The 72089-nt window shown below is 37.4% G+C and overlaps 1 protein-coding gene across 1 annotated transcript; it reads right to left on the bottom strand.

Annotated features, from left to right (window-relative positions):
* Window positions 1–54099: 54099 nt before the first annotated feature.
* Window positions 54100–68702, bottom strand: LOC141390706 (uncharacterized). The gene is made up of 8 exons (XM_073963673.1): window positions 68644–68702; window positions 67699–68507; window positions 67487–67641; window positions 67315–67423; window positions 54800–54900; window positions 54616–54738; window positions 54428–54551; window positions 54100–54350 (listed from the first exon to the last, which is right to left on the bottom strand). The coding sequence occupies exons 1-8, from the start codon at window positions 68700–68702 to the stop codon at window positions 54100–54102; spliced, it is 1731 nt and encodes a 576-aa protein (XP_073819774.1).
* Between the last annotated feature and the right edge of the window lie 3387 nt (window positions 68703–72089).

Below are 72089 nucleotides of genomic sequence, written 5' to 3'. Positions count from 1 at the left end.
GTCCGGTGTTCTTCTCTATCCTGGCACGGAACAAAAGAGTTCGAAGCAGGCATTCTGGGAAATGTTTCCACTCCTATTGTAAAAAAAATACACGAACACAAATACGAAATTATTGAGGTGACGGTCCTCGGAGTCAATGCGGTGCATAGAAGCGGGCGACAATTCCACGCCCTTTTTTATTGGTCCAAAAAAATAGTTTAAAAAATCTACGCTTATTCGTCAAATGTTACTGCAGGAAATGTTCTTTAACAAATCCACCCTTTTTGGAATACTGGTCCTACCAGATCCTTGATTTTATTTCTTGCCGCTGCTAACTGATTTTCCAAAAAAAAAACAAAAAAAAAAAAAATTAATGTGTGTATACAACTTCCTGAAATCGTAAGTCAATATTTATGATAGGGAGTAGAAAAAATTATTTTTCAATTCGATTTGATTTAAGATCTTCACACAAACATAACAACACCTGTCCCAAAAGGGGGCAACAACTTGTAAAACAAAAACGCCAGAGAAAACCTTAAAAGAAACACTTAGCCCACCAACAGTTCAGGCGCTAATAAATTGTTCATAAGCTCAGAGAAACGGCAAGGACAAAAAACGAAACGAAACTAACCTGACAACCTCTACAACACACAACGAATCAAGCGGGCACAAACAAAAAATGAGGAAATGTCAAGAATTGAAAATAAAAGCCAATAAAATTGATCATCAATTAAAAGTCAAAGGAGGAGAAAAAAATGACACAAAAAACATGAAAAAAGTCGACAACGATGATGAAAACATTTCGTCCAGCCATCAAGTAAACTGCCCGATTGCCCAAGTATGTGTGGCAGGATAGGTCTCCCTACTTACAAGTGAATCTGTAACAGAGATTTATGCGGCGAACTTGTTTAAGGTTCCACTACCATACTTGCCGCTCAGGATGATGAAGATGAAATCCGCAGGTAAGTGAATGAATGCTGTTGATCATCACACAACTTTCTGTTTTTCTTTGTTTTGATTTACTATCGGATATGGCTAAGCAAAAAAAAAAAAAACGATCCCTCCCAAAACAAGAAATACAACAAAGAAGGAGCCAACAAAACCATCATTCTATGTCGTGCACATGCCCAGCTCACATCATGCATAAGTGATGACATTATGATGAAGTTCCTCTTCAAATTTTTTCAAGATTCCTTCGTAGTAGTAGAAAAAGAAGTCGAGTAGAGATTGTCGTAGTAATGTTAGCATTAATATAATGATGGACAATTCTGACAATCAAAGCAGTCAATTAACTTTGATCGCCATTGAAAACTGTGGCGAGAGAGAGGAGAGAGGCATATTTATGTATCTACTTTGGTTAGAGTATTGATGAATGTCGAACGTTTTGGTTTACAAAGAAGGCTAAATAGCTACAGCAACTTTGAACATGTTTTGGGGCGCCACTTCCGGTAACCTGCTTAGTCATTCTTTTTGGGAAGGTCGATACAGCATCTGACGGAGGCTCTGAGGACTTTCGACAAGAAGAATTGAAATTAAGATAATCCGTCACTACAAGACCGTAGGATGTAACTTCTCCCGACCTCCAGAGGTCTTTTTCTGTCTATAGAAATATTCAAGAAGTGTTTTTCAGTCTATGGAAGACCTCAAGGGGTACTATTCTGCCTGTAGAAGACCAAGAGGTATTCTCCTGTCTATAGAGGACCTCTGAAGGTCATCTTCTGTCTATAGAAGACCTCTGAAGGACATCTTCTGTCTATAGAAGACTCCAATACATCTATAGAAACCTCAACGGGCATTCTTCGGTCTATGGAAGATTCACGAGGTTTTTCCGGTCTATATCAGACCCCAAGAAACTTTCTCCTATCTGTAGAAAATATCAAGATGTCTTCTTCTGTCTATGAAAACTTCTCAAGGTCTTTTCCGGTATAAAGAAGACCTAAAGAAGCTTCCTCCTCTCTCCAGAAGAACACAAAATACTTTCTTCTGTTTGTAGAAGACCTCAATGTGCCTTTTTATGGCTTTAAAGCCATAAAGAGTTCTTCTTCTATCTACAAAATGACTTCTCCTCACCACAGAAGATTTAAATAGAGTTTCTGCGGAATATAGAAGACATCTAGACGTCTTCGGTCTATAGCAGACCTTAAGATATATTATTCTGTCTATATAAGCCCTCAAGAAGTTTTTTCTGTCCACGAAAGACACAAAGAGGTCTTATTTTGTCTATCCAAGACGCCTATAGAAACCTCAAGAGGTATTCTTGGGTCTACGGAAGATTCAGTAGGTTTTTCCGGTCTATAGCAGACCCTAAGAAACTTTCTCCTGTCTGCAGAAGATATCAAGATGTCTTCTTCTGTCTATGAAGACTGCACGAGGACTTTTCCGGTATAAAGAAGACCTCAAGAGGCTTCTGTTTGTAGAAGACTTCAATATATATGCCTTCTTATGGCTATAAAAGCCATAAAGAGTTCTTCTATCCACAGAAGTCCTCAAGAAGTTTTTCTGTCTGTAGAAGAACTCAAAAAGACTTCTCTGACCACAGAAGACTTCAATAGAGTTTCTTCGGAATATAGAAGACATCTAGACGCCTTCGGTCTATAGCAAACCTCAAAATATATTCTTCTGTCTATAAAAGCCCTCATGAAGTTTCTTTTATCCACGAAAGACACAAAGAGGACTTATTTTGTCTATAGAAGAGCTCAAGAGGATTTCTTCGGACTAAAGAAGACTTCGAGGGGACTTCTTGGGCCTATAGCAGACTTTGAGAAGTCTTCTTCAGGTAGTCTTCTTCAGTTTATGCAGACCTCAAGAGGGTTTCTTCGGTTGATGGAAGACCTCAAGAGGTCGTCTGACTATAGAAGATCGCAAGTTGTATTTCTGGGTCTACAGAAGACATCAAGAAGTCTTATTTTGTCTATGGAAGACTTAAAGATGTCTTTTGTCTCTGGAAGTCCTCAAGTGGTCTTGTTCTTTCAATCGAAGACATCAAGAGGTTTTCTTCTGTCTATGGAAAACCTCAAGATGTCTTCCTCTGTATTTAGAATACATCTAGAGGTTTTCTTCTGTCTATAGAAGACCTCAAGTGGTCTTTCACGGTCTACAGAAGAACTCAAGAGTTCTTCTTCTGTCTACAGGAGATATCAAATGGTTTTTGTACGTCTACAGAAGATCTGTCATAGAAGGCCTCAATATGTTTTTTTTCGGTAGATTGAACCTCAAGAGATCTTCTTTTTATATAGAGGACATCAAGAGGTCAATGGCGGACCTCACGAAGGCTTCTTTTCTCATGGGAGATCGCAAGACGTCTTGCTTTTTCTATAAAATTCTTCACGAGTTCTCCATCTGCTAATTGAAGACCTTATGAGGTATTATTCGGTCTACAGAAGACCACAAGTTGTCTTTTTTGTATATCTTCTTTTGTCTATGGAGGACCTCAAGAGATCTTCTTCTGTCTATTAAAGAAATCAAGTGGTCTTCTTCTGCCTATGGAAGACCTTCTTCTGTCTATGGAAGACCTCAAGAGGTCTTTTATCTGTCTATAGATGACCTCGTGAGATCTTCGTCTGTCTATAGAAGACTTCAAGAAGTCGTCTTCTATCTATAGAAGTCTTCTGTGGACAGAAGAAGACCTCTAGAGAACTTTTATAGACAGAAGAAAATATGTTGAGGTCTTCTGCAGCCAGGAGAAAGCCTCTATTGGTCTTCTTTAGATTGGAAAAGACCTCGTGAGGTCTTCCATAGACATAAGAAGACATCTTGAGGTATTCTTCAGACAGGAAAAATCTTCTTGAGGTCTTCTACAGATCGGGAAAAAAAACCTCGTGAAATCTCCCATAGGCAGAAGAATAACTCTTGAGGTCTTCTTTAGACCGAAGAATACCTCATAAGGTCTTTTATTAACAAAAATAGACCTCGTGAAGATTTCTATAGAAAAAGCAAGAGTTCTTGCGGTCACCCATATTGACACAAGAAGACCTTTTCAGGACTTCTATATAAAAAGAAGATCTCTTGAGGTCTTCTATCGACGAAAAAACTTATTGCGGTCTTCTATAGACAGAAGAAAACCTTTTAGGGCAGTCAAAAAAGACCTCTTAAGGCTGTTTGTAGACCTGTAAAGTCCACTTGAAACTTCTATAGACAGAATAAGATCTCTTGAGGGCTTTTCTAGACAGAAGAAGATATCTTGAGGTCTTTTTTAGACAGGAGAAAGCTTCTTGGGTCTTTTACAGATCGGAAAAAACCTCGTGAAATCTCCCATAGACCGAAGAATAACTCTTGAGGGCTTCTGTAGACCGAAGAATACCTTATAAGAAGATATCTTGAGGTCTTTTTTAGACAGGAGAAAGCTTTTGGGTCTTTTACAGATCGGAAAAAACCTCGTGAAATCTCCCATAGACCGAAGAATGTTGTGATAGACGGAAGACACTCGGCCAGTGTGTTAGATGTCCGATCGATTCGAGGAGCGAACATCGGTTCGGACCATTTCCATGTAGCAGCAAAGGTACGCACTCGCCTTAATGTTGCGGCAAAAGTGCGATCTAACACAGCACAGAAGCTGGATGTCGAGAAGCTGCAAATACAACAGATAGCACAAGTCTATTCCGCTCAACTGACTCACATGCTGGAAGGCGGCACAGCTTGTCCCGATAATGTGAAAGCGCAGTGGCAAAGAATAGCCCACTCACTTCAAAGTGCCGCAAAATCTGTGCTTGGGTACCAAAAACCACCACCTAAAAATCTATGGTACGGGCAGGAGTGCCGTAAGGCTACTGAAGAAAATAACCTCTCTGTTTAATATAAAAGCCATCTAAGTAAGTAAGTAAGTAAGTAAGAAGACTTCACCTCAAGAGAAGTCTCCCTTGTCCCTTCCGGGATGTTTGTGGAACAACTATATAGATGACTTCACCAGGCCTTCTTCTGTTAACAGAAGACCTCAAAAGGTATATTTCAGTCCACAGAAGACTTCAATACGTTTTCTTTGGAACATAAAAGCTCTCTAGAGGTCTTCTTCTATCCACAGAAGACCTCAAGACATATTCTTCTGTCTATAAAAGCCCTCAAGTGGTATTTTCTGTCCATGATGTCATTTTTTGTATTCGGACTAAAGAAGACTTCAAGCGGTCTTCTTCGGTCTTTAGCAGACTTCTAGAAGTCTTCTCCAAGTGGTTTTCATCAGTTTATGGAGACCTCAAGAGGGTTTCTTCTGTCGATGGAAGATCTCAAGAGGTCTCCTGTCTGTAGAAGATCGTAAGTGGTATTTCTCGGTCTACAGAAGACCTCAACAGCTCTTCTTTTGTCCATGGAAGACTTAAAGAGGTCTTCTATCTCTGGAGATCGTTTCTTCTGTACAGAAAACCTCAAAAGATTTTCTTCTGTCTAGAAGTCGTTAGTTGTCTACAGAGTACCTCAAAAGATCTTCTTTTGTCTATACCCATGTGGTCTTTATCGGTCTGAAGAAGACCTCAAGAGGGCTTCTTTTGCCTATAAACGCCCTCAACAGGACTTCTTCTGTTTATAGGAGATCTGAAATGGCCTCTGTATGTCTACAAAAGACCTCAAGAGGTGTTCTCCTTACTGCCTCAAAAGGTTTTCTTTTGTCCATAAAAGACCTCAGTAAGTCTTCTTCGGTCGATAGAAGACCTTAACAGGTATTCTTTGTATATCTTCTTTAACATACAGAAGACCTCAAGAGGTCATCTACAGTCTACTAAAGTCCTAAATACGCCTTCTTCGGTCTATAGAAGACCTCAAGAGATCATCTGCGGACTATAGAATACCTCAATAAATCTATAGAAAACTTCAGTGGTCTCTTGTCTTTAGAAGACCTCTCAATATATTTACTCAGCAGACTTAAACAACAAATACAACAAAGACACATAAATATCCAATGAAACTGTTTGGCTGTCTAACCATTTAAGTTTCGCTGTAAAGAAAACTTGCATAGCTGGTGGTGGGTAAACAGTTATTAATTTTTGGTCATTTAGTCATTTTTCGCTGCCAAAATACCTGTCCGAAACAATTGGCAATCAGGTGGACAAGTGTTTTTCCAGTTTAACGCACATGGACAACCAACAGAAAAAAAACAGATTCTGCAAACCAACATAATCTTCGAAAAAGGATGTTGGATGCTATTGTGTGTGTGGCGGGTACTTACCAGTTTTGGGTGGATAAGAATTTTTATCAAGATATTTGTTGGTTATTTTTTGGTCATTTGGCCATGGTTATAATTAATCATGGGCTTCATTATCTACTTTTTGTTTGTTCGGTTGTAGTTGTTGCAATGGAGGAGCCATAATGTCAAAGTGACCACCACTTAAGGGAAAGCTAATGGAAATATGAGGTTGAGGTAAAGACGAAGTTTCAATACCCTATAATGCTATCAAGAAACGGCAATTAGGAAAAGCTTAGTCGGAGGGGATATGCGGAAAAAGTTGGCCAACAAATAATCTGATATGCGATTGTTGAAAGAAGATATGGGAAAAGTTTTCAGTCTAAAAAGGTAAATGGTCTGATGTTCGTTAAAAAATTTTCTTTAAAAAATTCACGTTTATTGGTCTGATGGTCGTTGAAAAAATATTCTTTAAAAAATACTTGAAAAAATATTCTTTAAAAAAAAATCTAGGTTTTTTGGGATGGTGTTCCTTAAAAAATATTCTTTAAAAAATCCACGTTTATTGGGGTGGGGTTCCATGAAAAGTATTCTTTAAAAATCCAAGTTTATTGGGGTGGTGTTCCTTGAAAATTTTTTCTTTAAAAATACACTTTTATTGGGGTTGTGTACCTTGAAAAATATTCTTTAAAAATCCACGTTTATTGGGGTGGTGTTCCTAGAAAAAATATTCTTTCAAAATCCACGTGTATTGGGGTGGTGTTCCTTGAAGAAATATTCCTTAAAAAATCCACGTTTATTGGTCAGATTGTCCTTGAAAAACTATTATTTAAAAAACCACGTTTATTGGTCTTAGGGTCCTTGAAAAACTATTCTTTAAAAAATCACGTTTATTGGTCTTAGGGTCCTTGAAAAATATTCTTTAAAAAATCCACGTTTATTCGGGTGGTTTAAGAATATTTTTTCAAGGAACACCACTCGAATAAACGTGGATTTTTTAAAGAATATTTTTTCAAGGAACACCACACGAATAAACGTGGATTTTTTAAAGAATATTTTTTCAAGGAACACCACCCGAATAAACGTGGATTTTTTAAAGAATATTTTTCAAGGAACACCACCCGAATAAACGTGGATTTTTTAAAGAATATTTTTTCAAGGAACACCATCCTAATAAACGTGGATTTTTTAAAGAATATTTTTCAAGGAACACCACCCGAATAAACGTGGATTTTTTAAAGAATATTTTTTCAAGGAACACCACCCGAATAAACGTGGATTTTTTAAAGAATATTTTTTCAAGGAACACCACCCGAATAAACGTGGATTTTTTAAAAAATATTTTTTCAAGGAACACCACCCGAATAAACGTGGATTTTTTAAAAAATATTTTTTCAAGGAACACCACCCGAATAAACGTGGATTTTTTACAGAATATTTTTTCAAGGAACACCACCCGAATAAACGTGGATTTGAAAAAATATTCTTTAAAAAATCCACGTTTATTCGAGTGGTGTTCCTTGAAAAAATATTCTTTAAAAAATCCACATTTATTCGGGTGGTGTTCCTTGAAAAAATATTCTTTAAAAAATCCACGTTTATTCGGGTGGTGTTCCTTGAAAAAATATTCTTTAAAAAATCCACGTTTATTCGGGTGGTGTTCCTTGAAAAAATATTCTTTAAAAAATCCACGTTTATTCGGGTGGTGTTCCTTGAAAAAATATTTTTTAAAAAATCCACGTTTATTCGGGTGGTGTTCCTTGAAAAAATATTCTTTAAAAAATCCACGTTTATTCGGGTGGTGTTCCTTGAAAAAATATTCTTTAAAAAATCCACGTTTATTCGGGTGGTGTTCCTTGAAAAAATATTTTTTAAAAAATCCACGTTTATTCGGGTGGTGTTCCTTGAAAAAATATTCTTTAAAAAATCCACGTTTATTCGGGTGGTGTTCCTTGAAAAAATATTCTTTAAAAAATCCACGTTTATTCGGGTGGTGTTCCTTGAAAAAATATTCTTTAAAAAATCCACGTTTATTCGGGTGGTGTTCCTTGAAAAAATATTTTTTAAAAAATCCACGTTTATACGGGTGGTGTTCCTTGAAAAAATATTCTTTAACAAATCCACGTTTATTCGGGTGGTGTTCCTTGAAAAAATATTCTTTAAAAAATCCACGTTTATTCGGGTGGTGTTCCTTGAAAAAATATTCTTTAAAAAATCCACGTTTATTCGGTTGGTGTTCCTTGAAAAAATATTCTTTAAAAAATCTACGTTTATTCGGGTGGTGTTCCTTGAAAAAATATTCTTTAAAAAATCCACGTTTATTCGGGTGGTGTTCCTTGAAAAAATATTCTTTAAAAAATCCACGTTTATTCGGGTGGTGTTCCTTGAAAAAATATTCTTTAAAAAATCCACGTTTATTCGGGTGGTGTTCCTTGAAAAAATATTCTTTAAAAAATCCACGTTTATTCGGGTGGTGTTCCTTGAAAAAATGTTCTTTAAAAAATCCACGTTTATTCGGGTGGTGTTCCTTGAAAAAATATTCTTTAAAAAATCCACGTTTATTCGGGTGGTGTTCCTTGAAAAAATATTCTTTAAAAAATCCACGTTTATTCGGGTGGTGTTCCTTGAAAAAATATTCTTTAAAAAATCCACGTTTATTCGGGTGGTGTTCCTTGAAAAAATATTCTTTAAAAAATTCACGTTTATTCGGGTGGTGTTCCTTGAAAAAATATTCTTTTAAAAATCCACGTTTATCCGGGAGGTGTTTTTTAAAAAATTATTATTCCTTGAAAAAATATTCTTTAAAAAATCCACGTTTATTGTGGTGGTGTTCCTCAAAAAAATATTCTTTGATAAATGCACTTTATTGTGGTGGTGTTCCTTGAAAAATATTCTTTAAAAAATCCGCGTTTATTGAGGTGTTGGTCCTTGAAAAAATATTCTTTAAAAAATCCACGTTTATTGGAGTGGTGTTCCTTGAAAAAATGTTCTCTAAAAAATCCACGTTTATTGGGGTGGTGTTCCTTTGAAAAATTATTCTTATAAAAATCCACGTTTCTTCGGGTGGTGTACCCTGAAAAATTTTTCTTTAAAAAATCCATGTTTATTGGTCTGTTGGTCCAGCCCTTCGACAACCTTAATTCACCCTCCCATCGTAGTAGATCCTGTACTAAGAAAACATTTCGTAATGTTTGATGGATGGAATGTTAAGAACATGTTTTCTGAAAATCACTTGGCATAATGTTGCGTTCCTTTCCAGATATTTTCTTCATCGTTGTTGGTTTCTTCATTTTGAGCTGAAATAATGGTGCTGCCTTTAAAGATAATACAATATGAAAGGAGTTGATTAGATTCGGTTAAGCAATGATTGCAGGAGGGCGGCATGGTGATTCACAGGTTTTGTTGATTATTTTGCCAGTTGGCTTGTTGGCAACATATGCCAAATGTAATAAGCCACCTTTTTAACTGCCAACTTGTCCACAGACACACACATACGCATGAATATACGCGAATACATATATCCTATACCACGAGGATGTTTGTAGCCGACACCCCAACACTGTGGCAATTGCCAAGTTTATGTTCTTCGCTTGTTGTTTATTTATTTCTTGTCGGGTTGTTGTTTTTTCTTATGTTAACCTTTTGACCACAAAACTATGCTCAATGTCTTTTGGTCTTTCCCTAACCACAATGTGTCCAGTCATCTATCTATCCATATAGTATGGTGCACCGGCGTATGCTAGGTTTTCCATCATCGTCGGCTGGCTGATTGTTTGGCTAGCCGGCACACCAAGACACCGCCAGAAATAAAACAACACTCCTTTATTTTTGTGTTGGTGTTTTTGTTCATGGGCTTTAAATTCAAAATCATGGTCATTCACTTCACTGGGCTGGTAACCTTTTAAGCTTGAACAATATAGGAACATAGCTGCAAATAAGTTGATGATGATGGTGATGACCGCGACCGTAATGGCCACCCCAATACCAGCGATGAAATGAAATCAACTGAACCTTTTTACCCAACTACTTGGCTAAATGCCCCACCCCACCATGTCCGGTGGTGTTTGCTTGACTAGAAGAGTAGTTCGATTTCGATTTGTTATTCCCTGTTTAAAAAAATAATAAAAAACAAAATCAAGAACAACGTTAAAGGAACAGAAAAGAAACCGAACGCCATTGACTTTACTTCTGTTTACGATTTTTAAATGTTCTTTTCTTTCGGTTGGTTGCATCTTTAAATGCTTGTAATGCATCGCATTTTAGAAAAAACAACAGGGTTACAGATTTGCTTTGTACTTCGAAGTTAAAGGGACGGTATTGTGGGTTTAATAATCCATTCGTTACTTTGGAGTAATGCTAATGGGGTAGTCGGTAATTATTATCCCAAAAATAAACGTGGATTTTTAATGAATATTTTTCAAGGAACACCACCACAATTTAAAAAAAAAATATACTTTAAGCACACCCAACCCAATAAAATTGGAATTTTTTAAGAACACCACCCAAATTAAAAAAAAAAAAATTCAAGGACAACCAACCAAATAAACGTGCATTTTTAAAGAATATTCTTCAAGGAAGACCACCCAAATTTAAAAAAAAAAATTTTTTCAGGGACAACCAACCAAATAAACGTGCATTTTTAAAGAATATTCTTCAAGGAACAACGCCCCAATAAACGTGGATTTTTAAAGAATATTTTTTCAACAACCGTGGATTTTTTAAAGAATATTTTTTCAACAACCGTGGATTTTTTAAAGAATATTTTTTCAACAACCGTGGATTTTTTAAAGAATATTTTTTCAACAACCGTGGATTTTTTAAAGAATATTTTTTCAACAACCGTGGATTTTTTAAAGAATATTTTTTCAACAACCGTGGATTTTTTAAAGAACATTTTTTCAACAACCGTGGATTTTTTTTAAGAATATTTTTTCAACAACCGTGGATTTTTTTAAGAATGTTTTTTCAACAACCGTGGATTTTTTTAAGAATGTTTTTTCAACAACCGTGGATTTTTTAAAGAATATTTTTTCAACAACCGTGGATTTTTTTAAGAATATTTTTTCAACAACCGTGGATTTTTTTAAGAATATTTTTTCAACAACCGTGGATTTTTTTAAGAATGTTTTTTCAACAACCGTGGATTTTTTAAAGAATATTTTTTCAACAACCGTGGATTTTTTTAAGAATGTTTTTTCAACAACCGTGGATTTTTTTAAGAATATTTTTTCAACAACCGTGGATTTTTTTAAGAATGTTTTTTCAACAACCGTGGATTTTTTTAAGAATATTTTTTCAACAACCGTGGATTTTTTAAAGAATATTTTTTCAACAACCGTGGATTTTTTAAAGAACATTTTTTCAACAACCGTGGATTTTTTTAAGAATATTTTTTCAACAACCGTGGATTTTTTTAAGAATGTTTTTTCAACAATCGTGGATTTTTTTAAGAATATTTTTTCAACAACCACCTCAACCATAAACGTGGATTTTTAAAGAATATTTTTCAAACAACCGTGGATTTTTTAAAGAATATTTTTTCAACAACCGTGGATTTTTTAAAGAATATTTTTTTAACAACCGTGGATTTTTTAAAGAATATTTTTTCAACAACCGTGGATTTTTTTAAGAATATTTTTTCAACAACCGTGGATTTTTTAAAGAATATTTTTCCAACAACCGTGGATTTTTTAAAGAATATTTTTTCAACAACCGTGGATTTTTTAAAGAATATTTTTTTAACAACCGTGGATTTTTTAAAGAATATTTTTTCAACAACCGTGGATTTTTTAAAGAATATTTTTTCAACTACCGTGGAGTTTTAAAGAATATTTTTTAACAACCGTGGATTTTTTAATGAATATTTTTCAAGGAACACCACCACAATTTAAAAAAAAAATATATTTCAAGCACACCCAACCCAATAAAAGTGGATTTTTTAAAGAATATTCTTCAAGGAACACCAACCAAATTTAAAAAAAAAATATTTTTCAAGGACAACCAACCAAATAAACGTGCATTTTTAAAGAATATTCTTCAAGGAACAACGCCCCAATAAACGTGGATTTTTAAAGAATATTTTTTCAACAACCGTGGATTTTTTAAAGAATATTTTTTCAACAACCGTGGATTTTTTAAAGAATATTTTTTCAACAACCGTGGATTTTTTAAAGAATATTTTTTCAACAACCGTGGATTTTTTAAAGAATATTTTTCCAACAACCGTGGATTTTTTAAAGAATATTTTTTCAACAACCGTGGATTTTTAAAGAATATTTTTTTAACAACCGTGGATTTTTTAAAGAATATTTTTTCAACAACCGTGGATTTTTTAAAGAATATTTTTTCAACAACCGTCGATTTTTTAAAGAATATTTTTTCAACAACCGTGGATTTTTTAAAGAATATTTTTTCAACAACCGTGGATTTTTTAAAGAATATTTTTTCAACAACCGTGGATTTTTTAAAGAATATTTTTTCAACAACCGTGGATTTTTTTAAGAATATTTTTTCAACAACCGTGGATTTTTTTAAGAATATTTTTTCAACAACCGTGGATTTTTTTAAGAAGGTTTTTTCAACAACCGTGGATTTTTTTAAGAAGGTTTTTTCAACAACCGTGGATTTTTTTAAGAATATTTTTCAACAACCACCTCAACCATAAACGTGGATTTTTAAAGAATATTTTTTCAACAACCGTGGATTTTTTAAAGAATATTTTTTCAACAACCATCACAACCATAAACGTGGGGTTTTAAAGAATATTTTCAATAACCACGACAACAATAAACGTGGATATTTTAAAGAATATTTTTTCAACAACCACCACAACAATAAACGTGGATTTTTTTAAAGAATATTTTTTAAAGAATATTTTTTAAGGGTCATCAGACCAATAAACGTGGATTTTTTAAAGAATATTTTTTCATCGGCCATCAGACCAATAAACGCGGATTTTTCAAAGAATATTTTTTCACCGGCCATCAGACCAATAAACGCGGATTTTTTAAAGAATATTTTTTCATCGGCCATCAGACCAATAAACGTGGATATTTTAAAGAATATTTTTTTCATCGGCCATCAGACCAATTAACGTGGATCTTTTAATGAATATTTTTTCATCGGCCATCAGACCAATAAACGTGGATCTTTTAATGAATATTTTTTCATCGGCCATCAGACCAATAAACGTGGACTTTTTTAAGAATATTTTTTCATCGGCCATCATGGATTTTTTAAAGAATATTTTTTCATCGGCCATCAGACCAATTAACGTGGATTTCTTAAAGAATATTTTTTTCATCGGCCATCAGACCAATTAACGTGGATCTTTTAATGAATATTTTTTCATCGGCCATCAGACCAATAAACGTGGATTTTTTTAAGAATATTTTTTCATCGGCCATCAGACCAATAAACGTGGATTTTTAATGAATATTTTTCATCGGCCATCAGACTAATAAACGTGGATTTTTTAATGAATATTTTTCATCGGCCATCAGACCAATAAACGTGGATTTTTTAATGAATATTTTTTCATCGGCCATCAGACCAATAAACGTGGATTTTTTAATGAATATTTTTTCATCGGCCATCAGACCAATAAACGTGAATTTTTTAATGAATATTTTTTCATCGGCCATCAGACCAATAACCGTGGATTTTTTAATGAATATTTTTTCATCGGCCATCAAACCAATAAACGTGGATTTATTAATGAATATTTTTTCATCGGCCATCAAACGTGAATTTTTTAATGAATATTTTTTCATCGGCCATCAGACCAATAACCGTGGATTTTTTAATGAATATTTTTTCATCGGCCATCAGACCAATAAACGTGAATTTTTTAATGAATATTTTTTCATCGGCCATCAGACCAATAAACGTGGATTTTTTAATGAATATTTTTTCATCGGCCATCAGACCAATAAACGTGAATTTTTTAATGAATATTTTTTCATCGGCCATCAGACCAATAACCGTGGATTTTTTAATGAATATTTTTTCATCGGCCATCAGACCAATAAATGTGGATTTTTTAGTGAATATTTTTTCATCGGCCATCAGACCAATAAACGTGGATCTTTTAATGAATATTTTTTCATCGGCCATTAGACCAATAAACGTGGATTTTTTAAAAAATATTTTTTCATCGGCCATCAGGCCAATAAACGTGGATTTTTTAAAAAATATTTTTTCATCGGCCATCAGGCCAATAAACGTGGATTTTTTAAAAAATATTTTTTCATCGGCCATCAGACCAATAAACGTGGATTTTTTAAAGAATATTTTTTCATCGGCCATCAGACCAATAAACGTGGATTTTTTAAAGAATATTTTTTCATCGGCCATCAGACCAATAAACGTGGATTTTTTAATGAATATTTTTTCATCGGCCATCAGACCAATAACCGTGGATTTTTTAATGAATATTTTTTCATCGGCCATCAGACCAATAACCGTGGATTTTTTAATGAATATTTTTTCATCGGCCATCAGACCAATAAACGTGAATTTTTTAATGAATATTTTTTCATCGGCCATCAGACCAATAAACGTGGATTTTTTAATGAATATTTTTTCATCGGCCATCAGACCAATAAACGTGAATTTTTTAATGAATATTTTTTCATCGGCCATCAGACCAATAACCGTGGATTTTTTAATGAATATTTTTTCATCGGCCATCAGACCAATAAATGTGGATTTTTTAGTGAATATTTTTTCATCGGCCATCAGACCAATAAACGTGGATCTTTTAATGAATATTTTTTCATCGGCCATTAGACCAATAAACGTGGATTTTTTAAAAAATATTTTTTCATCGGCCATCAGGCCAATAAACGTGGATTTTTTAAAAAATATTTTTTCATCGGCCATCAGGCCAATAAACGTGGATTTTTTAAAAAATATTTTTTCATCGGCCATCAGACCAATAAACGTGGATTTTTTAAAGAATATTTTTTCATCGGCCATCAGACCAATAAACGTGGATTTTTTAAAGAATATTTTTTCATCGGCCATCAGACCAATAAACGTGGATTTTTTAATGAATATTTTTTCATCGGCCATCAGACCAATAAACGTGGATTTTTTAATGAATATTTTTTCATCGGCCATCAGACCAATAAACGTGGATTTTTTAATGAATATTTTTTCATCGGCCATCAGACCAATAAACGTGGATTTTTTAAAGAATATTTTTTAAGGGTCATCAGACCAATAAACGTGGATTTTTTAAAGAATATTTTTTAAGGGTCATCAGACCAATAAACGTGGATTTTTTAAAGAATATTTTTTAAGGGTCATCAGACCAATAAACGTGGATTTTTTAAAGAATATTTTTTAAGGGTCATCAGACCAATAAACGTGGATTTTTTAAAGAATATTTTTTCAAGAACCATCAGACTGGATTTTTTAATGAATATTTTTTCATCGGCCATCAGACCAATAAACGTGGATTTATTAATGAATATTTTTTCATCGGCCATCAGACCAATAAACGTGGATTTTTTAATGAATATTTTTTCATCGGCCATCAGACCAATAAACGTGGATTTTTAATGAATATTTTTTCATCGGCCATCAAACCAATAAACGTGGATTTTTTAATGAATATTTTTTCATCGGCCATCAAACCAATAAACGTGGATTTTTTAATGAATATTTTTTCATCGGCCATCAGACCAATACATGTGGATTTTTTAATGAATATTTTTTCATCGGCCATCAGACCAATAAACGTGGATTTTTTAAAGAATATTTTTTCGTCGGCCATCAGACCAATAAACGTGGATTTTTTAAAGAATATATTTTTTATCGGTCATCAGACCAATAAACGTGGATTTTTTAAAAAAATATTTTTTCATCGGCCATCAGACCAATAAACGTGGATTTTTTAAAAAAATATTTTTTCATCGGCCATCAGACCAATAAACGTAGATTTTTTAAAAAAATATTTTTTCATCGGCCATCAGACCAATAAACGTGGATTTTTTAAAAAAATATTTTTTCATCGGCCATCAGACCAATAAACGTGGATTTTTTAAAAAAATATTTTTTTATTTTTATATTTTTTTAATGAATATTTTTTATCGGCCATCAGAAAAATAAACGTTGGTTTTTTAGTGAATATTTTTTCATCCAATAAACGTGGATCCTTTAATGAATATTCTTTCATCGGCCATCAGACAAATAAACGTGGATTTTTAATGGATATTTTTTCATCGGCCATCAGACCAATAAACGTGGATTTTTTAGTGAATATTTTTTCATCGGCCATCAGACCAATAAACGTGGATTTTTTAGTGAATATTTTTTCATCGGCCATTAGACCACTAAGCGTTACGAACAATTACTAACAATTCTGTAGGACGTAAACCTTTCGTTACATATCCATTCCGTTGGTTCCTCAGCTACCCGGCTAGCTACTTATTTTGTTTCTGTTTACAATTTATTTGTTTTATTGTTCATTTAAGCCATGAAGATTGATGTTATTTAAGCTTATGTTAACCACATTCGTTTCTGTTCTGTGCTTTTCCCCGCAAATGCACATCTCAATATTCGAAGAACTTCTTTCGCAACAGGCTCTTTAGCTCAGGCGAAAGAAAAAGATGAAGAAGAACAAAAAAAAAAAAAAAAAAATAAACATTCCACATGCGAAGTATTTTATTTTGTTATTTCTTGGAAAGGAAACAATTGACGGTCTGTCTCTCCGTCCGTCTGCCAGCACCATCGTCTACTTAAGCTATAAATTTGCAATGTTTTTGGCAGTATTACGATTCGACAATGCAAAACAACAACTAAACAACCTAAACACAACAATAGCTGCAGAATAATTCTATATTTTGTAAATGTTGTACATTTAACTCATCCGCACTTTGCGTTGTGCGAACGGTCTCTCGTTCTTTCTCTTCCATAGACGTTTTGGTAATTGCCCGCATTAACGTTAAGAAGTTGTAGTTGTTGCCGTTGTTGCCGTTGTTGTTAATGTTAACATTTATTTGCCAACAACAAACAGTTTTGGCACTGATGCTGTCTGCTGCCTGGCTCTTACTTGATGTTGGCAACTGTGGTCAATAAGTAGGAAAAAAATCTCTTGACTCGAACAGGTTCGGCGGGTTAAATACAGCGTTAAACATTGTAGTCGTCGTCGCAGCCGTTTCCAATTTGGGACTTTTGTTCGTTATGGAGCGTATGATTAATTGTTGTAATTTACTAAAAGCTTAAAAATACTAGTATTTACTTTTTTGGCGATTAGCGTGAAAATGTGTTTGGCGGAGAGTTAGAAATGTTTGTGAAAATTGTAAGGAAAGTTATGGGGATTTTGTCCTGCACGCAGAGAAAAAATATGTTTGATCCAACAATATTCCAAGAGCAAAATATATATTGTTAACATATTGTTGGATTCCTTATGTAGTATTGTCAATCCAACAATCGTTATTGTCACACTGGACTATATTATGTGTTCTAAATATAAATATGTATTGTCACTTTGACACTATAACGCTTTGGACCAAACATGTAAGTACGATAGTTTTGGTTAGAGGTAACAATTTATGTTGTTACAATTCACAATAGTTTTGGTCCAAGTGGACAATAAATATTGTTAGAACTTACATTTGTTTTGGTCAGAATTAACAATATTTAATGTTGCAATTTACAATAGTTTTGGTCAGAATAGACAATAAATATTGTTAGAACTTACAATAGTTTTGGTCAGAAGTAACAATATTTATTGTTGCAATTAACAATAGTTTTTGTCAAAATGGACAATAAATATTGTTAGAACTTACAATATTTTCGGTCAGAAGTAACAATATTTATTTTTGCAATTCACAATAGTTTTAGTCAAAATGGACAATAAATATTGTTAGAACTTACAATAGTTTCGGTCAGAAGTAACAATATTTATTTTTGCAATTCACAATAGTTTTGGTCAGAAGTAACAATACTTATTGTTGCAAGGCGAAATGGTTGGAATAAAAATTGCATACCTACCTTTTTAATGTGTTACATTTAAAAAAATATAAAAAGTTTCATTTTATTATTTATTTCATATATGATTTTTAAAAATTTTAAATAAACCTGATATGAGATAATTTTAATTTCAATTGACGCTAATTTTATTTAGTTGAACATAGATTGATGTGCAAATAAAGCATGTTGGTAAACTATTTATTGTGATTTATTCGGTCAGGAAAATTGTGAATCCAAGTCGTTAGTACAATTTGAAGCTAAATAAAAAAAGAAAATATGTTAGAAATATCGCTTAGTAAAAGTACAAAAAGAAGATACTTACTAATTAATTTTATGCCCAAAACAAAATCGGTTGAAGAAATGTATTGTTGCACCAAATTACTGAATATAACTGGTTTAGAGAGTATTCTTATTAAAAATGTCCACTTCAGCTGTCGTTGATTAGCTTTATGTTTTCTTAACTAATTTTAAAAAGTCTGCAGCAAAACACTCCTTAACCCGCTAAATAAAAAAATAGCATCATGAAGTTAGTTAAAAACAGACACACAAAACTACGAAATAAAATACAAGTGTCAGCAATAGTCTTTTCTTTGGTTTTCATTGAGCATGCATTGCAAAAATTATTAGACTGTTGCAACGCGCTCTTTATATTTTAAATTAAAATAGAATTCCGACAATTCGTTCACAAGAACTCAAATTTAGGAAAAAAACTATTTCTATTTTCTCTTCGTATAATAAGTTTCAACCACCTTTTTTGTTTTTAGCTCTCCACAAAACACACACACATAACAACCTACATACGATAGTAGAAGAAGAGATTCAAAAGAGGTGGTGTCAAACAACAATGAAAAATAGTATTGGTAAAAATGGACAATAAATATTGTTAGAATTCAGAACAGTTGAGATAAAATTATCTATATTTACAAAAGTTTTGGTCAAAACTACAAACGCGTGTTGTAAACATTATTCAGTACAAAAAGAACCCAAAAGGGATCGACGTTTTCAAGAAAATTTATTTTATTGTGTCAAAGATGTATGAATTATCGGAATTCTTCTTTAATATCTCCTTGCAACGCAAATTCTGCTTCAACCACCACTTTTATATTTACCGCTTCACAAAAACACATGAGAAAACCAAAAACAAAACAAAACCTACATGGCAAAAGTAGATAACGCCATAAAAAAGAAAACACCGACAGTTTTAAAATAATAAAGAATTCAATAGATTTAATAATGTATGACACTTTTATTATTAGATTTTTTTGCATTTTTGTCTTGGAATGTTGTTTTTCTGAGTTTATAATCACTAATGTTTTACATGTTTTGGTCCATTTTCTTTGACTGCCAAACAAAAACTAATTAGGGACAAAGAATGTCCAAACACAAATAACTTCCCCGGCTGCCACACATAAACTAAAGAGAGCAAAACAAGAATGCAGCGACTAGAATCCAGAGCAAAAACTCAACAAGTTAACGGGAGAGAGTATAGTCAAAAATATGTATTTTTGAACTAATAATAGACATTTTCAATCCAAAATTGTGTATCTACTGAAAAAACAAAATAACAATACCTATTTAAAACTACAACAAAAGCGATTTTTTTAAAAGACAATATTTTTTGTAAAAATTCTAGATTATGATAGTTCCTACCAATCGGTATTGTTAATGATTTTTACAATATTGCGGAATTCCGTAAGTTGTTTTTGTTTTTTATGTTTGGAGCAAAAGATTGTATTTTTGGATTTGCAATGCAATGCTTGAACAAAACAAATACAATTTTGGAACAAAAATTGATATTTTTATTCCAACAAAAGCGAAAAATATTTTTTCTCTGCGTGTGGTTAGAGGGGAGCGTTTTAATTGTAATTACACTGTGAACACAAATTTTGGGGCAGAGATAATTCCTTTTGGAGATGAAAGCCCTTGGTGAGTATATTAAGAACCCCGAAGGACAGAACCGCCGTGAGCCGGCGTGATAAAGTTTTTGCTAGAGACCCTGTAAGCCATCAGGAATTAGCGTTATATCTTTGTTCACTGTTGCCTTAGCATATTTTTGAGATGACATGTCTTCAGTCTAATCGAATGAGGATTATTTTCGTAGAGCACTTTGACCTTCTAACTCGCTTCCTTCAATGTCTTTTTCGTCCTTTATTTTAAGAGCCGCTACAAGAGAATCACAAGATGACGTTTTTCAGCTTCGAAATGTTCTGCAAAAATGTCGCTCAGAAAATTTTAGGTACGGCTCTCATTGACAACTAATCGATTGTTGTATAAGATTGAGCTTTGTGATATTTTCGTAGGCTTTACCATTTTTGCCATATAGAAGTCCAGGTCACATTTTTAGGGTTTTTAGGTTAAGTTTCACGATTTGTTTGAAAACGGTAAGTCTTATCGAAATGGGACTAGAGAAAATCTTATAGCTGTAAAAATTCTCTACAAGGGTGGCTTTTGTAATTTTTTACTAGGTTGTACCATTTTTAGATATATAAGTTTAAGTTGGGAAATTGCAGTCTTAACATTGTTTTGTAAGGAGACGAAACAGCCAGTGAATTGTCACAATTTGAACTTGTATATTTCAAAAATTGTAAAATCTACGAAAATACCATAAAGAACAATCTTGTAGAGAATTTTCATAGCTACAACATTTTCTTTTGTCCCATGTCGATAGGACTTGCGGTTTCCAAGTTCCCTAAAATTTCTAATCCACCAAAGTTGGAATTTCACTAAAATTTAGTAGCTGAGAAAAAATAAAATAGCTCACATCGTGTAAACGCTACGGTAATTTATTGAGACGATTCTGAAAGACAACAATCCTACCTACCTAATGCCGGGCATACACTATGGGCATGCACGACAGCATTTGTAATAGTATTAGTAAATTTTGAAGTTTTTGTCAATGTATTTGGGAGTAGTTTTGGCAGGATTGAAATCAAAATAGTTTTGATTTTGTAAATGAACCCCTTTCAATCCGATGAATTTTGTTTATTTTCCAAGTAACCAACAAATAATTTTTGAAAACAACAAATATTATGCCTGTCTGCGTACTCGATAATTTGTAATAATTATTACTAATGTTGCAGATTTTGACAGTTGTATAAAGGAAAAGTTGCTGAAAAAATTGTTTCAGCAACATTTAGTAAGTAAAAAGACACACCAATTATTTGTGAGGAAATTAAAAATTTGGAAAACTTCAACCCAAAATCGAGTTCTGGAGGAAAATTCATCATTTTTGCAATATTGATTCAAGGAATGCCACACACTATTCAATCACACACTTACACAAGGGTTCATCGGTTGCTGTCCTGCATGCCCATAGTGTATGGCCAGCATAATAAAAAAAAAACAATGAACACAATAAATGTTATGCCGGGCATACACTATGGGCATGCAGGACAGCAACCGATGAACCCTTGTGTAAGTGTGTGATTGAATAGTGTGTGGCATTTCTTCAATCCATATTGCAAAAATGATGAAGTTTCCTCCAGAACTCGATTTTTGGTTGAAGTTTTCCAAATTTTTAATTTCCTCACAAATAATATTTGTTGTTTTCAAAAATTATTTGTTGGTTACTTGGAAAATAAACAAAATTCATCGGATTGAAAGGGGTTCATTTACAAAATCAAAACTATTTTGATTTCAATCCTGCCAAAACTACTCCCAAATACATTGACAAAAACTTCAAAATTTACTAATACTATTACAAATGCTGTCCTGCATGCCCATAGTGTATGACCGGCATTATAGTTTCCGATAAGCAGCTATTTCTTTCTCCAGAAATTTGCAAAAATGACGTATTTTCCAAAATTGCTAAAAATGGTCGTCTTTAGGAGCACGCCACGCCCACACCTTCCAAGATTTTGACCTAATTTTTGGGTTTCCTTAGTTTCAATATGTTTACTATCGAATCCCATATAGAAATTGTCAATCGGTGACGACAAAAAATTGGGGTTCTGTTCAGGAAAATCGATTCCTGAACCACTGTGCAGCGGTGCAGTGAACCAAGCTCAGCAACAACTGCAGCTTACAGAGTTGTGATGGCTACATCGTACTGTGGAAGGATCGCACCAGAATTGGAGGTGAGGGATTAGTTTTCCTATTTCTCCTATCTCGATTCAGCCTGACTCTAATGACCCGTACATAGAATGCATGGGAGTAACAGTGAGGCGGGGTAGAACTGCCGAGGTAGAGTTGATGAGAGAGTTCAGTAATCACCCTTCTGATGTTCGGGTAAGAGAAAGGACGTTCCTAGACATCATCACTGCTGCAGCCGCTCGTCATATACCAGCTGGTTGAATACTACAAGTGAGACCAAGCTTCCCAGCGGAGGTGACGGGATTAGTAAATGAACGTGATGATCTATGTCGTGCCCACCCCTGTGATCCCAGAGTCAATGTCCTGACACTGGTAGTTAACGGATTGTTCGGTGAGCAAAAGCGGAACAAATGGTTTAATCATCTGAAGAGTTGCAATATTGGGGGCGGAATAACAGTTCGGTTACGAACTGTCGAACCCTGGAAAGAAGGAAGATATTACCTCAGTCACGTTTGGCGACGTTACGCAGACTTATACGAAGAGATGAGCAAGTTATTTCAATTGACAGTTCGTCGAGCACCCCGGGGGTGACAGGGCAAAGAAAACAGTAGTACGTCGCATTAGATTTGTCCCTTCCGAGGAGTAACCACCACAATTTACAATGTGTGATGTTGCGAATGTCACCAGGAACGCAAAATCATCCAATGCGTTGGGCCCTGATGGAATCTCCATTTCTGGAAACTGCCGGGAGTCGAGTATCTCACTAAAGTTCTCAATCAATCGCTAGCCACCCACATCGTTCCCGAAGTCTGGAAAATGACTGAAGCCAAACAAGGATGCCAACAAAGGTGAATGGTACAGATCGATTTCAGTTTTGTCGCCCGTAGCAAGCCTCCCTTGAGGCTTTAGTCCTCCTCAGCGTTAGAATTAGCATTCCACTTGCCGACCATCAACATGGGTTGCATAAGCAGCAAATCACGACAACAGAGATGCACGCCATCTCCACACTCCACATCAAGAACTTAACCAGAGCAAGCCGTGTTCGTACGTTGAATTCAGGAACAAGAAGTCCAAGCGCTGTAGCGTGAAACACGGAGTTCCCCAAAGTGGGGTGATATCTCCGGAACTGTTTAGCCTCTACATCATTTGTACTTCGCCCCCTCCAGACAGCATTGAGATCGTAAAGTATGTGGATGATTTTACACTGATTGGCGTCAGGTACGTATTTGAATTTCTATTTGACTGATCGTACCACATTTGTCCACGAGAGGAATATCCAAATATCCGCCACTAAATCTGCGGCCACTCTGTCCACTACATGGACTGCAGAGATGAGAACAGAGATGAATGTCTTGGTCGATGGTTGCAGAATTCCGACCACAAACTACCTCAAAATTCTAGGTGTCATATTCGACAGTATGTTCACGTTGTCCGCGCATGCCACAGCTATCTGATACAGCAAGCTGAGATATAGGAACAAAGTGCTCAAGTAGCTAGCCGGCAGCACATGGGATGTAAATAAAGAAACCTTGTTGACCAGATATAACACTGTGTGGAAAGCGATGCAGGGTCAGTTTCGTCCGTGAATATAAATGCGTCGCGATGGAAAAATATTCCGCCGCCCTGACAACTCATGTCTTCGGTGGACTATCTACAAGACTAGACGCGATAGAAAAATATTCCGCCGCCCTGAAAACTCATGTCTTCAGAGGACTAGAGTTGGGCAATCTAGTTCCTAGTTCCAAAACGTATGAGTGTGATAGTAAGTATACGCAGTTTGTTCAAAGAAAAAATGTGGGCCATTGGAACTGCGAAAGGAACTTGATAGTTCCAAATAGTTCCTTTAGCACATCCTAATCACCATATGGTGGTCTAGGCCTATCAGATCTAGAAAGACAGGCTAAACTCAAGCATGTTCAAATAACATTCAAACGGATTCAGTCGCAGACGCCATAAACAACTATCATGTGAATGCGGTCCTCGGTGAACATCCCATATCTGTCCCAGCCGAGACGCGTTAGTTTCCACAAAAAAGCGGAGTAGTTTTCGCTCAACTTTTTCGACTAAGGGCTGTCATATCAACAAATGTGTGTTTGCAATCGTTGGAGCGGCAATATATCCCGGAATGCCTTTTCCTTGCTTTTTTGATCCGTTCTGTTCCACATATCAACATCAGTGAATTGGAATGGATGTAGGGCATGGGTGCACCGGTCTTAACCGCTTCCAGGACTACAGCGATAGGAGTTATGTTGCTGCTTGTTGTGCCAAATCATCTCTCCGAGTGTCTTCAACTTCGTTGTAAAATTCATCTTCGTCGGAATACAAGACATCGCCGCTGTCTCCCCAGCGCCAACGAACGCAGCATCTAACACCATATGTTGTTGGTCAGCGCCACAGAAATGCATCGTTCCTGCGCTTCAATAGCAACGATCTCCACAACAAAGTCAGCGAAACTTAAGACTTTATGAGTGTAAAGAACACTATGATCGCCGCGATCCAGGAAACCAAACTCACCGTCACCTACAGCTTGCAACATTGCGATGGTCACAAAGTTTTGCCGATAATCGTAGGAGGACTTGAGTTCTTTATACGCTAATTTCATCAGTACAGACCTACATCGCTTAAGCATGACTAAATAGACCCATACATTGAATGTATGGGGCAGCAGTTAAGTGGGGACTGCTGAGGTAGAGGTGCTTAATGTGTTTACGAGGATAAGAGGAGATTGCCACAGTTCTCCAGACGTCACTATTGTCTGATAAATGACGTGTCCTGGCAACCCGTTATTTCATTTGGTTTAGACCGTTTTCTAACCAACGTCTCCGTTAAAAGGCCACCCGACTTTATAAGCTCTGAACGCTGTACTTTTCTAAACCATTTAAAATATGATCAGCAAGGGTCCGGAGAATTTACAAATCACCGCTTCAATATCCTGTCCATTCCCTCAGATTCTCGGGTAGCTAAGAGAATTTTCGTGGACATCATCACAACTGCTTGTCACATATATGCTGGTCGTATACCATAAATCAGACAAAATTTCGCACTGTAAGCTTCGTCGTACAAAACCTGAAGATCCAAGAGTGGGAGAACTTACTATTGAAGTCAAAAGGCTGAAGCATCTGAAGCAATGTAACATTAGTATACCATTAAATAAATTGTGGGTAACGATTAAATCACGCTCGAATCCGGGACAGAATGATGATGGAACGTTTGTTACTTTCCACGGCGTGATAGTGACAGATGTGCAGAGTTGCGCTTGTTATGTCAACCGTCAATTTATATAGCACTCCGATAGTGATAGTGCGAAGAAGACTGTGCTAAGGAACTTGATGATCCCGGGTTCATTTAAGAAGTGTCCTCAATCTATCGTTAGCCACCCATATTGTACCAGAAGCCTCTAAACTTGGCAGGGTGGTCCCACTACTGAAGCCAGGCAAGAATGCCAGGAGAGGTGTATCGTATATCCCTCTTGTCGCCAGTAACAAAGATTCTAGAGGCACAACTGCTCCCCATGATGAGTAGCAGCTTCACAGTTGCTCAACATCAGCATGGATTCCAGAAAATGCACAGCACTGCAACAGCATTTCACGCCATATCCACACACATCAGTCGAGGACTGAAGAAGAACAGGCAGTGCGATCAAGCAGTTATGATGGCTCTTGGTCTATCTAAGTCCTTTGATACCGTCAACTATGCCAAGCTGTTCGAGAGTATAGAAAAGAATTCCTTCTAGCCTTCAGTAATGTATGCGGATGATTGTACGATCTTGGTGTCGGGTCCAATCGTCCATCCGAGAATTATGAAAATATCCACCGCTAAATCCATGCCACACTGTCCATTTCAGTCAACCTGGAGGTTCCCCCTGAACATATTGGTCAATGGTGTCCTGATTCCGAGCACTAATTAATCCAAGACATTGGGTGTAACATTCGACAGCATATTTAAGTCGTCCGCGCAAGCCTCAGCTATTTGTGAGAATAATCAGAATTAGGAACAAGGTTCTCAAGCCAAAGTAGCCTTGCTGACCTCATATCAAGCAATAGGCCGGTCTGAGTTAAGCTATGCGGAGCCACTGTGGTATGCAAATGCTACCGCTATGCAGTGGAAGAATATTCAAACATGCCCTGAGGATTGCAACAGGGTGCCTTTTCATAACATCAGTGGACTATGTTCATAAGGAGATGGAGATTTTACCGGTACATCAGCACAACAAAATGTTATCGATACACTATCTGTTTGGGTATTACCGCCGTGAGCATACCTGCCACGATCTAGTGGATCTGGGTAGGGGGAGAGAGAGAAGTGCAAAGGTACAAGGATAACCTCTAGATTAACGAGCCTATCAAGAGGCTTGATTAGCATTCATACTGCGCAGGCAGTACAAAGGTACAGTATGAATGCCGTACTCGGAGACCGCCCCCATCCATAGTAGCAGAAGAACGCCAACTGCAAGGTAAACACGAGTGGTTTTATCCTAGTTAAGATCCGGACGATCCATTCGCCTCATATTGGGCCCAATTGAAGGCACGATAACTAACACATGTTCTACGTATGTTCTGTCCTGATCCTTTATAGACTCAACCAATGCAGAATACAGAATTATTGAAATTGGACGCAGAGGAATCAGAACAAGATAGCTAAAAAATATACTGTTACACCTATTGGGACCAACCTTGTCTATGATTGCAACTCTTGGATCATTCGGGACCAACAGTCGCACAGCATTATCACCGATTCCGATTAGACGAGCAAAGTTTCTGAGATGTACAGGACTAAGCACTGACCTTTCGTAGGGATCCAAAAGCATTACCTTCCTAATCCGAAGTTAAACATCCGTTCGACGTTTATCATCCCATACTAAATCTCAGCAACAGGTGCATCCGCCAGGTTTCTGCTCCTCAAAAATTAGCCAATGCCAATCCCTATTCTCGTAGTTGGTGACTTCGACTCCCTTGAACAGGGCTGACTTCCTGAGTAGTACAATCCACAAAGTCTGAGATGAGAATGTCCTCGAGATGACCCTCAACCAATGACAATCGCTGATGCTCCCATTGGGATCAGTGGAATTCAATGATCGCTAGTCTGAGATCATTGGGGGCAATTCGTCGTACAACATTGTCAACATGTTTCGAATTAGAAGAGCGTGGTTCCTGCCAAGAGCTAAGCTTCACGCGGCGTAGATGCAATAAATAAAGGGATTTTGGTATCTTCAGTACATATCTTCTCACTGAACGTCATCGTCACGGAGGCATACGAATGAATCGGCTGTGATAGTGTCGACTTCTTCACGAAAGGCTGTTGTTCATCAGACGATGTAATCCTCTGCATGACCACCATTCGTGGTTTCGGGTGGGACGACTGCGGACTTTAAAGTGAACGATGCTGTCCCAATGCCATCATTGACAGTGGCTAGCTATCTCACCTCCATCGCCCTGGTATGGGTTTTGGGAAGTGAGACAGCTGAAGAGCTCATCGAAACCGTCTCGATGAATTTAGGTGCTGCCTTCGCTTTTTTTTGGGTTTTGTGACTTAGCCGCCTTGACCGAGGATTTGCATTTTGCAATGAGTGGGTGAGATAAAGTTCTGAAAACCATTACACAGGTTGATACATAATTATCACCTTTGAATTTCATACACCTCAAAGGTATGATTTACCTTCAGTCTTTCCACTATACGGATTTCTCCAAGCCATACTGCCCTGGTATGGGTTTTGGAGCTGAGGAGCTCAACAAAACCATCTCGATTAATTTAGGTGCATTCTTCGCATTTCTGGGTTCTGTAACATGACAGAGGAGTGGCTGATGTAACTTCTGAAAACCATATCACATGTTGATACTTAATTATTACCTTTGGATTTCCCTTTGAGGTGGATGGGGAATTTTCAGCCTTTCCACTCTGTAGATTTTTCAAAGCTATACTACCAACAGAACAAGAGATACAGCTATGGAGATAACGACTGGGGGTTATCTCCATAGCTGTATCGACCCTTGTCCTGCACTTGAAGTGGTTAGTTTGCTTATAGGAAATTTCCCCTTAGCCAGGGAAATACGTTCTTTGGAACCTTATTAACAGCAATAAAATAGTGTGCTTCGCTACAATTTTTTATCCATTACTTCCTTTGCTTTGTCATTTTTGGAGGTTACCGGAGGTACCGGCAAGCAATCTATTTTTTTGATATATGATTCTCCCTTGCCTTCTTCCAATGCTTTCTGCCTAAGATGTACTGGCTTGGCGGTTTTATATTTCCTTCTCCAATGCTTCCTCCTCTTCCGTCAATGATAATTTATCCCGATTGTCGTCCCTGAAACTCTGGGGGACTTTTCTGTTAAAATCCAACTTCATCATGCCGAAACAAGTTTTTCTTTAAACTCCCCAAAATAAGAATTTCTCTCCAAATGTCTTGTCATTTTTCTAACAGTCTCATAATCCAGTTTTCCGAATTAACCAGGAAAAAAATCCATATTCACAAAGAAGATGTACTGAAAACAGCTTAGAACGCCCATGTGTGTAGTCGGCCAAACATGTAACCTGTCATTGTGCAGATAGAACAATTTGATAACATAATTGACTTTTTCCTTAGCTAAACCATGCCATTATGGCAATGGCAGGCAACAACAGGTAACCTCTAAACCCACAATGCCAATCTGAATAGAGAGGAGAACTCCTGTGGCATCGAACATCAGTTCACCACAACAAAGGCAGATTACAATTTCCCATGGCAGTTTTTTGTTACTGCTGAACATTGCATTGATCTAATGTTACACCATAATGATCGGATGAGCGGCGGTCCTAATAAATTCATTACGGAAAAAAATTCAATAGGTAATCAAGAAACGAAAAAATCGATTGCCAACAACAACAATAACATTTGATGTAACTTAATTTGCAGTCTAAACAACAAAAAATTAAATCCTCATTGCCAAAAGCCATAAGCAGGTCACTCTGCTCCTTCCCTCCCAGCATATTAAGGCAGCAATAGAAACGATCTCATTTTCAAAGTTAGATAAAGATTCCACCGAAGAAGCAAAAAACAAGCAGATTGAAACACTCTTTTTAAGGCAAAATGACAACTTAATCTTCTGATTTTGCTCTTTCGATACCGCACACGATACCGCAAACAATGAATGGACCTAATAAAAACCGAACTAAATCTGCTGCCGTAAAAAAGATTGAATGCAAACAAAAACCCACCAAAGCAGATCTCTTAAGGATAAAGAAAAATAAAATACAATGAAATATTTTAATTTATGAAACAAATGGAGAGCTTCATGAGGGGCCATCGTATATCTGTGAAAGGGTTATTAAAGAGGAGATCTAAAGAAAATATTTGGAAGCAATGGTGCTGAGAACAAATTTGATTTTGTCACATGGTGATTGAACAAGTTTTTTTGATTGTTCCACAAACATTCCATACGGGACAATGGAGACTTCTCTCATATCAATGAGTACACCCCGATTCACATTAGCTCAATGATATGGGACCTACTGTTTATCGCCGAGTCCGAACTCGGCCATAAACATGGCTGAAATACTCAGAAAATGTCGCCAACGTTACTGAAGGGTATTTGCCACCGTTGGAAATTTGATGTTGACTAGCCGGGGAATCGAACCCACGACCTTCAGCGTGCAAAGCGGGTGTGCATACCAGTGAACCATTGTGCTGAAAAGTCTTGTTTAACAATCCACGCTTATTGGTGACAGGTTGCTTGCAAAAGTCTTGCTTAAAAAATCACGCTTGTTGGTGATATGCTGCATGAAAATGTTTTCTTAAAAAATCCACGCTTGTTGGCCGAAGGGTGCTTGAAAAAATTTTCTTTAAAAATCCACGCTTGTTGGTGACATGTTGCTTGAAAAAGTCTTGTTTAAAAATCCACGCTTGTTGGTGACATGTTGCTTGAAAAAGTCTTGTTTAAAAATCCATGCTTGTTGGTGACATGTTGTTGGAAAAAGTCTTGTTTAAAATCCATGCTTGTTAGTGACATGTTGCTTGAAACAGCCTGGTTAAAAATCCGCGCTTGTTGCTGAAATGTTGCTTGAAAAAGTCTTGTTGAAAAAATCCACGTTTGTTGCTGACATGTTGCTTGAAAAAGGCTTGTTTAAAAATTCACGCTCGGTGGTCACATGTTGATTGTGAAAGTCTTGTTGAAAAATCCACGTTTGTTGGTGACATGTTGCTTGAAAAAGGCTGTTTATCGCCGAGTCCGAACGGCGTGTCTTAAGACACCACTTATGGAGAAGTTTTTCAAGGCTGAAATACTCAGGAAATGTCGCCAACATTACTGAGGGGTATTTTGCCACCGTTGAAAAATGTTTGATGTTGCCTGGCCGGGGAATCGAACACCCGACCTTCTGCGTGCAAGGCGGGCGTGCATACCATTGCACCACGACGGCACCGTGTTGGTAACATGCTGTTTGAAAAAGTCTTGTTTAAAAATCCACGCTTGTTGGTGACATGTTGCTTAAAGTCTTGTTTAAAAACCACTGTTGTTGGCCGAAAAAGCATTGGTGACACCGTTGCTTGCAAAAGTCTTGCTTAAAAATTCACGCTTGTTGGTGACATGCTGCTTGAAAAACTATTGTTTAAAAATTCACGCTAGTTGGTGAAACGTTGCCTAAAAATGTTTTCTTAAAAAATCCACGCTTGTTGGTGACATGTTGCATGAAAATGTTTTCTTAAAAAATCCACGCTTGTTGGTGACATGTTGCATGAAAATGTTTTCTTAAAAAATGCACGCTTGTTGGTGACATGTTGCATGAAAATGTTTTCTTTAAAAATCCACGCTTGTTGGTGACATGTTTCATAAAAATGTTTTCTTAAAAAATCCACGCTTGTTGGTGACATGTTTCATAAAAATGTTTTCTTAAAAAATCCACGCTTGTTGGTGACATGTTCCATGAAAATGTTTTCTTAAAAAATCCACGCTTGTTGGTGACATGTTGCATGAAAATGTTTTCTTAAAAAATCCACGCTTGTTGTTGACATGTTGCATGAAAATGTTTTCTTAAAAAATCCACGCTTGTTGGTGACATGTTGCATGAAAATGTTTTCTTAAAAAATCCACGCTTGTTGGTGACATGTTGCATGAAAATGTTTTCTTAAAAAATCCACGCTTGTTGGTGACATGTTGCATGAAAATTTTTTCTTAAAAAATCCACGCTTGTTGGCGACATGTTGCATGAAAATGTTTTCTTAAAAAATCCACGTTTGGTGGTGACATGTTGCATGAAAATGTTTTCTTAAAAAATCCACGCTTGTTGGTGACATGTTTCATAAAAATGTTTTCTTAAAAAATCCACGCTTGTTGGTGACATGTTGCATGAAAATGTTTTCTTAAAAAATCCACGCTTGTTGGCGACATGTTGCATAAAAATGTTTTCTTAAAAAATCCACGCTTGTTGGTGACATGTTGCATGAAAATGTTTTCTTAAAAAATCCACGCTTGTTGGTGACATGTTCCATGAAAATGTTTTCTTTAGAAATCCACGCTTGTTGGTGACATGTTTCATGAAAATGTTTTCTTTAAAAATAAACGATTGTTGGCCGAAGGGTGCTTAAAAAAATTTTCTTTAAAAATCCAGGCTTGTTGGCCGAAGGGTGCTTGAAAAAATTTTCTTTAAAAATCCAGGCTTGTTGGCCGAAGGATGCTTGAAAAAATTTTCTTTAAAAATCCACGCTTGTTGGCCGAAGGGTGCTTGAAAAAATTTTCTTTAAAAATCCACGCTTGTTGGCCGAAGGGTGCTTGAAAAAATTTTCTTTAAAAATCCAGGCTTGTTGGCCGAAGGGTGCTTGAAAAAATTTTCTTTAAAAATCCAGGCTTGTTGGCCGAAGGGTGCTTGACAAAATTTTCTTTAAAAATCCAGGCTTGTTGGCCGAAGGGTGCTTGAAAAAATTTTCTTTAAAAATCCAGGCTTGTTGGCCGAAGGGTGCTTGAAAAAATTTTCTTTAAAAATCCACGCTTGTTGGCCGAAGGGTGCTTGAAAAAATGTTCTTTAAAAATCCACGCTTGTTGGCCGAAGGGTGCTTGAAAAATTTTCTTTAAAAATCCACGCTTGTTGGCCGAAGGGTGCTTGAAAAAATTTTCTTTAAAAATCCAGGCTTGTTGGCCGAAGGGTGCTTGAAAAAATTTTCTTTAAAAATCCACGCTTGTTGGCCGAAGGGTGCTTGAAAAAATTGTCTTTAAAAATCCACGCTTGTTGGCCGAAGGGTGCTTGAAAAAATTGTCTTTAAAAATCCACGCTTGTTGGCCGAAGGGTGCTTGAAAAAATTGTCTTTAAAAATCCACGCTTGTTGGCCGAAGGGTGCTTGAAAAAATTTTCTTTAAAAATCCAGGCTTGTTGGCCGAAGGGTGCTTGAAAAATTTTTCTTTAAAAATCCACGCTTGTTGGCCGAAGGGTGCTTGAAAAAATTTTCTTTAAAAATCCACGCTTGTTGGCCGAAGGGTGCTTGAAAAAATTTTCTTTAAAAATCCACGCTTGTTGGCCGAAGGGTGCTTGAAAAAATTTTCTTTAAAAACCCACGCTTGTTGGCCGAAGGGTGCTTGAAAAAATTTTCTTTAAAAATCCAGACTTGTTGGCCGAAGGGTGCTTGAAAAAATTGTCTTTAAAAATCCAGGCTTGTTGGCCGAAGGGTGCTTGAAAAAATTTTCTTTAAAAATCCATGCTTGTTGGCCGAAGGGTGCTTGAAAAAATTTTCTTTAAAAATCCAGGCATGTTGGCCGAAGGGTGCTTGAACAAATTTTCTTTAAAAAACCACGCTTGTTGGCCGAAGGGAGCTTGAAAAAATTGTCTTTAAAAATCCAGGCTTGTTGGCCGAAGGGTGCTTGAAAAAATGTTCTTTAAAAATGCTGGCATGTTGGCCGAAGGGTGCTTGAAACAATTTTCTTTAAAAATCCACGCTTGTTGGCCGAAGGGTGCTTGAAACAATTTTCTTTAAAAATCCACGCTTGTTGGCCGAAGGCTGCTTGAAAAAATGTTCTTTAAAAATCCAGGCTTGTTGGCCGAAGGGTGCTTGAAAAAATTTTCTTTAAAAATCCACGCTTGTTGGCCGAAGGGTGCTTGTAAAAATTTTCTTTAAAATCCAAATGGTGACCTGTTGCTTGAAAAAGTGTGTTTAATAATTCGCGCTTGTTGGTGACATGTTGCTTGAAAAAGCCTTGTTTAAAAATCCGCGCTTGTTGGCGACATGTTGCTTGAAAAAGTCTTGTTTAAAAATCCACGCTTGTTTGTGACATGTTGCTTGAAAAAGTTCTCTTTAAAAATCCACGCTTGTTGGCCGAAGGGTGCTTGAAAAAATTTTCTTTAAAAATCCACGCTTGTTGGCCGAAGGGTGCTTGAAAAAATTTTCTTTAAAAACCCACGCTTGTTGGCCGAAGGGTGCTTGAAAAAATTTTCTTTAAAAATCCAGACTTGTTGGCCGAAGGGTGCTTGAAAAAATTGTCTTTAAAAATCCAGGCTTGTTGGCCGAAGGGTGCTTGAAAAAATTTTCTTTAAAAATCCATGCTTGTTGGCCGAAGGGTGCTTGAAAAAATTTTCTTTAAAAATCCAGGCATGTTGGCCGAAGGGTGCTTGAAAAAATTTTCTTTAAAAAACCACGCTTGTTGGCCGAAGGGAGCTTGAAAAAATTGTCTTTAAAAATCCAGGCTTGTTGGCCGAAGGGTGCTTGAAAAAATTTTCTTTAAAAATGCTGGCATGTTGGCCGAAGGGTGCTTGAAACAATTTTCTTTAAAAATCCACGCTTGTTGGCCGAAGGGTGCTTGAAACAATTTTCTTTAAAAATCCACGCTTGTTGGCCGAAGGCTGCTTGAAAAAATGTTCTTTAAAAATCCAGGCTTGTTGGCCGAAGGGTGCTTGAAAAAATTTTCTTTAAAAATCCACGCTTGTTGGCCGAAGGGTGCTTGTAAAAATTTTCTTTAAAATCCAAGCTTGTTGGCCGAAGGGTGCTTGAAAAAATTTTCTTTAAAAATCCAAGCTTGTTGGCCGAAGGGTGCTTGAAAAAATTTTCTTTAAAAATCCACGCTTGTTGGCCGAAGGGAGCTTGAAAAAATTTTCTTTAAAAATCCACTCTTGCTGGCCGAAGGGTGCTTGAAAAAATTTTCTTTAAAAATCCACGCTTGTTGGCAGAAGGGTGCTTGAAAAAATTTTCATTAAAAATCCACGCTTGTTGGCCGAAGGGTGCTTGAAAAAATTTTCTTTAAAAATCCACGCTTGTTGGCCCAAGGGTGCTTGAAAAAATTTTCTTTAAAAATCCACGCTTGTTGGTGACATGTTGCTTGAAAAAGTCTTGTTTAAAAATCCACGCTTTTTGGTGACATGTTGCTTGAAAAAGTCTTGTTTAAAAATCCATGCTTGTTGGTGACATGTTGTTGGAAAAAGTCTTGTTAAAAATCCACGCTTGTTGCTGAAATGTTGCTTGAAAAAGGCTTGTTTAAAAATTCACGCTCGGTGGTCACATGTTGATTGAGAAAGTCTTGTTGAAAAATCCACGTTTGTTGGTGACATGTTGCTTGAAAAAGGCTGTTTATCGCCGAGTCCGAACGGCGTGTCTTAAGACATCACTTATGGAGAAGTTTTTCAAGGCTGAAACATTACTGAGGGGTATTTTGCCACCGTTGAAAAATGTTTGATGTTGCCTGGCCGGGGAATCGAACACCCGACCTTCTGCGTGCAAGGCGGGCGTGCATACCATTGCACCACGACGGCACCGTGTTGGTAACATGCTGTTTGAAAAAGTCTTGTTAAAAAATCCGCGGTTGTTGGTGACATGTTGCTTACAAAGTCTTGTTAAAAAATCCGCGTTTGTTGGTGACATGTTGCTTAAAAAGTCTTGTTTAAAAACCACGCTTGTTGGCGACATGTTGCTTGAAAATTTTTGCTTAAAAATCTACGCTTGTTGGTGACCTGTTGCTTGAAAAAGTGTGTTTAATAATTCGCGCTTGTTGGTGACATGTTGCTTGAAAAAGCCTTGTTTAAAAATCCGCGCTTGTTGGCGACATGTTGCTTGAAAAAGTCTTGTTTAAAAATCCACGCTTGTTTGTGACATGTTGCTTGAAAAAGTTCTGTTTAAAAATCCACGCTTGTTGGTGACCTGTTGCTTGAAAAAGTGTGTTTAATAATTCGCGCTTGTTGGTGACATGTTGCTTGAAAAAGTCTTGTTTAAAAATCCGCGCTTGTTGGCGACATGTTGCTTGAAAAAGTCTTGTTTAAAAATCCACGCTTGTTTGTGACATGTTGCTTGAAAAAGTCCTGTTTAAAAATCCACGCTTGTTGGTGACCTGTTGCTTGAAAAAGTCTTGTTTAAAAATCCACGCTTGTAAAGAGACATCTTCTTGGTCACTGAATCTAATATTTTAATCCTCAATGAACAACCCTTTCGGAAGATGTCAATTTTCCCATAAAAAACTTATTTAAAATCTAACAAGCCAAATTGACAGTGAACAACCTCCGAACAGCAACAACTGCGACATTATTAGAGCCATAAAACACAACACAGGACAATATGTAACAAACAACACATCTAACCGCCAACAATAACGACGACAACAGCAACAACAAACAATGATTAAATGTAACAACAAGTACATCATTAGAAAGCTATTAGCTTAACTTAACTTTGAAAAAATGTCGGAAAGCAACAACAACTGCCATCAACAACATTAACGACAATATCGCCAACATCCACGACAACATCAGCAGCAACATCATTACAAAACATATGTTCAGCAATGCAAACAACTACAGGGAAACAAAAACAAAAAATCTAACAATGGCCAAAATCGAAGGAGAACAGCGACCACCGAAAATAGCCAGAGCCCAACCAACAACAATCAATACAAAATAAAAAGTCTTTGATGGCGGTAAAAGAAAGAATCCAATCGCATCACATATGGTTACAACAGTGATGCCGAATCTGTGGATATTGAGGGATTCTTTAGATTTGAAACCCTTGTGACATCAACGGCCAGGGTAATAGGTAAGGTCAAGAGAATTCTACGTACAACTCTAAAGGTTCCATGGATCCATGGAGTAGCTGTTTCGTGACGATTTTGCACCACTTCCCCTAATTTCTTTAGATTGACTACTTAAATCTGCACGGACAACCCTAAAGTCCACTCCAAACAAATTCGAAAACAATTTCACAAATCCAAGAAAAAAACTACAAATCCCGTAAAACTTCAGTGCAATAAAAACAATAACAGTAGAGACACACAAGTGAGCCCATCGTCTTTGCCTAATAACATAAAGGAGACAATGGCCAAGAAATTCGGCAACTGATATCGAAATTTAAGTTAAATAGTAACATGGATGTAAACCCCGTTTGAAAAAGGAAAAAAACTTCATTGGTTAGCTAAGATCAGTGACAGTAACAGTTTAATTTTTGGAAATCTTCATCATCATCAGCAGCAGCTTCGATTCCTTTTAATCTTACCTGGACATACATTGTAGGTGATTTACATTAACGGTTGTTTGGTTCGCTGTTATGTCAACAATATTTGGGAAATGAAAGTTAAATCATTCATTTTTGGGAACTTAATCATAGGTTTGGTGAGTTGCACCTGATGTTCGGTTATTGAAGTGGAGAGAAAAAAAAAACAAAACCATTGTTATCATATACGCTACGCAAATCAGTGCAATTGTCTAAGTACAAAAGGCTGGAGTCTACTCTGAACATATTTGTCATCGTAGGAGTCGAGAGGGACCAGTGGATGTTGGACTAGGTATTGGCAGGCTTAAATATTCTTCCACATTGGCGACGCATAGCTTACCACGTACTGGTCTATTGCTTTAAAAGAGATCAAGAATCATTCTTTGTCAGTGCTACCGGCCAGCGACTTGAAAACCTTGTTCCTACTTCTGATTTTGTCACAACTACTCAAACATGCTGTCAAACGCCCAATATCTTATGGCAGTTAGGGGTCGAAATCAGGACACCATTGACCATTATGTTCAGGGGGAGCCTCATTTCAGCCGTCCAGGTGGTGAACAGTGTGGCAGTGGGCTTAGCGACGGATATGTTCATATTACTCAGATCGGAGAACTGGTTGACAATAACGAAAGTCTTCCATAAGTTAAATTCAAGAGTAAACGCCTAGGAAAATATGCGGCTGGCTTTCTTGCTCCGCTTCATTTCTGATAAAAGAATACCAGATTGTTGAAAATTGGCTCGGCCATCTTTATTCTTTTATCAGAAATAAGGCAGAGCAAGAAAGCCAATTCGCTTATGTACCTAGACCATAAGTTCCTCCAAGGTATAGGTATATAAGCGCCTGACATTCTTGTTTAAGAGATTTCTGGTAAAAAGAATAAAGAACTGACAACGCATAACAGGGTTGCCCTTACTTTTCATTCATTTATCAGCAATAATGTCAAGCTGCTTATGTTATGTTTTTTACTCTTGGGATTTTTGGTTGATGCCTGCGTCTAAATCCCTCTCACCCAAACAGATTCGCTGCTTATCTGAAGCGTACTTCAGATTGATCTGCATCAGATCTTGCGCATCAGTTTTCGTCGATGTCACCTTCGTCGTCTTCTCCATTATGTCCAAGCTTGTTTTTCTATCTCTCGGGTGCAGGTACTCCGTTAGTGGCTGTACATCGCTCATCGTAAATTTTGACGGAACCTTCTGATCTGATAGGGCTTCTGGTTCTCTAAAATTGCCTGTTAAAATGATACACGCATCTTCGGATCTGTCAAGCCGCTGAAAGTAACAGCCGTTCTATCATCCTTCTTTCCCGGATTGGAGAATGATTACACCGTTGTTAGACAGCGGAATGTTATGCAAATTCATATATGGTTAGGATGGTAATAGAGAAAATCTGATTAGACAGAAACTCGTTTTATCACAAAATAAAACGAATTAGGTCCAGAAATTTTTGCATATCGTGCATATTTTGACATATTTGTATAAAATGAGCATATGCTAAAATATATACAAGGATTTGTGGTCTAAATATCCCTCGGAAATGGTTGAAAATTGTTATTAAGTCTTCGTTGTCCGCATAGGTCCACGACTTCATATAGCCCCCATAGAACGGTACCTTCCGATTTCCGACATGTTGAAGGTTGTGGCCTCAACATCACACTAAAATGGCTGAAATTTGGTATTTAGTCTTCGTTTGGGGGTATAAAACTTTCCACCAGAAATTTGTCGGTACAGGTCCACGTCTTCATATAGCCCCCATAGAACGGTACCTCCCGATTTTCGGTATTTTAAAGGTTGTGGCCTCAATATACCACCGAAATGACCGACATTTGGCATTTAGTTTTCGTTGGGGGTATACAACTTTCTACCTGAAATTTCTAGATATAGGTCCACGTCTTCATATAGCCCCCATAGAACGGTACCTCCGGATTTCTGGTATTTTGAAGGTTGTGGCCTCAATATCCCTCCAAAATGACTGAAATTTGGTATTGAGTCTTCCTTGGGGGTATACAACTTTCTACCTGAAATTTCTCAATATAGGTCTACGTCTTCATATAGCCCCCATAGAACGGTACCTTCGGATTTCTGGTATTTTGAAGGTTGTGGCCTCAATATCCTTCCGAAATGGCTGGTATTTAGCCTTCGATAGGGGTATGAAACTTTCCACCTGAAATTTGTCCGCATGGGTCCACGTCCTCATATAGCCCCCATAGAACGGTTCCTCCCGATTTCCCGTATTTTGAAGATTGTGGCCTCAATATCCCGCCAAAATAGCTGAAATTTGGTATTAAGTCTTCCTTGGGGGTAAAGAACATTCCACCTAAAATTTTTCGGTTTAGGTTCAAGCCTTCATGCCCCCATAGAAGGATACCTCCCGATTTTCGGTATTTTGAAGGTTGAGGCTGTGATTATACATTACTCTATTTTATTGACTTGTCTGAAAAGAATTTTAAACAGAATCAGTAAGGAAAGTCAGGCGGGGCCGACTATATAGTACCCTACACCTCTGTGAATAGGAGCTATCGGAGCTAAATCCAAATCAGAACAGATTTCGATATAATGTTTCACATTTATTTATAGACCAAATTCCGTCACATAGTCCAAATTTCATCAAAATTGGACATATATAGCGTGTTTCGTGCACCAAATGCCTTAAATCGGGCGAAAATATATATGAGGTCTATATCCAAATCTGAACCGATTTCTATATAATTTGGCACACTTATTTCTAGACTAAATTCCGTTGCGCATTCCAAATTTCATTGAAATCGGACATATACTGAGTGCTTCGTGCAGCAAATGCCTTAAATCGGGCGATGATATATATATGGGGACTATATCCAAATCTGAACCGATTTTTACCAAAATAAATAGCGTTCGTCCTTTGGCCAAAAAGCTTACTTACTTACTTAGCTGGCCCATTACAGAACATTTGTTCTATAGGCCAAACTAAGAAAAGATCTCCAATTCTCTCTATTTGTTGCTTCGCTTTCTGGAATACCGCGCCTTTTCATCTCATCATCCACTTGTTTGCGCCATCTATTCCTTGGCCTGCCAATTCTGCGTGCACCGCCAAGCGGTCCGTGTTTATACACCTTTTTAGCGGGGTCATCATCGCTCATTCTTATGATATGGCCTAGCCAACGCAATCGCTGCATCTCGATACGTTTAACAATATTGATGTCGTTGTACAGCAGATACAGCTCGTAGTTCATGCAACGTCGATATTCACCGTCAACGCAGATTGGTCCGTAGATCTTTCGAAGAATTTTTCTCTCAAACACACCAAGCACTGCCATGTCTGCTTGCGCAAGTACCCAGGCTTCGGAGCCATACATCAGCACGGGTAGTATCAGTGTTTTGTAGAGCGTTATTTTTGTTTGACGAGATGTGGCTTTGTTTTTGAACTGCTTACTTAAACCAAAGTAGCATCTGTTGGCCAATACAATTCTTCTTTTTATTTCACAACTGATGTCGTTTGTTGTGTTTATGGTGGTGCCGAGGTAGACGAAGTCTTTTACTACCTCAATATTATAGGAATCAACTTCCACAGTCGGTCCGAGCTCAATGGACGCATTGCGCGTCGACACCATCAACTTGGTCTTCTCACCGTTTACCGCCAGACCCACTTTAGCAGATTCTCCTTCGACCTTTATAAAGGTACTTCTTTTACTGATCGGCCTATGATGTCTATATCATCAGCATAAGCAAGTAACATGTGACTATTGGTGTAGATTGTGCCACTTCTTTTGACGTTTGCCTCTCGTATAACCTTTTCCAGCAGGATGTTAAAGAGATCACACGAAAGGCTGTCTCCTTGTCTGCAACCTCTTTTGGTACCAAACTCTTCGGAGAGGTTCTTTCCTATTTTAACTGAGGACCTCGTGTCAGTTAAAGTCATTTTGCAAAGACGGATGAGCTTTGCGGGGATACCAAATTCAGACATGGCTTGGAATACTTTAAACGCAGCGGGCTGTCGAAGGCTGCTTTATAATCGACAAAAAGGTGGTAGGTGTCGATCTGCATCTCTTGGGTTTTCTCCAGGATTTGCCGCAGGGTAAATATCTGGTCAATGGTGGACTTGCCAGGTCTAAAGCCGCATTGGTATGGTCCAATTACCTCGTTGACCATAGGCTTTAGTCGTTCGCACAATATCCCTGACACGATCTTGTAGGCAATAGGGAGTAGACTTATACCCCTATAGTTAGAGCATACAGTCTTATCTCCCTTCTTGTGGACGGGGCACAGGATACTCAGGTTCCAATCGTCGGGTACTCGTTCTTCCTGCCAGATGGTGCTAACTAGCTGATGAATACACCTTATCAGCGTGTCGCCTCCGGTTTTGAACAGCTCGGCTGGTAAGCCATCGGCTCCTGCTGCCTTATTATTCTTCAGCCGATTTATTGCTGTCTTTACCTCATCTTGGCTGGGCGGTATACATTCAATACCATCTTCTGGGATTGGGACTGTGGTATCTTCGTCGTCTTCGCTGCTATTGGATACCAACAGTTTTGAAAAATGTTCTTTCCATATCCTGAGTACACTATCTGTATCAGTTACCAAATTACCTTGCTGGTCTCTACAGGAGGATGTGCCTGTACCAAAGCCATCAGTTTGATGCTTGACTCTTTGGTAGAATTTTCGGACTTCATTCTGGCTCCTGTACATCTCGATTTTTTCAGCCTCCCGCTTTTCCATCTCTCTCTTTTTCCTGCGGAAAAGACGTTTCTCCTCTCTCCTGGCCAAAAAACTATGTATCTTCCCCAATTCGACCTGTACTTTGTTTACAAAAATACATGGACAGCCGGACAGACAGACGGACATGCGTAAATCGACTCAGAAAGTGCTATGCATATCCCTAAAAGGAACTATGGGTCTATCTCGTTTCCTTTTGCATGTTACAAACTAATACACCAAGACATAAACCCCTTACCACAAGGTGGTGTAGGGTATAAAAATTGTACATACAAACATTTTTGTATCTATTATTGAAATATTTGTTGCATAAGAAAATATGTACAATGGATAAATTTTGCAAAAATTGCATTTTGCATAATTGTGCATATGTCATATGTTTCGATTGCAATTTAATCAGAAGCCAAAAATATGCCCAGTCCCAAAATTTGACATGAATCGGACCAAAAATAGGGGTTGCTTAAAATTCCGATGTCTAGTTATGAAGGTTGCGATTTTATTACGAGCATAAAACTAATTGAACTAGTTGCTTCATATAGTCGATCTCTCTCTATGTCATCTCTTTCTAATATATAAACTCGTCGTGGATCCCTAAAATGCCACATAGAAATTTTTTAACTTCTTTAGATATGTACTTTCATAACTCTTTTTAAATCGAATCGTCAGTTTTCTCTTTTTTTTCGACGACATACATGCATACATACATGTCGTCAAGCTATTCCTTTTGTATCTGCTGCATTGACAACTGTAGACAAGAATTTTTAAAATTTGTTACCTCTGCCTAAAAATCATTGTGTTTTTGGCCATGCTTCCTTTCTAGTTCTACACGTTTGTTGTTTGGTTCGTTTCATTTGGTTTTTGGTTACTAATGTTACGGCTTTTTGAATAGCATCGTAAATAATTGATGGCTTATAACCTAATAACGGTAGTGTACTTAACTCACCAACTCCTCAATAAAAGATGGTCGTATGTATGTATAATGGTGCCGCTCACTGACTGCCATTGAACGGCAATAAAGTCGACGTGCGCGACGACAATGTTATGAAGAAATGCGTAATTTGTTGTTCCTCTATGGGTATTGAGGAGTTTTTTGTTGTTGAGCAATTCCACTATATTGAATAGATACACATCAGATGCAGGAAGAAAAGACATGTGGATATTAAAAGAAGACATTTTGGAAAGATTTTCTTGAACATGTGTGGAAAGATATTTGGAAGTATTTGAAATAGAAAAAAAACTCGTTTGTAAGAGGCCTTGTTACCATCTATAAGAAGATGTTGTGGTCTGCCTTGAAAAGGCTTTATGGAAATCTATGAACAAAAGGGATAAGTAAATAAAGTCTTAAAGAATGATTTTATTTTCTTCTTATCGTATGTATAAATCCCCTTTACTACCTTGGTGGTCTGCATCGTTCAGTCACCTATTTTCAAATTACTACAATCCCTTTAATTACTTTTTTTTAATGGCAAAGGTCTCCCGATTGCCAAATTAGATAAAATGTATTTAAATACATGTTATTTAAAATTTGTCATAAAAGTCTCTGTGAAAATCGCTGGAATATGAAAAGAAACACCCAAACATTGCAACCACAAAAGGAAATCATAATAAACAACAACAACAAATAAAAATAATATCTCAATGAAATTGATATGCAAATTAAATGAAAAAAAAATCAGTTGTGATGAACAAAACCCCAAAAGAGTAATGAAAAGGCTGGTGGGTGGATTCATGTAAATTTTTATTACAAATTATAATTCATAACTACACAATTCTACAGTGCGAATCATTTAGATAGGAGAAAATCAGAAGGGCGCTTTGATGTTATCTTTTCACGATTTTTCTCGATATATGTATGTATAATAAATGGTGTAGTTAACCTTCGGATCATTAAGACAAATTGTATCGCGTTTAGTCCTTGTGTATTAGGACGTCATAATTGGAAAAGGAAAAGTTTAGGGGGAAGTTTATATTTCCTAAGGTAAAAGTCACGAATGCACGCAGAGAAAAAATATTGTTGGAACAATCATATTCTAAGAGCAAAATAGTGTATTTTAAAATTCTTAAAATATGTATTGTTGGCGCAACAATATATTTTGTGTCATCATGTTTGCTAATAAAAAATATATGGTTGAAACAACAATATATATTTTCAGATTTTTAAAATACACTATTTTGTTCTTAGAATATGATTGTTCCAACAATATCTCTTCTCTGTGTGTGTACCAAATCTTCATAGGGCCCGCATTAATTTGCTGGTTTCAAGTGCGTAAGCAATATTTAAAAGTCCTGTCAGTTTAGTCACCATAACCATACCTTACTTAATAAATTGTAAAACTCGGCGATCTGTAGCTTTTCTTTTCCCGTCTCATTATCGCAATCTTGGCTTCCATATGTCATTCTAGTGGAGGCTTCTTTATACATTCCAATGTCCAGGTCTACAGGTGACGAAAAAATATGGTTGATGAGAAAATATTTGAAGAATATGTAATATTGTCCCTTCAATAATAGTTTTTGTCAAAGTTGTTGTTGTAGCAACGCAAATGTGTTCGTTCGTGTATTATTTCAGTTATCAGATTCCTCTGTGTAAAGATTCAAGAATTCTGCAACCTGGACTGGTTGCGTCCATAAGGAATCAGGAGACAGGTGAGTGGGGTTAGCTGGGCAGCTAAACAAATGTAGTGTATCGTGTGGTCCCAAACCACATGTTGGGCATGGCGTCAATTCGGGCCCAATACGAATTGCGGCGGCTGCATCTTCCGGATCTTAACTGGGCTAAAACCACTCGAGTTTGCCTTGGCAGCGCGCGTTCTTCTGCTGCGATGGATGTGGGGTGGTCTCCAAGTACGGCATTCACACTGTATCTCTGTACTGCCTGCGCAAGCATATCAGTGTGAATGCTATCCCAGCCTGCCTGATAGGCTCGTTGGTCTAGAGGTTATCTTTTATACCTTTGGACCTCTCTCTCTAGATCATGAAGATCTCTCCTGACGTGCCTGGGTGGAGGAAGCCTGTCCATTAAATCGTGACAGGGATGCTCACTGCGATAACACCCAAGCAGGTACTGCATCGACAACATCTTATTGTGTTGACGCACCGGTAAAATCTTCGTCTCTTCATGAAGATGGTCCACTGGTGTTATGAGGAGGCACCCTGTTGCAGACCTAAGGACAGCATTCTGGCAGGTTTGAATCTTCTTCCACTGCGTAGTGCTAACCTTTGCAGACCACGCTGGCGCCGCATAGCTTACCACAGACCCGCCTATTGCATTGTAGGTGGTCAACAAGGTGGTCAGCTCCCCAAGTGCTGTCGGCCAGCGACTTGAGCACCTTGTTCCTACTTCTGATCTTATCACAAATAGCTGTGGCATGCGCGGACGACTTAAACATGCTGCCGAACGTTACACCCAGTATTTTGGGGTAGTTAGTGGTCGGAATCAGTGCACCATCGACCAATATGTTCAGTGGGAGCCTTATTTCAGCCGTGCGTGTGGTGAACAGGTTGGCAGTGGATTTAGCGGCGGATATTTTCATATTCCTCAGATGGAAGAACTGCACTAGGTCAGCTATGTAGACATTTAACCTATCACATACATATGTCATCGACGATAGGACCCGACGCCAAGATCGTACAATTATCAGCATACATCACGACCTCTATGCCGTCTGGAGGATGTGGAATTTTAGAAAGGTAGAGGATAAACAGTTCCTTGGGGAACTCCCTGTATCACTCTACGGGGTTTGGACTTCTTGTTTCTGAATTCCACAAACGACTGGCGTGCGCACATACAGTTGATTACCCAACGTTTCAAACATGGCTGGAGAGTAGTCTTCTCTATATCCTCGAACAGCTTGGCATGGTTGACAGTATCAAAAGCCTTCGATAGGTCAAGGGCCACCATGACTGTTCGGTCGCACGGCCTTTTCTGGTTCAGTCCTCTACAGATGTGTGTGGATATGGCGTCTAATGCTGTTGTAGTACTATGCATTTTCCGAAATCCATGTTGATGTTGGGCAACTGGAAAACACCTTCTCATCCTCCCCACTATGAGTAGTGCCTCTAGGATCTTTGCTACTGGCGACAGGAGCGAAATCGGCCTGCACGATTCACCTCTGCTGGCATCCTTGGAGGGCTTTAGTAACGGGACCACCCTGCCAACTTTCCATGTTTCTGGTATGATATGGGTGGCTAACTATAGGTTGAGGACACTTGTTAAATACTCAACTCCAGGTTCATCCAGTTGCTTAAGCATTACCATCGATATTCGGTGTGGGCCCAAAGCTTTGAGCGATTTCGCGTTTCGGATGACATCTGCAACATCGCTCATTTTCTTATACGGCGTATCACACTTCTCTTCGCCCTATCACTCTCGGGGTGCTCTATGAACTGCCGGTTAAAATAACACGCGCACCTCTTTGGGTCAGTTACTGTCACGCCGTTGAAAGTAACTGCTGTTCTGTCATCCTTCTTTTCAGGATTCGAGAGTGATTTAACCATTGCCCACAATTTACTTAATCCTGCAGCAATGTTGCATTGCTTCAGGTGGTCCAGCCACTTTTTCCGCTTATGTTGACTTCCAGAGTAAGCTCTCTAACTCTTGGGTCTTCAGGATTCGTACGACGCCTCTGCTGGGAAATTTGGTCTTATTTCGGGTATTCGACCAGCAGGTATGTATCGAGCAGGTACCCGAGAATCTGAGGAAGTGGGCAATTCTCTGAAGCGGTGATTGGTAAATTATCTGAAACCTTGCCAATCAGCTTTCCCATGGTTCAGGAAAGTACGGCTTTCAGAGGTTATGAAATCGGGTGGTCTGTTTGCGGAGACGATGATAGGGAGGTGGTCTGAGCTGAGGGAAATGACGGATTGCCAGGATACGTCATTTATCAGAACTGGTGACACAATGGTGATATCTGGCGAGCTATGGCAGTCTCCTCTAATCCTCGTAGGGATGTCTTCATTCACCGTGCAAAACGTGGAGCTATCAATTTGCTCAGCCAGCGCTGTACCCCTCTGGTCATTACCTAGGACGGAATGCCAAAGCTCGTGATGAGCATTGAAGTCCCCTAGCACCAGACGTTTTTTTGCCCTTTAAAAGCGAACTAATATCGGGCATATAACGACGGGCACAGCTATTCATCGGCGGTATGTACACATTAAGCAGCTCTACCTCGGCAGTACCACACTTTACTGCTACAACCATACATTCCATGTATGGGTCACTAGAGACAAGCTCAAGCGAGATAGGTCTGTACTGGACAAGCTGATGTATCAGGAAGGCAAGACCTCCTCCTCCGCTTCTTGTGTGATCCTTCCGCAAAACGTTGTAACCATCACAACGCAAGCTACAGGTGGCGGTGAGCTTTGTTTCTTAGATCGCGGCGAGCGTGATGTTTTTTGATGTTTTTCCGACTCATAAAATCTAAAATTTCGTTGACCTTATTGCGGAGACCGTTGCAGTTGAATTGCAGGAATGATGCATTTCCGGACCGTTGAACAACAACTTGTGGTGTTAGATGCTGCATTTGTTGTTGTTGGGGAGACTGTGGGGGCGTCTAGTATTCCGACGACGACGAAGAATCAGACGACGACGTCGCACTGGGCGATGTGCTGACGAAGCAAGCAGCAACATACCTATCGCTGTAATCCCGGGTGCTACTAAGGCCAGAGCACCCACGAAAATGCACCCATTCCATACAACCATTACATCTCACCATTTTTAACATGTGGTGGATGCGGATGTGTTTATGTGTTTGTCAAAGTGGCAATATGTAACTCCGCCATTACCGGTCGATGGTCATCTACCTTAGTAAAAAAATTACTACTATGAAAAACGAAAGAAAAGAAAAACAAGTAAAAAAGTATCAGTCGGCTTTGCCGACAGAGATATGCCCTTAGTCTGTGAGAATTGATACACTTTTTTATGTATTTGGGGGGTTATCAGAACAGGGCATATGAACTTGCCCACAAAAATATGGATTTAGATTAAATCTCGAGTGTTTTGCAGGGAACTTAAAGGAATGGACCGACATAGTTCATTTTGGTGATTCATTCGATGATAATTATGTCATTAAGACTGACAACATAATATATACAACCCACAGTAAAAAATCTAACCCAAAATCTCGTAAATAACGCTAGAAAAAAAGATTTCACAAGATGAGAGTCTTCCCTATGCTCATCGAGTTTACGGTATTGCAGCAAGCTAAAGATGTGTACACATTGTCACTTTTGAATGACAGCTTTGCTCACGGTGTGACCGTCCACCAGACACCGAAACTACCTGCACTTATATATGGATCTGAAGCATGGGTACTTGCGAAAGCAGATGAGGCAGAACTAGGTGTGTTTGAGAAAAAAAATTCTCCAAAAGATTTATGGACCAAATATGCGATTGTGTTACCTGGTATGAAACACGACATGACATCCAACACTGGAGACGTAAAGTATAAGATCAGCGCGTTTGGAAATTTATTCTTAGTTCGGTTTATGGAACATAAGGTTCTGTGTAAGACAGTCGGAAATAGATAAAAACTGTCATTCGAAACTGACTGACTTTACTGACCGCTTAAAAAGGACAGTAGTAGGAAGTTAAGAAAGCTGGACATATACATTTTTTACACCGTGAAAAATTTTTGAAGGAAGATATACATCCATTCACTATCCTAAACGAGCATTTTTAGTTGATATAATTCGAAGGTGAGGCAAAAATCATCAAAATACCTGTATTCCATATATGTACATAAATATAGCCAATCTTGCTGAAAATTGCTACGAGAATTAAAAAGCTCACAAAATCGAGATAGAATATTGTTTTCCTTAAAGTCTTTCGAGAAATTTTGGTCAAAATATAGTTTTATTTCATGCAATTTTGACTTACGTGAAAAATAGTCATTTTAGACCATAAAATCGACAAATCGTCATTTTTCAATTTTGGGCCAAAAAATCGTCAAAATGGCGATAAATCGTCAAGTTCGGCAACACTGCCTGAAACGCAACAAAGTTTAAAAATATTACGATAGTTTGGGTTTTATGGTCCATGACTTGAGAGTTTTAAGGGCCGCCTGACTATCGACATATATTTTCACCGGTCCTGTAAGGTTGACCGTTCAAAACGGCCTGAGGAATGCTGTTGATTGCTCCGTTAATCAGAATTGATGCAGCCCTTTGTATACTTGATAATTTCGACACTAGTGCCTTATTCCCAATTGCCTAGCACCAGATAAGTCGACTGTAGGTTAAAATGGGGAAAATCATGGTTACATACACCCAGTGAATGACTTGTGGTCAACTTCTCCCAATGGAGTTCTTGCAGGAGTAGAGGGATATAAGACATTTCTTAGCCCGCCCCTTGTTACTCCTTTTCCATGTCAAATGATGGTCGAGAATTGTGTCAAGGTATTTAGTTTCTGGAGAGAGTTCCAATGCAACTCCGTCCAAAACTGATGAGTACATAGTACGAGTTCCATCTTCTCCGGTTTGACTCCAAGACCATTGCAATTCATACCGAAACACCTTCGAAAAGAATTGGCAAACATTTCTCACTTATCAGCAGTACTATATCATCGGCATAAGCCACCACCTAAGTTTATTACCAGAAGCCAGAGTAGAGGTGAGAAAACCCCCCCATATCGGTGTGTCGATGTTAACAGTTTTCCTCCGGGAAGCATCCTTTGTGTGAATTGATAAACCTGATTTTCAGCATTTCACAAATAAAACTAACACATTTTAATCCAAATCAACAATAATCAATCTATCCTTAGAATTCAGGATAATTCTGAGAATCTGAACTCATATTAATCATCGACTGGTCCTAAACAAACCGATTGAGGTGTACGGTAAAATAACAGTGTAATGAAATAAATTTCGTCATAGATACAACAAAAGGGGACAACAACTTCCATCACATAGCGTCAATAATGTTGACAAAACTCAAAAATGAAACCTATGACAGACAAACCCGGTAAGAAAACAGGGCGACAAACCTGTCAATCGAAATGGGAATAATAAATAAACAAAATTGGCAAAAAGACTAAAACAACATTTGTTTTTGAGCTGAACCTACGAACTTATTTCGGGTTTCCTCTTTATTTGTGGGGATTGCTGTTTCTTGTAGATTGTATTTGAATCTAACTTTAGGAAAGAACAGTGGGACGTGAAAGGACAAAGCTCGTATGATTATGGGGTCACAATAGAGCTATTGTTAGTAAGCCTATCGGAACCCAAAAAATCATAAATCGTAGAACAAACCAAAGAGGTCAATAAACGTGAATTTTTTAAAGATTTTTAGAATAAACCAAAGAGGTCAATTAACGTGGATTTGTTTTAAAGATTTTTAGAATAAACCAAAGAGGTCAATAAACGTGGATTTTTTAAAGATTTTTAGAACAAACCAAAGTGGTCAATAAACTTAGATTTTTAAAGATTTTTAGAACAAACCAAAGTGGTCAATAAACTTGGATTTTTAAAGATTTTTAGAACAACTCTTTGGTTTGTTCTAAAAATCTTTAAAATGTCACGTTTATTGACCTCTTTGGTTTATTCTAAAAATCTTTAAAAAATTCACGTTTATTGACCTCTTTGGTTCCTCAGTAAAGTGGATTTTTTAAAGATTTTTAGAACAAACCAAAGAGGTAAATAAACGTGGATTTTTTAAAGATTATTAGAACAAACCAAAGAGGTCAATAAAAACAAAAAAAAAAAAACATTGTTCCACAACATCCCATACGGGACAAGGGAGACTTCTCTCATATCAATGAGTGCACCCCGATTCATATTTAGCTCAATGATATGGGACCTACTGTTTATCGCCGAGTCCGAACGGCGTGTCTTAAGACACCACTTATGGAGAAGTTTTTCAAGGCTGAAATACTCAGGAAATTTCGCCAACATTACTGAGGGGTATTTGCCACCGTTGAAAAAATGTTTGATGTTGCTGGCCGGGGAATCGAACCCCCAACCTTCTGCGTGCAAGGCGGGCGTGCATACCATTGCACCACGGTGGCACCCAAAGAGGTCAATAAACGTGTATTTTTTAAAGATTTTTAGAACAAACCAAAGAGGTCAATAAACGTGGATATTTTAAAGATTTTTAGAACAAACCGAAGAGGTCAATAAACGTGTCATTTTAAAGATTTTTAGAACAAACCTAAGAGGTCAAACAAAGAGGTTAGAACAAAGCAAAGAGGCCAGTTAACGTGGATTTTTTAAAGATTTTTTAGAACAAACCAAAGAGGTCATTAAACGTGGAGTTTTTAAAGATTTTTAGAAAAAAACCAAAGAGGTCAGTAAACGTGGATTTTTTAAAGATTTTTAGGACAAAGTAAAGAGGTAAATAAACGTGGATTTTTTAAAGATTTTTAGAAGAAACCAAAGATGTAAATAAACTTGGATTTTTTAAAGATTTTAGAACAAACCAAAGAGGTCAATAAACGTGGATTTCTTTTTAAGATTTTTAGAGGTCAATAAACGAGGATTTTTTAAAGATTTTTAGAGGATTTTTTTTAAATTTTTTAGAACAAGCCAATGAACGTGGATTTTTTAAAGATTTTTAGAACAAATCAAAAAGGCCAATAAACGGGGATTTTTTTTAAAAATTTTAGATCAAGCCAATGAACGTGGATTTTTTAAAGATTTTTAGAACAAACTAAAGAGGTCAATAAACTTGGAATTTTTCAAGATTTTTTGAACAAACCAAAGTGGTCAATAAAATTGGATTTTTTAAAGATTTTTAGAACAAACCAAAGAGGTCAATAAACGTAGATTTTTCAAAGATTTTTAGAATAAACGTGGATTTTTTAAAGATTTTTTAGAACAAACCAAAGAGGTCAATAAATGTGGATTTTTGTAAAGATTTTTTAGAACAAAGCAAAGAGGTCAATAAAAGAGGATTTTTTAAAGTTTTTTAGAACAAACCAAAGAGATTAATAAACGTGGATTTTTTAAAGTTTTTAGAACAAACCAAAGAGGTCAACAAACGTGGATTTCTTTTTAAGATTTTTAGAGGTCAATAAACGAGGATTTTTTAAAGATTTTTAGAGGATTTTTTTAAATTTTTTAGAACAAGCCAATGAACGTGGATTTTTTAAAGATTTTTAGAACAAATCAAAAAGGCCAATAAACGTGGATTTTTTAAAGATTTTTAGAACAAATTAAAAAGGCCAATAAACGTGGATTTTTTAAAGATTTTTAGAACAAATTAAAAAGGCCAATAAACGTGGATTTTTTAAAGATTTTTAGAACAAATTAAAAAGGCCAATAAACGTGGATTTTTTAAAGATTTTTAGAACAAATTAAAAAGGCCAATAAACGTGGATTTTTTAAAGATTTTTAGAACAAATTAAAAAGGCCAATAAACGTGGATTTTTTAAAGATTTTTAGAACAAACCAAAGAGGTCAGTAAACGTGGAGTTCTTAAAGATTTTTAGAATAAAGCAATAAGGTTAATAAACATGGATTTTTGTAAAGATTTTTTAGAACAAAGCAAAGAGGTCAATAAACGTGGATTTTTTAAAGTTTTTTAGAACAAACCAAAGAGATTAATAAACGTAGATTTATAAAGTTTTTAGAACAAACCAAAGAGGTCAATAAACGTGGATTTTTTAAAGATTTTTAGAGGTCAATAAACGAGGATTTTTTAAAGATTTTTAGAGGATTTTTTTAAATTTTTTAGAACAAGCCAATGAACGTGGATTTTTTAAAGATTTTTAGAACAAATCAAAAAGGCCAATAAACGGGGATTTTTTAAAGATTTTTAGAACAAATCAAAAAGGCCAATAAACGGGGAATTTTTAAAAAATTTTAGATCAAGCCAATGAACGTGGATTTTTTAAAGATTTTTAGAACAAATTAAAAGGCCAATAAACGTGGATTTTTTAAAGATTTTTAGAACAAATTAAAAAGGCCAATAAACGTGGATTTTTTAAAGATTTTAGAACAAATTAAAAAGGCCAATAAACGTGGATTTTTTAAAGATTTTTAGAACAAACCAAAGAGATCAGTAAACGTGGAGTTCTTAAAGATTTTTAGAACAAACCAAAGAGGTCAGTAAACGTGGATTTTTTAAAGATTTTTTAGAACAAACCAAAGAGGTCAATAAATGTGGATTTTTGTAAAGATTTTTTAGAACAAAGCAAAGAGGTCAATAAACGAGGATTTTTTAAAGTTTTTTAGAACAAACCAAAGAGATTAATAAACGTGGATTTTTTAAAGTTTTTAGAACAAACCAAAGAGGTCAATAAACGTGGATTTCTTTTTAAGATTTTTAGAGGTCAATAAACGAGGATTTTTTAAAGATTTTTAGAGGATTTTTTTTAAATTTTTTAGAACAAGCCAATGAACGTGGATTTTTTAAAGATTTTTAGAACAAATCAAAAAGGCCAATAAACGGGGATTTTTTTTTTAAATTTTAGATCAAGCCAATGAACGTGGATTTTTTAAAGATTTTTAGAACAAATTAAAAGGCCAATAAACGTGGATTTTTTAAAGATTTTTAGAACAAATTAAAAAGGCCAATAAACGTGGATTTTTTAAAGATTTTTAGAACAAATTAAAAAGGCCAATAAACGTGGATTTTTTAAAGATTTTTAGAACAAACCAAAGAGATCAGTAAACGTGGAGTTCTTAAAGATTTTTAGAACAAACCAAAGAGATCAGTAAACATGGAGTTCTTAAAGATTTTTAGAACAAACCAAAGAGGTCAGTAAACGTGGAGTTCTTAAAGATTTTTAGAATAAAGCAATAAGGTTAATAAACATTAAAAAGGTCAATAAATGTGGATTTTTGTAAAGATTTTTTAGAACAAAACAAAGAGGCCAATAAACGTGGATTTTTTAAAGTTTTTTAGAACAAACCAAAAATGAGTTGACTTGTATTATACTATTATTAATACGAGTGAAGCTTCTCAAGGAACCGTTGCAAATGTTCATGGGAATACTTTGTTTATTATTTATTTATTTTTTTTTTGAGGGAAGAACCTTGCATTGCTTTTCCATTCCACTCCACTGTCTAACGGTACTGCAGGAAATTAAGTTGCCGAATACGACGAATTTAAAATTAACCAAAATTCAGAAAAACCACAAAAATTGGGTGGTGACGACGTTGGTACCATTTGTGAACGGCACATTTCATTCCTTTTTCGGGTTTCGGCTCCTCTTGGAAAACCGTAACACTGCAAAAAGGAGTAGAAGAACACACCACCAAAGACAACATTATCGATGTAGTCTTTGCAGGCGACATCACCATGACATGTGGGTGGCGCTTTGTTATGGTCGTATTTTCAAAGCAAAGCGTTGATGATGACTATGATATGGATGTGGTTCGTCTGATGACTGCGGCGGTGGTGGTGATGATGATGGAAATCAAAGCAACGACGACATCAATAGGCGACAAAGTAGGAATAATATCAACAGTCTGTGTTGTGGATTCGGTCATGCATTTTCCTAACTTTGTCTTCGTCTTCTTCGTTTTCCCTATTATTCAACCCTCAAATGTGAATTTACAAAAAGGTATTTACATGGGAATCAAAGCAACAGACAGCCACAAAAATGAAATGTTTTTGGAAGACTTGCAGAGGGTCTGTGGAGCAAATGAAATGCATGTTGCATTAGTTTCAGCCATAGCCAATGCTCTATACATATGCTGTTATTCCCAGGGTACTAATGAAATGTTAAATTTGGCGTAACTGGAACAAGTGAGGAGAACCTCCACAATAGTTCCAAAATACAAAAACAGAGAAAAAGGAGAAGAAACCAAACCAAAAATCAAACACCAAACAATGACCATAAACAAATTTAATGCAAATTTGCAACAATTTTTTTCTTGTTTTTGATATCTCAAAAGAGAGTCGTTGTTGTTGATGTTGCATAGTGCCTTAAAGTAACGGTTTTGCATTTTATACACATGATTCCTGGCGGTATGACAAGCGAAAACCACGTCCCACATATTCGTCATTGCTGCGAAAGGGCAAAATAATTGGTCCCGCTGAGACATCTCGAACTGGTGCATTTACGGTGAAATCTTCATTTGTGGAGCCATCGTTAAAGCGTTCACCGCACAGGCGCACCTGATTGATGGCCAAAAAATCATCGGGACAATTGAAAATGCCAGCACCAGCTTGGCCATCGGGCACTAAATCATTTTCATCTGCAACAAAAATTAAAAATAAAAAAGAAAACTTTTGTACGCTTATCTTATCGTGAGAAATTTCATTCTGATGATACCTTCATTTTTGTTAATTATTTGAAAATCCAATTGTTCAGAACTGCTGCCAATTTGTTCCATAACATAGTTTACGCTGCAGGTGTTTTTGTCACGTTCCAAGCAAATGACATAGTTCATATTGTTCTGAGGAACATAAGGGAGTCATGGGTCAAAGAGATTCGAATTTTTAGAGATTGTTTTCACTTACTAAATATGTGGCCAATTTATTGTCCACCACAGTGCCTTCGATGTCATAGTTAAATGACTTAACAATGCCCTCCATATCGGTGTAGTATTGCAAGCAGCCATCGGGCGCCAAGTTGTCTTCTAACTGCAAAAGAAAGATTCCAGATGCAGTTTATTATTTACAGTTTGTTTTGAAAGAATAAAACCTGTGTTATTTTGAAATTGAAGGTCCTTGATCCTGTGGGCACCTTGGCAAATATCGACAAATACACTTTGCGATCGGGAGAATGACCAACATTGACATAAACTAAATATAAAAAAAAGAAAAAAATAATTAAAATAGGAAAGGAGCAAATTCAGGTGGGGCCAACTATATGTTACCCTACACTACGCTACCCAAGTTTTATCCGAATCCGACAATAAATGCGACCGTTACTTTCTTCCGTAAAAGTGGTTTTTAAGGAACGCTGTTCGGATTCGGCGCTGAAAAAAGCTCTCATATTTTTGAGCTAACTTGAATCGGGATTAACTCATAGATATGAGGGAAGTCTCGTGACTATCCTAGTAAAATTAGATTGATAGAATTCTTTCCTTAGAGTACCGGGAACAATATTTCGCTTTACGAGATAAAAATGTAAAGAGCTTGTACTATTCGAAATTCGTGGAGGATGTTGATAAGAGACTTTGCTGTATCTTTAACAATTTAAGACTTCGAATAGCGTCTGTACGTGTACGGTATTCAAGAAGTTGAAATGGGATGAATGACAGGGCGATCAATGACCTTGTATGTGGCTATCAATAACTGTTTTCCTTTTCCCACAGCTTTAACTTTCTGCTTAGAGCTTTTCTATGGCACCGGGAAGCCTATCAATGGTCTCGAGGTCTTCTATCGGCAAGAAAACACTTCTTGAGGCATTTTGTGGACAACAGAGATTTGCTATAGACAACAGAAGATCTATTCTGGTCCTCTATAGAACACAAAAAAACCAAAAACCTTTTAAGGCATTCTGAAGACAACAAACTACTACCTGAGGACTTCTATAGACAATAGAAACCCTATTAAGGTCTTATATTGAAAGTAGAAAGCTTATTGGAGAGAAAACAAAAGACCTTTTAAAGTCTTTCATAATCAATAGAAGACCTCAGCTGTAGTGGGATTCTCTAACGCACTTTTTGGTTACCGACAAAAATCGGTAAAATGAAAATGCTTAAAATTTAGGTAATTAACGAAATTGGGTGACGTAGGGGATGAAAGATACCAAGGAACGGTCCTGACCGGTTTTAACATGGCAAAGCCCAGGATTTATCTTGGTCCCTCTTTCATCTCAAGTGGACACTGACCTCCCCGTGGTGTCACCTGGGGAACTGCCTTTAACACCCGTTAAAGGTAGTGAGCTAACATGTGCCGCGCGTTCACCCATAAGAACGTTAAAAACTTGGGTTTGGGCGTCGGGTTAGTAACCCTCCCCTAGAAAAAAAACAGCCTACTATGAAAAAACGAAAGAAAAGAAAAACAAACCCCTCTAAAGTTGACGAACCCCGCAAACGTTTTAAGGACCATGATCTGCGAATCTGCACCTGGAATGTTCGCACTCTTTATAGAGAAGGTGCAGTCTTCGCATTGGCAGACGTACTTGGAAAGTACAAAGCCGATATTACTGCCATACAGGAAATACGATGGACTGGGAAAGATGTCACAACAACACCTAAAGGTGACGCACTGTATTATAGCTGCCATGAAACAAAGCATGAGTTTGGTTGCGGTTTTGTTGTTGGTCGGAGGTTAAAACATCTGGTCTCCAGCTTCACCCCAGTGAATGAAAGACTTGCTACAATTCGATTTAAAGCAAAATTCTTCAACATCAGCTTTATCTGCGCTCATGCCCCAACCGAAGACAAGGACGAACAGACCAAAGATATATTCTACGAGAGCTTAGAAGAAACATATGACCGTTGTCCTGCCCATGACATTAAAATTGTTCTAGGCGATTTTAATGCCAAAATTGGAAAGGAGAATATCTTTGGACAAACAGTTGGGAAATTCAGTCTACATAGTGAAACATCAGACAATGGAATGAGGCTGATAGACTTCGCAGCGGCAAAAAACATGGTAGTTAGCAGTACCAGATTTAAGCATCTCGATATTCATAAGGGCACTTGGCTGTCTCCAGACCAAAGAACAATAAATCAAATTGATCACGTTGTGATAGATGGAAGACATTCATCGAGCGTGTTGGATGTACGATCGTTCCGAGGAGCAAACATAGATTCGGACCATTACCTCGTTGCAGCAAAGGTACGTACCCGTCTAAACGTTGCAAATAAAGCACGGACAGACACAACACGAAAGTTGGACATCGCCAAGCTGCAAACACAACAGATAGCCACAGCATATTCCACTCAACTGACCCAATTGCTTAATGATAGCGCTTCTCGTCCCGATAACATATCAGCACAATGGCAAAATATTGCCCACTCCATGCAAACAGCCGCAAAATCAGTACTTGGATACCAGAGACCTCCACCAAAGAATCCGTGGTATGACCAGGAGTGCCGTGCTGCTACCGAAGAAAAAAATGCGGCATATAGGGCTACTTTACAATCAGTAGCAACGCGTAGCGCACGAGAGAGGTATCGGGAGAAAAGGAGAGAGGAGAAACGTCTTTTCCGCAGGAAAAAGAGAGAAATGGAAAAGAGGGAGTGTGAACAAATGGAGATGTACAGGAGACAGAACGAAGTTCGAAAATTCTACCAAAGAGTGAAGCATCAAACTGATGGCTTTGGTACAGGAATATCCTCCTGTAGAGATCAACAAGGTAATTTGGTAACTGATACAGATAGTGTGCTCAGGATATGGAAAGAACATTTTTCCAAACTGTTGGTATCCGATAGCAGTGAAGACGGCGAAGATACCACAAATCCAATCCCAGATGATGGTATTGAATGTATACCGCCCAGCCAAGATGAGGTAAGGACAGCAATAAACCGGCTGAAGAATAATAAGGCGGCAGGAGCAGATGGCCTACCAGCCGAGCTGTTCAAAACCGGAGGCGACACGCTGATAAGGTGTATGCATCAGCTAGTTAGCACCATCTGGCAGGAAGAACGCGTACCCGACGATTGGAACGTGAGCATCCTATGTCCAGTCCACAAGAAGGGTGATAAAACTGTGTGCTCCAATTATAGGGGCATAAGTCTGCTCCCTATTGCATATAAGATAGTATCTGGCATATTGTGTGAGAGACTAAAGCCTATGGTCAATGAAATTATTGGACCCTATCAGTGCGGCTTTAGACCTGGCAAATCCACCATTGACCAGATATTTACCTTGAGACAAATCCTGGAAAAGACCCAAGAAATGCAGATCGACACCTTCCATCTTTTCGTCGATTATAAAGCAGCATTCGACAGCCCTATACGTTCAAAGGTGTTCCAAGCCATGTCTGATTTTGGTATTCCTGCAAAGCTCATTCGACTTTGTAGAATGACATTAACTGAGACGAGATCCTCAGTTAAAATTGGAAAGAACCTCTCCGAAGAGTTTACTACCAAAAGAGGTTTCAGACAAGGAGACGGCCTGTCGTGTGATCTATTTAACATCCTACTGGAAAAGGTCATACGAGACGCGAAGGTCAAAAGAAATGGAACGATATACACGAACAGCCACATGTTACTGGCTTATGCCGACGACATTGACATCATGGGTCGATCGGTAAAGGAAGTAACTGACACCTTTGCAAAAGTCGAAAGAGAATCTGCTAAAGTTGGTTTGGCAGTAAACGGCGTAAAAACCAAGTTGATGGTATCGACGCGTAATATGTCCATAAACACCGCACCATCTGTGAATGTTGGTACCTATAATTTTGAGGTAGTAAAGGACTTCGTCTACCTCGGCACCGCCATAAACACAACAAATAACATCAGTTGTGAAATACGAAGAAGAATAGTGTTGGCTAACAGATGCTACTTTGGGCTGAGTAAGCAGTTTAGGAATAAAGCCACCTCTCGTCAAACAAAAATAACACTGTACAAAACACTGATACTACCCGTGCTAATGTATGGTTCCGAAGCATGGGTACTTGCTCAAGCAGATAAGGCAGTGCTTTGTGTGTTTGAGAGAAAAATTCTTCGAAAGATCTACGGGCCAATCTGTGTTGACGGCGAATATCGGCGTCGTATGAACATCGAGCTGTATCAACTATACAATGACATCAATATAGTTGAACGAATCGAGATACAACGATTGCGATGGCTAGGCCATGTTATAAGAATGAGTGATGATGAACCCGCTAAAAAGGCGTATAAATACGGGCCGCATGGAGGTTCTCGCAGATCTGGAAGGCCAAAGCTTCGTTGGAGCGAACAAGTGAAACGAGATATCACAAAGCTACATATCCCAGATTGGGAAAATACAGCAGCAAACAGAGAGGATTGGAGATTTTTTCTTAGTTCGGCTTATGGAACAAATGTTCTGTAAAAGGCCAGCTAAGTAAGTAAGTAAGTAAGTAATTAACGAAATTTGTCATTAAGTTAGCGATAAAAATAAAGTTGTCGCTAGATACTACCGACGACAACAGTTATCAACTATTATTGGTACTTTTCATTCATAATTTTGAGTTTTAAATTTACCGAATTTTGTTGGTAACCAAAAAAAATGCGTTAGAGGATCCCACTACTGGTCTCTTGAAAGAAGCCAAAATACATCTTGGGGTCTTCTATAGAAACCAGAAGATCTCAAGAGGTCTTCAATAGAAACCAGAAGACCTCAAGAGGTTTTTAAGGACAACATTATATTCAGTCGAAGACATATTAAGGTCTTTTACAGACAACATACGACTACTTGGGGTGTTCTAGAAGAAGTAGGATAACTTTTTGAGATCTTCTATAGATAACAGAAGTTTTGAAGGGGTCTTTTATCGTCTATAATGAGTGCTTTTATTTCACCATAGACTATTTTATGATGACTTCTATTATAAACAACAGAAGACTATTTTGGATCTTCCAGAGAAACCAGAAGAACTCATGAGGTATTTCATAGAGAGATAACAGATGTCCTCATGTGGTCTTCTAGAGAGTAGTCTTTATATATTTTAGACACAATAGAATCTCTTAAGGTCTCTCATAGGTCTTTCATAGACTTTAAGAGGTCTTTCCTGGACAACAAAAGTCTCCTTGAGGTCTTTTCTAGTCACCAAGAGACACATTGAGGTCTTTTGCAGACAACAGAGCAACTCGTGGAGCCTTTCAGAGAAGCCAGAAGACTTCGAACGGTTTTTCGTGGACAATAGAGATCACATAAGTTTTCGTAAGGTTTTTTTTATAGACAACACAAGTCGTCTAGAGGTCTCTTAGGCCTTTCATAAACAAGAGACAACTTCTTAATGTCTTTTATCGACAACAGAAGACCTCTTGGAGTCTTCCAGAGAAACCAGACCTCTGGAGACTGTGTTTTATAGACAACACGATCTCCAGCTATATTTTGTGGATAACAGAAGGCTTCTTTATGTCTTCTATAAACAGCAGAAGACGCCCAGAGGTCTTTTATAGACAACAGAACAATACTGGGGGGTCTTCTAGAGAACCAGAAGACCTCTCGACGTCTTTCAAGACAACAGAAGAATACAAGATATTGTTCATAGACATCAGAGGACCCCAAGAGAGACAACAGAAGACCTCAAGAGTTGTTCTGTAGACAGCAAAAGAAACATTGAGGTATTTCATAGACAACAGTAGTTGTCAAAAAGTTGTTCATGGACAACAGAAGACTTTTGAAGTCTTCTATAAAAAGCTGAAGGCACATATTGACATGAAAAGTCCTCTTGCGGTCGAGGTCTCAAGAGGTCTTTAAATAGTTTCAAAAGGCGTGTTGATGTTATAAAGACAGCAGAAGCAGATTAAAGTCTTTTATTGACAGCAGCAGTGCGATTCTCTAACACATTTTATGAGTTACCGAAAAAATCGGTAAAACTTAAATGCTTATAAATACGGTAATTTACGATATTTTGCGGTAAGTTAGCGACCAAAAGAGTGTAGTTGTAAAGTTCTACTGATAGCAACAGTGTTGTCAACTTTTCTTGAACTTTTCATTCATAATGTGGCATTTTAATGTTACCGACATTTGTCGTTAACTCAAAAAAATTAATTAGAGAATTAAACAACATAAATAAACGGAAAACGGCATATCTAGGGCACATTATGCGAAACCGTAAATACATCATTCTCCAGGAAATACTGCAAGCAAACATAGAAGCAAGACGTACTAGAGGAAGAAAAGAGATGTCATGGATTCAAAATATCCAACAATGGACAGAATTCCAGAACGCCGAAAATTTAATAAGCATAGCGAGAAATAGAGATATATTTTCCTATTTTGTTAATAATTTATAAAAACATAAATATGTAATTTTTTTGACAATTGTAATATGATCGCTAAGATTCGAAAATCGAATAAGCAATAAAGAAGAAAAAAAAGAAGAGAAACACACTACAGAAGACCTTCTACAGAAACCAGAAGACGTCAAAAGATCTTTCGTGGACAACAGCAGACCACATAAGTCTTTGAGACACAATAGAATACCTCAAGTGATCTTCTATAAACAGCAGAAGACACATTGAATTCTTTTATGGCCAACAAAAGACGTCTTGGAATCTTCTAGAGAAATTAAAAAAACTTCAGGAAGTCTTCTAGCGATAACACAAGTCCTATTGAGGTCATCTAGAGTCAACAGGAGTCCTATATAAGTTGTCTTGAGTAATTAGAAGGGCTCTTTATGTTTTTCAGGGACAAAGAAGATTTTTTGGGGTCTTCCAGAGAAACCAACGAAATCTCTAGCTGTCTTTTAAGTAGCAGAAGACCTCTGGGGGTCTTTAAAGGCCTCGACACATAAGAAGCATGACATTCTTGCTTAAGTCATATCTGGTAATGCCTTAAGACCAAGTTCGATCTAATTCAAATGTGATTCTGAAATCTTTTTATTAGGTCGAACTTGGTCTTTAGTCTTTTATCAAGAATGCCATGCTTCTTATGTGTCGAGGCCTTAATAAATAACAGAAGGCCACAAGAGGTCTAACGTAGAAAGCAGAAGACTCATTGAGTTATTTGTTAGACAACAGAAGACCTCAAGAGATATTTCGTGGACAGCAGAAAACTTCTGATGTCTCCTATAGACAGTACAATGTCTCTTGGGTTAATCAATAAAAACCAGAAGACTTCATGAGGTCTTCTACAGAGAACAGAGTTCCTTTGGAGGTTATCTGGAGACAACAGTATTGTGATTTTCTAACTAGAGACCGATTTTTGTCGGTAACTCAACAAATGAGTTAGAAAATCACACTGCAGGAGTTCTCTTGATGTTGGCTTGAGATGTTAGAAGACCTCTTAGAGGCTTTCATAGACAAGAAGACCTCAAATAGTCTTTCACAACAGAAGGCTTCTTGATGTCTTCGATAGGCAGCAGAAGACTTTTTGTGTACTTTCATATACAACAGAAGCCTTTAAAGGCTCTTCTATAGACAACAGAAGGCACAGTGACGTATTTTTTAGAAAACATAAGCCCTCATGAGTTATTCTAGAGACAACACAAGTCCTCCTGAGGTCTTCTACAAACAACATGCGTTTTCTTGAAGTCGTTCTGAGACATTAGAAGGCCTTTCATTAAAAAGAGAAGACCCCACAAGTCTTTCGTGGACTACAGTATAGAAAACATGAACAACAGAAGGCTTGTTATTATTTTCTACAGACAGCAGAAGACCTCCTGAGGTCTTTAAAAGGCAACAGAAGATCTTAAAGGCCTTTTGTGGATGACAAAAATTCTGTAACAAGACCACAAACGCCCTTCCATGGACAACAGAAGCCTTTTTGATGTCTTATACAGGCAGCAGACGACTCCCGGGTTTCTTTCATAAGCACCAGAAGACTTCGAGGGTTCTTCTATAGAAAACAGAAGACACTGTGAGTTATTTTTAGACAACATAAGTCTTTACAAGGTCTTCTAGAGACAACACAATTCATCTGGAGGTATTCTACAGATAATTGGAGTCCTCTTGAAGTGTCCCTGAGACATCAGAAGAGGTCTTTCACAGATAACAGAAGATCTCAAAAGACAACAGAAGATAGCGGAAGACAACAGAAGATCTCAAGAAATCTTCAATATAAAGCAGACAACAACAAAACACCTCTCGAGGTCTTCAATATAGAATAGAAGACCTCTTGAGGTCTTGAGGTAACAGAAAACATTTTGAAGCTATGTAGAAATAACAGAAGTCCTTCTGCGGTATTCTGCAGACAAAAAAGATCCCTTGAGGCCTTCTCCAAAAAACAGAAGACCTCGTGAGGGCTTTCAGATAACGAAAGATTTTATAAGGACTACTACAGAAGTCCTCTTGGGGTCATCCATAGACAAGGATGATTCTCATAGTTCCTCTATAGAGAGCAAACCTTTTATTTAGGCAAAAGAAGACTACTAAAGGTAGCAAACATCTTAAGGTCTTTCATGGGCATCTTTAACCTTGCAAATGTCTTCAATAGGTTACATAAAATTTCTTGAGGTTTTCTATAGACAATCGAAGACTTCTTGAGGTCCTATATAGGTACAAGAAAACATTTTGAAGCCATGTAGAAATAACAGAAGTCCTTCTGCGGTATTCTGCCGACAAAAAAGATTTCTTGAGGCCTTCTCCAAACAACAGAAGACCTCGTGAGGGCTTCCAGTCAACGAAAGATTTTATAAGGACTTCTACAGGCAACAGAAGTCCTCTTGTGTTCATCCATAGAAAAGGATGATTCTCATAGTTCCTCTATAGAGAGCAAACCTCTTATTTGGGCAAAAGAAGACTACTAAAGGTATTCTTTCCACAAGGGTTTAAGGTCTTCAGTACACAACAAGAAGAACTCTTGATGACTTCTATTGACAACAGCAAACATCACAAGGTCTTTCATGGGCAATTTTAATATTAGCTATAGAAAGGACCCATGGAAACTTTGAGGCTCCAGTAGCACGTGTTAACATATTCCGATTGAGCTCAAACTTTCGCAATCTTAATTTTTAACAAAACTAAACAGTTTAGGATGGTGCCGCATAAAAAAATCCGACATCGATTTTTCCCTTTGAGTTTAAAACAGTCTAGTACACACCGATTTATATTGAGTTCAATGATATGGGACCTACTGTCTATCGCCGAGTCCGAACGGCGTGTCTTAAGACGCCACTTGTAGAGAAGTTTTACATGGCTGAAATACTCCGGAAATGTCGCCAACATTACTGAGGGGTTTTTTGCCACCGTTGAAAATTTGATGTTGACTGGCCGGGGAATCGAACCCACGACCTCCAGCGTGCAAGGCGGGTGTGCATACCATTGCACCGCGGTTTCTTGAGGTTTTTTATTGACAACAGAAAAACTCTTTCATGGGCAACAGAAGTTCACTTGATATCTGCCATAGAGATAAATATTCACCATTGAGATCTTCTATAAACCACAACTAACTTCTTAAGGTCTTCTATAAACAACAGAAGATTGTTCCATAGAAACAAATGAGCACTCCTCGCTCCGATAACATATTAACACATTGGCAAAGTAGTGCCCGCTTCTTACCAACAGCTGCAAAATCCATATTTGCATACATGAGGCTTCCACCAAGGAACCGATGGTGTGACCAAAAGTGTCAGGCTGTTACCGAAGAGAAGAATGCGGCTTATAGGGTTATTCTACAATCACTAGCAACGACAGATTGGCCAGTGATATACCCTAGAGTTGGGTAATCTAGTTCCTAGTTCACTGTACTACTTCCAAAACGTATGAGTAACGTCATGAAATCTAAAGTGTAATATTACGTATACACAGTCTGTTCCAACAAATTATGTGGGCCATTGGAACTACGTAGTGAACCATATAGTTCATTTGGCACAACTCTACTATACTATACCCCTCTGGTCATTGCCTAGGACGCAATTCCAAAGACAATGACGAGTGTTGATGTCCCCAGTTACCAGATAGTTATTGTCCTCGATAGGGAAGTTGATTGACACGGTTTCCGAGAATTTAACAATCACCGCTTTAGAGAACTGTCCAGTCCATCATATCGTAGGTAGCTGAATAATTTTCTGGGAGTTCATCACAGCTGCAGCCGTTCACTACATACCTGCTGGTCGAATGTGTGATATTAGACCAAAGTTCCCAGCAGAGGCAAAGGGGACGTAGAAATGAGCGTAGTAGGAATTCTGAAGACCCAAGAGTTAGTTGACTGTTAATGCACGACCATATTGAGTTCTTGACCATGGCGGAAAGTGGCTACTATACCAGTGAAGCAATACAACTTTGGTGCAGAACGATGATAGAAATGCGGTTACTTTTAACGAGATGACGAAGACGAGTGTGCTATGCCATATAACAGCCCTTTCAGTCGAGAAGATACTCACGGTGCGCCCTAACTAAATTTAAATGAAAGGTGCTTACACCTGGGAAGTTTTTGCGGTTTCTGAAACTACGATGTTCATCGATGAGAAAACTCAAAAAAAAAAAAAAATGCCGGAGGGATTTCCAATTAAATCGCGGTCAAAGTTCACATTTTTAGGGCTTCTTTAGGTTTTCACGATTTTGCTTGAAAATGGGATTAAAGAAAGTGCTGTAGCAGTGAAAGTTCTCTACAAGAATGTCTTTTATGATGTTTTCGTAGGTATTACCATTTTTGAGATATAGAAGTTCAAATTTGGACAATTTACTGACTGTATCGTCTCCTTATAAAACAGGGTCATGACTTAAATTTCCCAACTTAAAGTTATATATCTCAAAAATGGTACAACCTTGGAAAAAATTACGAAAACCAATTTTATAGAGAATTTTCACAGCTATTAGATTTTCCTAAAAATGTGACCTGAACTTATATATCTCAAAAATGGTAACGGTGAATCCTCTGGAGAATTTTCACGGCTACAAAATCTTCTCTAGTCCCATTTCGATAGGACTTGCGGGTTCCAAGCAAAATCACGAAAACCTAAAATAAACCTAAAAATGTGACCTTTGACCGCGATTTATTTAGAAATCCCTCCAGCGATTTTTAATTGTTTTTGGATTTTTCTCATCTGTGAACATTGCTGTTTCAGAATCCGCTAAAACTTCCCAGGTGTAAGCGGTTTTCATTCAAGTTAAGGTGCACCCTGCATGACATTGGTTTATAGGGCAGCTGAGGAATATGAAAATATCCGCCATTTAATCTAATCAAGCGTAAGCCACTGCTATTTGCGATTATATCAGAAATAGGAAAAAGATCCTCAAGTCGTTTGTCGGCAGAACTTGGGTTTCTGACGAAGAAACCTTGTTGACTTCTTTGGTCTAAAATTTACAGCACTATACCCAACACAAGCCTAGCAAGTGGTCTGAAACCACACGCTACGCTCCATATTTTTAACTGCCCAGCCACACCCACTTATCGTCTCCCTATTTTGTAATGACACAGCCAGCAATTGCAAATTATATACGAATGAACAAGAAAACTTTTCTATAGAAAATTTTGTTATCGGACAACTTCCCATGGAAAATGGTGCTATTGAACAACATTTTCTATAGAAACTGCTGTTATCAAAATTACTTTTCTATAGAAAGTTTGTTATCGGAAATTTTTGTAGAAAATTCTTTTATCTAGCAACATTTCTATAGAAAAAGCTGTTGTAGAAATTGCTGTTATCGAACAACTTTTTCATAGAAATTGCTGTTATCGAAAAACCTTTCCTCAAAAAATGATGTTATCGAAAAACTTTTCTATAGAAAATGTTGTAATCGAACAATTTTTTTGATTGAAAATTTTGTTATCGAAAAGTTTTTCTCTAAAAAATTTGTTATCGAACAATAACCTATAGAGTATGTTGTTATCGGACATTTTTTCTATAGAAAATATTGTTAATGAACAACTTTTCTATATAAAACGTTGTTAAAACCCGTTGTATAGAAAATGTTGTTATCGAACAACTTTTCTATAGAAAATGTTGTTATCGAACAACTTTTCTATAGAAAATGTTGTTATCGAACAACTTTTCTATAGAAAATGTTGTTATCGAACAACTTTTCTATAGAAAATGTTGTTATCCAACAACTTTTTTTATAGCAAATGTTGTTATCGGACAACTTTTCTATAGAAAATGTTGTTATCGGACAAGTTTTCTATAGAAAATAGTGCTATCGAACAACTTTTTTATAGAAAATGGTGTTATTGAACAACTTTGTTTTAGAAATATTGTTCTCGGACAACTTTTCTATAGCAAATGTTGTTATCGGGCAACTTTTCTATAGAAAATGTTGTTATCGGACAAATTTTCTTTAGAAAATGGTGTTATCGAAAAACTTTTTTATAGAAAATGTTGTTCTTGGACAACTTTTCTATAGAAAATGTTGTTATCGGACAACTTTTCTATAGAGAATGGTGCTATCGAACAACTTTTTTATAGAAAATGGTCTTATCGAACAAATTTTTTAAAGAAAATATTGTTCTCGGACAACTTTTCTATAGAAAATGTTGTTATCGGACAACTTTTCTATAGAAAACGTTGTTATCCAACAAATTTTCTACAGGAAATGTTGTTATCGAATATTTATTTTAGAAAATATCTTTATCGAACAACTTTTCTATATAAAATTTTTTATCGGAAATTTTTTCTTTAAAAACCCCATATTTGGTAGTGAAAGTTTTTGCTGGGTTGATCTGATAGTCCGAAAATCAAAGAATACTCACTGTGCTGTCCTGTATTAATGCCACACAAAACTGGTACTACAAAATTTACATTTTGTCCCGAAACCACAAATTGATCCTCATCACAATCACCATCGGTGGGACGATTTAGCTGAAAAGACGGTTGTAAAAAAACAGAATTGAAGCTTATAGACTACCCCGTCTCAATACTCACCTCAAACATCAGAAAATCCAAACGTAACTGCTGGACATTTTTACGCACATTTATAATTAGGACACAAATCATGGTCTCTTGAAATGGCTGGGGATAGTCGGGACTTTCGAAGTAAACAACGGATTGATCGGTGGTATCTCCACAACCAGTTAGAACTACAATGGAAAAATTTCAGGCAACGATTTTTAAAACACACGCTATGATTGACTTACAAATACAACACACCCCAGCACCATCGGCACATCTTTCCGTTGGTATACCTCCCAGATTCTTACACTCAAATTCATGATAGCATGTGCCCTCCATGGAGCGTATATCACCCATATTCACAGAACATTTGGTATTTGCAAATTTGATAACCTCAAAGAGACTTAGGAATCCTTTACTTTTGGTTTTGGTAGTAGGGACCAGACCCTGTTTTTGTATGAGATTCACTTTGGAGGGTGAACCGAACACCAAGAGATTTTTCAATTTATTGGCCAAGTTGAAGGGGAAATAACCTGGTGGTTTCATTATGGTGGTAATTGTGGTTGGTGGAGGTTTTAAAGGTGTTTCTGGTGTGGTGGCGGGTGCAATTGTTGGCATTTCCGTTGCAGGTTCTGTTGGTAATTCTGTAGCGGGTTCAGTCGGTGGGGAAGGAGGGGGAGTTGGAGGTTCAGTTGTTGGTTCTGTTGGTGGTGCCTCAGTCTCTGGTATGGTAGGTTCAGTTACTTCTGGTTCCATGGGCTCTTCTGTGGGTCCATCTGTAGGTTCCTCTGTAACTTCTGTTGGCATAACTGTTGTTGTTGCTGGCTGCTCTTGTTGTTTTTGTGGAAACTTATGCCAAAACAACCTAGGCATTGCCTTCACCGGTTGAAAACGTAATTTATAAGGATTTTCATAGAGTCTGTATTTCAATTCCATTAATCTTCGTTGATTTTGATCCCCGGCCATCCTTGATTCTATGCAGTCTTCTGTTCTACATAAATCCGATAACTTTTTAACAGTTAAAAATCCACTGCCATAGTAAGCCATTCCCCAACTGGAGTCAATTATCAACAAAATAAAAAGCAGGACTTTTAAATGATAGCCGATCATCCACTCTGTTATATGCGTCATTATTGACGGAAGTATCTTCAGCAACTGTCGTCGTCTGTTTAGAGATGCTTAACACTTACCGTAGGCCAATTGGCATTTCATTGTCACAGAATTTCTTCATTTCTTTTTCATTTGTCATAATTGGAGCATGGCATAGCAGAAGCATAGCTCGCTATAAAAGAAACTATGCTGCACCAAGCATTTTTTACAATCCAATCATAGGTGGTGGTAATATAACCTTCACTTTTCGTGTGGCATCTTCACACCCCTCTTATTCTCCCATGCAGCAGCAATTCTAACAATCGTGAGGTGTTTGAAAAGAAGTTGCTTTCTTGCAATTGGTGCTGTTGACTTGGTTAGTTCGAAAATTGTAGATGCTGTTGCATGCAACCGACAACATGTGTCTTGTGCTGAGCCAGCGATATCATCATCGTGTGGCGGCATTCCTAACATAACTGCCAATCGACCATACATTGTCAGCAATGTGGAATGTGTAAATGTTCGCCATAAGTCTATGAGAAATTATTCGTTTATGTTTGGGTCCGAGGGAATGTAGAGCAGAATTTGAAGTATTCCATGGATGCGATAAACGCATTAAATCCATAAAATTTTAACTAGTTTTGTTCTGTATTGTTCGTGATTTGCACAATGTCTAATCGTATCATACCCATTCAAAGATAATCATCAAAGCCATCACATGAGTCCTTAGGGAAGTGTTTAAGAAGAAAAAAAAAGTTAAAATCTTCCATAACACCTTGCTTCAAGCTTGTAAAGTTCTTTTGAACTATTTTCACGATCCTTCTAACACCAAAAACCGCCAGTTCTATGTACCGGATTGACCCGAGAAGGTATCATTTCAGCCAGGGGATGTTATCTCAGCCACTACATGCTCGTATATATCTTATTGTGGGAACGGTATGTTTCAATATAACTGATCTGAATTATTTTAGATCGAGTCAGAATAGAACTTAACCCCGGACAATGGGTTGATCTGTTTATTACCATCTCATCCATCGTCGTTCGATGTGTAAATTCCATAGATTATTCAGGACAGACTTCTTGAGGGAATACGACTATAGAAATTATGTTGCTTCGAGTTGCGCCAACTTGATACGCAGTGAGCCATCGTCATCGTCTTCAGATTATGAAGCTGCTCCGCAGTCTCAACAACTGTAGTACCAACCGCAGTCGCAACACAGATTATTGCTATTCCAGTTTCTGATATTTCACATTATCCTTCTGTTTAACTGAATTTGTCTTCCCGGGAAGATCAATGAGATCGTGTATTCTATGAATCGGAGTGATAATGGTCCCAGCGATTCAAGAAAGGTAGCTGAACAACACAACAACATATTTTGCACGACAATTTAACGAGCGCCCGAATAGCAACCGGTCGAAGAGTATACAACAGGCCCTTTATAGATCTTCCATAGACAACAGCAGAACATTGACTACAGAAGGCCTCTTGTATAAACAACAGAAGGTCCCTTAAGGTCTTCCATAGATAACAGAAGACCACACCAAGTCAACAATAAACAACTAAGAAGGGCGTTAAGTTCGGCCGAATTTGTTATACCCTCCACCACGAGTTGTATTGAAGTAAAATGGAACAATAAGTTTCCTTTCATTTATGAAGAAGACTAAATACCAAATTTCAGCAAGTTCGGTAAAACAATGTGGCTAACCTTCTTAATACCGAGATTTGGATGTTAGACTCAAAGAAGACTAAATACTAAATTTCCGATATTTCGGTAAAACCTTCAAAATATCGAAAATCAAGAGGTACGATTCTTTGGGGGATATAGGAACCCCCCGTTCATTGCCGATAATTCTCTTCTGGAATATTTTATAACCCCATGGAAGAGTAAACAACAAACTTCAGTGTTTTGGTGTCACAACCTTCAGAATTACGAATATCGGGAGGTACCGTTCTATTATAGGGCCTACACGGAAACGTGGACTGAATTTCAGTCTGAAAGGTTTTTACTGCCAACAAGGACTAAATACCAAATTTCAGTCATTTCGGTGGGTTGCTGTGGCCACAACCTTCAAAAGACCGAAAATCAGGAGGTACGTTCTATATGGGCTTTATGAAGGCGTGTGCCTATACCGACAAATTTCATATGGAACGTTTAATACCCCAAATGAAGATCAAGTACCAAATTTCAGACATTTCGGTGTATTATTGTAGCCACAAACTTCAAAATACCGAAAATCGGGAGGCTATACCGACCAATTTCTGGAAGAACGTTTTATACCCCCAACGAAGACTAAGTACCAAATTTCAGCCATTTCTTAGGAATATTTAGGCCACAACCTTCAAAACACCGAAAATCGGGAGGTACGTTCTATATGGGCTATATGAAGGCATGAATCTATACCGACAAATTTCAAACGAACGAAGACCAAGTACCAAATTTCACCCATATCAGTGGATTATTGTTGCCACAACTTTCAATATACCGAAAATCGGGAATAACGTTCTATGGGGGCTATTTGAAGGCATGAACCTATACCGACAAATTTCATATGGAACGTTTAATACCCAAATACCGACAATTTCAGCCATTTCGGTGGATTATTGTGGCCACAACCTTCAAAATACCGAAAATCGGAAGGTACCGTTCTATGGGGCTACATGAAGGCGTGGACCTATACCGACAATTTCAGCCATTTCGGTAGATTATTGTGGCCACAACCTTCAAAATACCGAAAATCGGAAGGTACCGTTCTATGGGGCTACATGAAGGCGTGGACCTATACCGACAAATATGTGGGGGAAAGTTTTATACCCACAACGGAGACTAAGTACAAAATTTCAGCCTTTTCTTAGGAATATTGAGGCCACAACCTTCAAAACACCGAAAATCGGGAGTTACGTTCTATGGGGGCTATATGAAGGCATGGACCTATACCGACAAATTTCTGGGGGAATGTTTTATACCCAGAACAAAAACTAAGTACCAAATTTCAGCCATTTCATTATAAATGAGGCTAAAACCTTCAAAATACCGAAAATCGGGTGGTACCGTTCTATGGGTGCTATATCAAAACGTGAACCGATATAGCCTATTTGCAATACCAAAGATCCTAGAAGTAATAGAATCTCCTAAACCAAATTGCAAAGCTCTATCTTAAAAATTGCAAACTGTATCTTCATTTCAACAGATGGACGGACGAACAGACAGGCATTGTTATATCGACTTAGAATTTTACCCTGATCAAGAATATATATACTTTATAGGATATCCGATCGATATTTATTGTGTTACAAACGGAATGACAATATTAATTATACCCTCCATATTATGGTGGAGGGTATAACAACAAAAGATTTCTTGATGTCTTCTATAGACCACATAAGACATTTTTCAGTCCACCATTAAAAACAAACGATTTTTGGGGTATCCTATGGACAACATAAGACCTCTTTAGGTCTTCCATAGACAACAGGCGGCCTCTTGAGCTCTTCCATAACAAACAGAGGTCCTATTGTGATCATCTCTATACAGCAGAATACCTCTTG

The sequence above is a fragment of the Musca autumnalis genome, unplaced genomic scaffold (assembly GCF_047663935.1).
Source record: "Musca autumnalis isolate F117 unplaced genomic scaffold, ASM4766393v1 scaffold_1, whole genome shotgun sequence".
Lineage (NCBI taxonomy): Eukaryota > Metazoa > Arthropoda > Insecta > Diptera > Muscidae > Musca > Musca autumnalis.
This window is presented reverse-complemented; position numbering and strand designations above follow the sequence as displayed.

What these genes read in the sequence shown, in the direction of transcription:
- LOC141390706 (XM_073963673.1), bottom strand. Translation starts at nt 68,702, where the DNA reads ATGACAAATGAAAAAGAAATGAAGAAATTCTGTGACAATGAAATGCCA. An exon ending in GAAATGCCAATTGGCCTACG is followed by an intron (nt 68,508 to 68,643) that starts GTAAGTGTTAAG and finishes AATTGACTCCAG; the next exon opens with TTGGGGAATGGCTTACTATG. An exon ending in TGCTGGGGTGTGTTGTATTT is followed by an intron (nt 67,642 to 67,698) that starts GTAAGTCAATCA and finishes TTTCCATTGTAG; the next exon opens with TTCTAACTGGTTGTGGAGAT.